Source organism: Nicotiana tabacum, chromosome 17, assembly GCF_000715075.1.
Source record: "Nicotiana tabacum cultivar K326 chromosome 17, ASM71507v2, whole genome shotgun sequence".
Lineage (NCBI taxonomy): Eukaryota > Viridiplantae > Streptophyta > Magnoliopsida > Solanales > Solanaceae > Nicotiana > Nicotiana tabacum.
Window position 1 is genome coordinate 145,051,508 of NC_134096.1, and position 72,089 is coordinate 145,123,596.

At 37.4% G+C, this 72,089-nt stretch overlaps 2 protein-coding genes and 4 pseudogenes across 2 annotated transcripts; 4 read left to right on the plus strand and 2 right to left on the minus strand.

Annotated features, from left to right (window-relative positions):
- Nucleotides 1–12,778: 12,778 nt before the first annotated feature.
- On the minus strand, nt 12,779–13,492 carry LOC142172156 (uncharacterized). The gene has a single exon (XM_075235939.1). The coding sequence runs from the start codon at nt 13,490–13,492 to the stop codon at nt 12,779–12,781; it is 714 nt and encodes a 237-aa protein (XP_075092040.1).
- Nucleotides 13,493–18,091: 4,599 nt separating this feature from the next.
- Nucleotides 18,092–18,777, plus strand: LOC142172157 (anthocyanidin 3-O-glucosyltransferase 5-like; annotated as a pseudogene).
- Nucleotides 18,778–20,104: 1,327 nt separating this feature from the next.
- Nucleotides 20,105–20,682, plus strand: LOC142171454 (UDP-glycosyltransferase 72E1-like; annotated as a pseudogene).
- Nucleotides 20,683–23,010: 2,328 nt separating this feature from the next.
- On the plus strand, nt 23,011–24,925 carry LOC107759672 (anthocyanidin 3-O-glucosyltransferase 5-like). The gene has a single exon (XM_016577664.2). The coding sequence runs from the start codon at nt 23,312–23,314 to the stop codon at nt 24,767–24,769; it is 1,458 nt and encodes a 485-aa protein (XP_016433150.1). The 5' UTR covers nt 23,011–23,311; the 3' UTR covers nt 24,770–24,925.
- Nucleotides 24,926–35,218: 10,293 nt separating this feature from the next.
- Nucleotides 35,219–45,416, minus strand: LOC107759668 (aminopeptidase P1-like; annotated as a pseudogene).
- A 19,603-nt stretch (nt 45,417–65,019) lies between these two features.
- LOC107759667 (uncharacterized) lies at nt 65,020–68,800 on the plus strand (annotated as a pseudogene).
- The last annotated feature ends 3,289 nt before the right edge of the window (nt 68,801–72,089 follow it).

The following is a 72,089-nucleotide window of genomic DNA, read 5'->3' on the forward strand; positions in this document are numbered from 1 at the left end:
ATCGAAGTAAGATCCCGAAGGGGGGACGAACTAACCTCGAACCCGGGGAGGTCGGTCCGTGTCGAGATCGATATCATAATCAAACTCAAATAAGAATCGAACCATGATGCAGGGTAGACCTATCGTGCTGATAATCCAGAGACCAACCAACATTGATCTGGAATCAATTCGAGGGCTCGAACCAGGATCGGGCTCGAACCAAGATCACAAGTTCGAGCCGAAATCAAGCTCAAACCAAAATCGAGGATTCTAAGCAAGATCGAGCTCGCAGACAAAAGTCGTTGCAATCCCACTAGAGAGAATCTTGGCAGAAATTATGAAAAAGCTGACTTATCATGGGTCTCCCACTGAATATTTATTTTATTATGCTTGGAGCCGAATCCCTCCACTATATAAGGGCTTGGTTATCATTTCTGTAGGAAAAGTTTTTTGAGACTTACATTGTAATAAAAGTACTATATTCTTCTACAGTAGAGAATCACTCTTTCAGTTTCTTAGATTGATTCTATTTGTCGAATCTTAAGGTTCATTGTTCTTGATAACCTTATCTAGATTGCATTCTCTCCAATCTACATTTACATTTTTATTTATCCTTGCATTTTGTATCAAGTTACGCCACATATCCTCAGAACTGCGTATAAATTCAACTCTATCCATTTTTCGGATAAACAGTTTGGCGGCCACCGTGAGGCCGAGGATAACAGTGGTCATTTGATACAAATCTGAAAAAAACACGCCATTGTGCTTTGCACTTATTTCCGAAAACATCTTGAATTTCGGGTCAGCTACGAATAACCACCGATCGAATGGCTTCACCGATCGATTACGAAGCAGGCCTTCAAGATGAAACCAACAACTTGGCACCCGAGGCTCGAATCGAAGTGCCCAAAATTCGAGCCGAAATACCACTGGATGTCAATTCACAAATAGCTTTGGAGGCAAACCAGCATTCCGAACCGAAAAGAAGCATTCAAGGCGGTACTCGATCCGTATCCCGAGACACCCAAAACCCAGGGGAAATCGGGGCCAGCTTACGTATGATCTTTGAGATGCTGCAAGCCCAACAAGTAGTGATAGCTCAGCTACAGAGCCAAACTCGCGCACAAAGCAGGCCGGTCTCCAATCCACTTCGAGAAGTCACCCCCAGAACAAAGCCTGCCATAGTGAAATCTAACGAGCAAGAATCGGGGACTACTCCTAGAATTACTAAATTGCTCGAGAAACTCACAAAACGAGTCGAAGCCAAAGACAAGAGGGTGGAAACGTACATTGTTAGGGTCGACCAAATCCCAGGGGCTCCACCAATAATAAAGGGGCTTGATTCGAAAAAATTCATACAAAAGCCTTTTCCGTCGAGTGCGGCACCGACGCCAATCCCCAAAATATTTCGTATGCCCGAAATTCCCAAATATAACGGTACGATCGATCCTAACGAACATGTCACCTCTTACATATGTGCTATAAAAGGCAACAATTTGGAAAACGATGAGATCGAATCCGTGCTGTTGAAAAAGTTTGGGGAGACCCTCTCGAAAGGAGACCCTCTTTTGCCATGTTAGCAGATTCATTCGTAAAGGCACATACTGGTGCCATAAAGGTTGCAACGAGGAAATCAGACCTCTTCAAAGTAAAGCAAAGGCAGGGTGAAATGCTGAGGGAATTCGTATCCCGATTTCAAATGGAACGCATGGAATTACCCCCGGTCACAAATGACTGGGCCATACAAGCCTTCACCCAAGGGTTGAACGAGCTAAGTTCGACAGCATCACATCGACTGAAACAAAATTTGATCGAGTATCCAGCGGTAACTTGGGCGGATGTGCACAACCGATATCAATCGAAAATTAGGGTCGAGGATGATCAGTCGGGAGCCCCGTACGGACCCGTTCATCAGAATAGGATAGTTATTAATCAAAAGCAGATCGACAGAGAACAAAGGTCGAACAGAGACTGATATCGACCATACGTTGCAGATCGGGTGAACAATAGTTCAGCACGCAACGCAATTCAGAACAATCGAAGGATTGATCGAGGACAAAATTCTCAGGGGATTATGAGTAAGAGCGGCTTCGATAAATATGCCGATCCTATAGAAGCACCTCGATTATTAGAATATAACTTTAGCGTTGGTGCATCCGCTCTCATGTCAGCCATCGGACGCATCAAAGACACTAAATGGCCTCGACCAATCTAGAACGATCCTGCCCTAAGAAATCCCAACCAAGGGTGAGATAATCCTGCCAATAAATATGGCCGGGACCATCCAGAAAACAAAGTTTCACGTGATCGAAGGCGATATGAGATATAACGCCCTTTTCAGAAGGCCATGGATCCACAACATGAGAGCTGTGCCTTCGACCCTACACCAGGCCCTCAAATTCCCGACGTCGGGAGGCGTCAAAATGGTGTACGGAGAACAACTAGCCGCAAAAGAAATGTTCGCCGTCGACGAAGCTAAACCAGTGTCCTCACTTTCGCCGATAAAAGGATCGGGCCCGGAAGGAGAACGGGACACCAAATAGCAATCACAGACATCGGCTTCAACCCAGCCAGACAACCAAAAAATCGAAGAGGATGGTGATCAAAGGGTCCCTCGATCTTTCGTGATTCCCGATGACTCCGACGCCACAAAATCGACGATCGAGGAGCTAGAGCAAGTCATATTAATCGAGCACTGGCCCGAGCGAAAGGTATACTTGGGAACGGGGTTGAGCCCTGAACTTAGGAAGAAACTCATTCAATTTCTTATTGATAATATCGATTGTTTTGCCTGGTCCCATTTAGATATAACAGGGATCCCGCCGGACATAACTATGCATCAGCTAAGTTTGGACCCCAGGTTCAGACCGGTGAAGCAAAAAAGAAGACCCCAGTCCGATAGAAAGCACGCATTCATAAAGGACGAGGTAACCAAGCTTCTCATAGTAGGGTCCATTCAGGAGGTGAAATATCCCGAATGGTTAACCAACATAGTTGTAGTCCCTAAAAAAGGGAACAAACTTAGAATGTGCGTGGACTATAAGGATTTGAACAAAGCATGCCCCAAAGATTCTTTTCTGCTGCCCAATATCGATCGCATGATCGATGCCACGGCCGGCCACGAGATCCTCACTTTTTTCGATACCCATTCCGGGTATAATCAAATCCAGATGAACTTGGAGGACCAGGAAAAGACTTCATTTGTCACCAAGTATGGAACGTATTGTTATAATGTGATGCCCTTCGGGCTAAAAAACGCAGGGGCTACTTACCAACGCCTAGTAAATAAAATATTCAAAGAACAAATAGGAAAATCAATGGAAGTTTATATTGATGACATGTTAGTTAAGTCCCTGCGCGCAGAGGACCATTTAACTCATTTGCAGGAAACGTTCGAGATTTTAAGAAAATACAACATGAAGCTCAACCCCGAGAAATGTGCTTTCGGAGTCGGTTCGGGTAAGTTCCTCGGCTTCATGGTGTCACATCGGGGAATAGAGATTAACCTCGATAAAATCAAGGCCATCGAAGACATCGTCGTTGTGGACAGCGTGAAGGCCGTACAAAGGCTAACAGGTCGGATTGCCGCCTTAAGCCGGTTCATCTCAAGATCATCTGATCGAAGTCATAAATATTTTTCCCTATTCAAAAAGAAGAACGATTTTTCTTGGACCCCGGAGTGCCAACAAGCATTAGAAGAACTAAAGTGATATCTATCAAGCCCACCACTGCTTCACACTCCAAAAACAGACGAGAAACTTTGTTTGTACTTGGCAGTATCGAAAGTCGCTGTAAGCGGTGTCCTAGTTCGAGAAGAGCAAGGTACACAATTCCCCGTTTATTATACGAGTCGAACCTTAGGAGAGGCGAAAACTAGATATCCGTTCCTAGAAAAATTGGTACTTGCACTGATAAGCGCCTCAAGAAAGTTAAGGCCGTACTTTCAATGTCATCCCATATGTGTATTGTCCACTTACCCGCTTCGTAATATTTTGCACAAACCCGAGTTATCAGGCCGACTGGCCAAATGGGCCGTCGAAATCAGTGGGTACGATATCGAATATCAACCCCGCACGGCCATCAAGTCTCAAACTTTAGTAGACTTTGTGGTTGATTTCACACCAACCCTCGTACCTGAAGTCGAAAAAGAACTATTGAAATCAGGTACATCATCAGGGGTATGGATCTTTTTTGCGGACGGGGCTTCGAACGTAAAAGGGTCCGGACTGGGCATAGTTTTGAAACCACCCACGGGTAGCACTATTAGGCAATCTATTAAAACTATCAGGTTGACTAACATCGAGGCCGAGTATGAAGCCATGATTGCAGGTCTCGAGCTAGCTAGAAACTTGGGAGCAGAAGTCATTGAAGCCAATTGCGAATCCTTGCTGGTGGTGAGTCAAGTAAACAAAACCTTCGAAGTTCGAGAAGGTAGAATGCAAAGGTATTTAGATAAACTGCTTATCACTTTGCGCCATTTCAAACAATGGACTTTACGGCATGTACCACGGGAACAGAATAATGAGGCCGATGCACTTGCGAATTTGGGGTCGTCGGTCGAGGTAGATGATACGGGCTCGGGGAATGTTGCTCAACTTTCGAGATTGGTAATCGAAGAAGGTCATGCCAAAATAAATTCTACAAGCTTAACCTGGGATTGGAGAAACAAGTATATTGAATACTTGAAAAGCGGAAAACTCCCATCGGACCCTAAAGATTCCAGAACCCTATGGACCAAAGCTGCTCGATTCACGTTGTATTCGGATGGAACGCTGTACCGAAGAACGTTCGATGGACCGTTGGCGGTATGCTTGGGTCCGGGGGATGTCGATTACGTCCTACGGGAAGTGCATGAGAGTACTTGCGGAAATCACTCTGGAGCCGATACATTAGTCCGAAAAATAATCAGAGCAGGGTATTATTGGATCGATATAGGCAAAGATGCGAAAGAATTTGTTCATAAATGTGACAAATGTCAAAGGTTCGCACCGATGATCCACCAGCCCGGAGAGCAACTCCACTCAGTCCTATCCCCGTGGCCATTCATGAAATGAGGAATGGATATCGTCGGCCCTCTGCCATCGACCCCAGGTAAAGCCAAATTCATTTTGTTTATGACTGACTATTTTTCTAAATGGGTTGAAGCACAGGCGTTCGAGAAAATAAGAGAGAAAGAAGTTATAGACTTTATTTGGGATCATATTGTATGCCAATTCGGGATACCCGCCGAAATAGTATGTGACAATGGAAAATAATTCGTTGGCGGCAAAGTAACAAGATTCCTCGAAGACCACAAGATAAGAAGGATACTGTCGACGCCATACCACCCCAGTGGGAATGGGCAGGACGAATCAACAAACAAAACTGTCATTCAAAACTTAAAGAAGAGGTTGAACGACGCTAAATGGAGATGGAGAGAAATCCTGCCCGAAGTCCTTTGGGCATATCGGACAACATCAAAATCCAGTACGGGGGCGACCCCGTTCTCCTTAGTATATGCGTCTGAAGTATTGATACCAGCCGGAGTTGGTGAACCCAGTGCCATATTTTGATTCGCGGTGGAAGAATCAAATAACGAGGCTATGAATACAAGCCTCGAACTATTGGACGAAAGACGAGAAGCTGCTCTCGTCCGAATGGCCGCCCAAAAGCAGCAAATCGAAAGATATTATAATCGAAGAACCAAGCTCCGCCATTTCAACCCAGGGGACTTAGTGTTGAGAAAAATTACCATCAATACCCGAAATCCGAATGAAGGGAAGCTAAGACTGAATTGGGAAGGACCATATCAGGTACTCGAGAACATCGGAAAGGGGTCATACAAGATCGGCGTTATAAACGGTAAACAACTATCAAGCAGCTAGAATGTATCACATCTAAAACGGTACTACTGCTAAGGTACAACATTTCCATATTCGTTTATATCTCAAAACTGACCCCTGCAGAAGTCCGAACAAGGGACGGACCTCTCGCTAAAAAGCACGCGTTGCACTCTTTTTTCCTTAGACCGGTTTTATCCCAAATGGGTTTTTCGACAAGGTTTTTAATGAGGCAACCATTGATCGTGCAGCATTTACGACAATATCTGAGGTCCCGCAAGAAAGTTATTTCACAGCAACATGGTCCCAATAGGAAAAACTGTAAGAGCCAAATGGTCGAAGCGAACCATGCTCATATAGATTGGCCCGAACCCAGGCGTGTAATAACGTGCGAAGAAAGTTCTCTTCTTTATCGGCATCTTATATCCAATGAAAATTCCTCTATTTTGAGATTTACTGTGAAATCAGAATTAAAATTCACTCGACCAAGCCTACGGGCTATTTTTATTTCGAGTTCGAGCAAACACTCACTCGACCATTAAGCCTACGGGCTACATTACTTCGAGTTCGAATCATTCACTCGACCAAGCCTACGGGCTATTTTTATTTCGAGTTCGAGCAAATACTCACTCGACTATTAAGCCTACGGGCTACATTATTTCGAGTTCGAACCATTCACTCGACTAAGCCTACGGGCTACATTACTTCGAGTTCGAATCATTCACTCGACCAAGCCTACGGGCTATTTTTATTTCTAGTTCGAGCAAACACTCACTCGACCATTAAGCCTACGGGCTACATTACTTCGAGTTCGAATCATTCACTCGACCAAGCCTACGGGCTATTTTTATTTCGAGTTCGAGCAAATACTCACTCGACCATTAAGCCTGCGGGCTACATTATTTCGAGTTCGAACCATTCACTCGACTAAGCTTACGGGCTGCTTTACTTCGAGTTCGAATCATTCACTCGACCAAGCCTGCGGGCTATTTTTATTTCGAGTTCGAGCAAACACTCACTCGACCATTAAGCCTATGGGCTACATTACTTCGAGTTCGAATCATTCACTCGACCAAGCCTACAGGCTATTTTTATTTCGAGTTCGAGCAAACACTCACTCGACAATTAAGCCTGCGGGCTACATTATTTCAAGTTCGAACCATTCACTCGACTAAGCCTACGGGCTACATTACTTCGAGTTCGAATCATACATTAGATTAAGCCTATGGGCTACATTAATTCGAGTTCGAATCATTCATTCGACTAAGCCTACGGGCTACATTAATTCGAGTTCGAATCATTCACTCAACTAAGCCTACGGGCTATTTTTATTTTGAGTTCGAGCAAACACTCACTCGACCATTAAGCCTGCGGGCTACATTATTTCGAGTTCGAACCATTCACTCGACTAAGCCTGCGAGCTACATTATTTCGAGTTCGAACCATTCACTCGACTAAGCCTACGGGCTACATTACTTCGAGTTCGAATCATTCACTCGACCAAGCCTACATGCTATTTTTATTTCGAGTTCGAGCAAACACTCACTCAACCATTAAGCCTACGGGCTACATTACTTCGAGTTCGAATCATTCACTTGACCAAGCCTACGGGCTATTTTTATTTCGAGTTCGAGCAAACACTCACTCGACCATTAAGCCTGCGGGCTACATTATTTCGAGTTTGAACCATTCACTCGACTAAGCCTACGGGCTTCATTACTTCGAGTTCGAATCACTCGACTAAGCCTACGGGCTACATTACTTCGAGTTCGAATCATTCATTCGACTAAGCCTACGGGCTACATTAATTCGAGTTCGAATCATTCATTCGACTAAGCCTACGGGCTACATTAATTCGAGTTCGAATCATTCACTCGACTAAGCCTACGTGCTACATTTTTGAGTTCGAGCAAACACTCGCTCGACCATTACGCCCACGGGAAATATTTCTTCAAGATCGAATCATTGACAACTAATAAGCCTAAAGGGCTACATTGCCCCAAGTTTGAGTAAATGCTCGCTCGGTTGCAGAGGCTACGAGGTCCAAATTTGATTAAGTTGTTTAAAACATTGTGAAAACATTCATAAGGCGAATAAAGTCCTCGCGAGACGGGAAACAATAACAGAAGCAAGTCGGCAAAAGAGGAGATATGTCTATACACAAATTTATCTGCATGGGTGATTACAACGTAAAAACGAAGAACTAAATTTCTCGACCGGGAGCGGTCTCTTCTTCATCAGGTTCCCCCCATTTTCGAATCCGCTCTTTCTCCCGTCGTCGTCATCATCACCATTAGAAACCATAGCTTCAGCATCAGCTTTGAGTTCTTTTGCCCTTTTTATCTCTTCAGTGAGATCGAAGCCACGAGCATGAATCTCCTCGAGAGTTTCCCTTCTGGATCGGCATTTAGCAAGTTCGGCGACCCAATGCGCTCGACTATCGGCGGACTCGGCTGCCTCTCTTTCCTGGACTTGGGCAGCTTCAACATCGGCCCGATAGACGGCCACGAGCACATCCGCATCGGCCTTTCCCTTTTCAGCATCGGATTCGGCCTTGGCGAGTATAGAGGCCAATCGAGACTCAAGCTCCTCAATTCTTCTTGCTTGAACCAGGCCTTTTTCCTTCATTTTCTGAAGTTGGGTTTCGGACGATGATAACTAGGCTCGAGCAGTCTCTTTTTCTGCAGCAAAGCGGTCCATACCTTCTTTCCACCGCAAGGACTCCATCCTTATCACGTCGACCTCCTCACAAAGCTTCCCGATCATCTCAATTTTTTGCTGCAGCTGTGAGACCGAAATGTTAGCTATCGTTCCGGTATCAAGCCCATAGGCTTTCAAAAGCATCATTACCTGCTCAGACAAATCATTCTGATCTCGATAAGCCTTGGCCAGCTCAGCTCGGAGGTCATTTATTTCCTCCTCTCTCTACCCTAAGGAAAGTCTAAGGGAGTTCCTCTCGTCAGTAGCGTGGTGTAGGTCGGTCGCGTATTGATGCAGCTCATTCTGGGAACGAGAACATTATTCTCGATGGACTGTCGCTGCCTACAAAGAAACAAGAAGCGAAGTTAACGAAAAACAAACATAAAGATAATACCAAAAAAATAACTTTAAAAGGCTCACCTAATTCAAAGCCTGCCGCAATCCGTGAAAAAGATCCGACTCATCACCGGCACCGGCACCGGCAACGTCCTCAATACCGGTAAACAGGTCACGAAACGGATCTTCTTCATTGTGAGGCCTGTTTAGATCGAGGGCTCCCAGAGCTTGAGCTTCCCGAATCACCTTTGCGGAAAAAGCGGGAAAGGTAGGCGAATCCTCGATCGCTGCTGCCCCAAATGACTCGTTTGGAGCGTTCCCCTCGGCTCGGAGGGGTTCGAGGGGCCCTTCGATCATATCCCCTGTCGGTTGACTCCGATGAGAGGCGTCTTTGACATCCGATAGTTCGGGGACTCTACCTGAATCTCTCTCCGGTATATCTTCAGTTCGAGGCGGAGCCTCATAGAACATCATCGATCCAGCCGGCGATGAGGCATCGGTGGCTCTCTTCGTTCGGACCACCAGCACGGACTCATTGTTCTCTTTTTCTTCTTCTTCTTCTTCTTCTTCTTCTTCTTCTTCTTCTTCTTCTTCTTTATCTTCATCCCTTAGACGCAGAACGGATTCTACGGTCAAAGGAATGACATTCTTGTTCGGCATACGAGCCGTCCTCTTCGTCGATTTTGGATATTCGGGAACCGAGGCTCTCTTCCTTTTATTTTCCTTCACCGGCTTTGGAACAGAGGTCGAAACATCCTCCTCATTGGACAGGGGCCTCAAGACCGCGTCTTTACCCAAACCTACATATGGGAAACCTTATAAAAAATATTTTGAGAAACGCCTCGTTCAGATCTTCAGAGTCCGAGAAATGAGCTTACCGTGATTTTTGGCCTCCCACCGACCCTTTGACAAATCACGTCATGAGCGCTCGGCATATGCGGAGGTCGAAACAACAACTCGTACCCAGTTCTTGAGATCGGGAACCGCTCCGGGCATCCAGTGAACTACTACATCACAAAAGGAGGAATGTCGATAAGAGAATAAATGGAAGAATAAAATAGAAGCAACAACAAGATCACACTTACGTTTCATATTCCACTTCTCGGGAAAGGGCATCTTTTCAGTCGGAATCAGGTCCGAAGTCCTTACTCGAACGAACCTACCCATCCAACCCGGTCCCTGTCCTCGTCAATACTTAAGAACAGAGCCTTGGTAGCCCGACGCTGGAGTTTTATTAACCCTCCTCGAAAAAGTCGGGGACGGTACAACCGGATAAGATGATCGAGGGTGAACGACATCCCCTCGATTTTGCTCACAAAATATCGGATCGGGATAACGATCCGCCACAAAGAAGGATGGGCCTGGCCTAGGGTTACCGGATATTGTTGACAGAAGTCAATAATGATAGAATCGAGGGGACCCAAAGTGAAAGAGTAAGTATATACAGTCAAAAACCCTTTCACGTAAGAAGTGATATCTTCGTCAAGGGTAGGTATTATTATTTCTTTTTCACCCCAATTGCAATCCTTCTTTAACAGATCGAGGTTCTTCTCGGTTATCGAACACATGTACCTCGATACCGGCTCACACCGGCCAGGGACCGATGAACCTTTATCAACCTTAAAATCTGAAGTAAGGACACACGCCCCGGGAACACATTCCTCATGCCGTGGTTCTGCCGGTGTCTCATCGGCGACACACTGTGAAGATGAAGCCTTCTCTTTCTGAGGAATGATTTGCGATGTTTTCGCCATTTTTGAATTCAAAAGTAAGGAATAGAAGAAAGTGACAGAAATTTGGTAGAATTGAAGAGGAGTTTTTGCGGAAAAAAAATCACAGCTTTACTGGTAAGTTGGAGAGTACGAAAAAGAACTTGGGAAATTTTGGAAGATAGAAGATGTAAAAATGGTAAAAGATAAAAGTAAGGGTTATTTATAGGTTCAAACGATGGTGGTTCAAAATCAGCAGTGGCCGACCACCGCCTGACATGCATTAAATGCCTTGAAAGACTAAACCGATGAGACAGCTACCAGATGCGTCATGGTCGAACCCGATGGAAACGACAAGATATAATCCGATCGAGCTGTTGAAAATCATATCGTTTCTCGCCATATTCTTTCTGAGAAACGAGGGGACTATCTGTATACGGTCGAAATAGATTTCAGCCTTGGCATGTCCGATCGAGTTCAAAGGATGATGTATCGAAGTAAGATTCGAACCATGATGCAGAGTAGAACTATCGTACTGATAATCCAGAGACCAACTAACATTGACCTGGAATCAATTCGAGGGCTCGAACCAGGATCGGGCTCGAACCAAGATCACAAGTTCGAGCCGAAATCAAGCTCAAACCAAAATCGAGGATTCTAAGAAAGATCGAGCTCGCAGACAAAAGCCGTTACAATCCCACTAGAGAGAATCTTGGCAGAAATTATGGAAAAGCTAACTTATCATGGGTCTCCCACTGAATGTTTATTTTATTATGCTTGGAGCAAAATCCCTCCACTATAAAAGGGCTTGGTTATCATTTCTGTAGGACAAGTTTTTTGAGACTTACATTGTAATAAAAGTACTATATTCTTCTACAGTAGAGAATCGCTCTTTCAGTTTCTTAGATTGATTCTATTTGTCAAATCCTAAGGTTCATTGTTCTTGATAACCTTATCTAGATTGCATTCTCTCCAATCTACATTTACATTTTTATTTATCCTTACATTTTGTATCAAGTTATGCCACATATCCTCGGAACTGCGTATAAATTCAACTCTATTCATTTTTCGGATAAACAACTACTTTGTCACTATGGTTAAGGGCCAATTTTTCTCAAATAGTACTTCGAGCATCAACCTGACACTCAAGCCACTCATACTTATTTTCTCTCACAATTTAAGACTTAGAATATTTTCAAATTTGTAAATGAAAGCGCGCACACACAATTACGGGTAAAACACCTAGGGCCGGACGTACCTTGGTGTAAGCGATGTCATCTGACACCGCTTCGCCGAAAAAGTTCACTAAATATGTATAAAATATATCTTATTAAATAAGAAGAAATGACACTACTTTACACATACATCTCGCTAGCTCTCCTGGTCAATCTTTCCTTTTTTTTAAGGAGAGGTCATGGGTTCAAACTTTAGCAGCTTCATGCCGAGTTAAACTGGGTAAGATATTTATGCATTTTCTGCTTTAAACGGTGATTTGTTTATTTGTTTATTTTTTAAATACGACACCGCTTACAAATTTTTTTACATACGCCCCTGAAAATATCCAACCTTTTATTATTCTCGCAGAATATACAAAAGACTCACGTTGGAAGGCTCACAATATGCTACTTGCCTTAGCGAACGAAATACACATACATAAAGGGCTGCCAATGTCAGTTACAAGGGGAGCAGTTACAAGGGGCAGTTACATGGGGTGTGCCTGGCACATGCCAAGGCTTACAAATAAGTAAAATACTTAGCCACTATCTGAAGATGATTCTCATGAAATTATCTCGCCTTCAGCCTTCAAGCGAACTGACTCATGTGCACTTCACATGGCATAAGTTCCATAGCACATACACAACACACTTCCTTCCGGTCATGTGTTTTACAGACTTGTTCCAGCTTCACCCACTCTTTGTTCAGTCTGCCTTGCCTTGTCTTTTGGATCATGCCTCGCACATAACAATGCTCTTTGTCATAACCATGTCGTCCCACTGATCCACATGCATGCCTTTGTCAAGTGCCATGCGTCTACCTGCTTTCATTTGCCATAGCTGTCACCCACAACCAAAGCTGCCTTGGCATCACTCATGGCGCCTTATCAAGCTGACCTGCTTAAGTCCGTGCACCAACTTAGGCACACTCCCAACTCCGCATATTTCTTTCAAACATCCACATGAACCCATGTCAAGGGGAAATGTACAAACCATTGACATTGGTTCTGCCCGACATCCATCACGTTCCAATATTAGGGGCTAACAAACCACCCCCACTAGTTGAACTCGACATCTTCGTTGAGGCTGACTTCAAATAGTCCTCTATTTGTTGTTCATGTTTCCACAATGAAGCACCCTTTTCCCAAGTCGCATCGGCCTCAGGTTTTCCTTTCCATTGAATCAAAAATTCTATTTGCATGTTCTTCTTGTGCATCCCAAGAATCCAGTGGTCAAGAATCTTGTCAATTTCTTTCTCAAGTTGAGTGCGCATCTTAGGAGGAGCTCTGTTTATTTTATGTTTGTCCGGATCTTCAGGATCTTCAATGTAAGGCTTTAGAAAACTCACATGAAAAGTTGGATATATCTTCATTCTTTCTGGAAGTTTCAATCGGTAAGCAACTTCACCAACTTTTTCAGCAACTTCAAAAGGACCATCGTGCCTTGCAACCAATGCTCTATGCCTCACCTGGACGTCAATCTTTTTCCAGCTCTGTGAAGTAAGATTTAACAACACCTTATCACTTACTTTAAACTCCAAGGGGCACCTGTTCTTGTCAGCATATTTCTTCATTCTTTTATGGGCCTTTGCCAAGCTATATCTCGCCTCTTTGACCATAGCTTGTCTATCCCAACTATAGCGGTAAGAAGCTAGATATTTACCCCCAGTCTTTTGTTGTGTAATCTCAGCCGGTTGTGTAGGCTTCTTCCTCAAAACAATCTCAAATGGACTCATCTCAGTTGCTAAAGACTTGTGCAAATTATAGAAAAATTATGCACAATCTAGCAAATCTGTCCAGTTACGTTGACTAGCAGTCACAAGTGCCTCAAGTATTCCTCCAACATATGGTTAATTCTCTCGGTTTGGTTATCAGTTTAGGGATGATTCTCCATCAAAAAATTCAAGTTCGTTCATATCAAATTGAACAAATATGTCCAGAACCAGCTAGTAAATCAAGCATCCCTGTCACTAATAACATCCTTTGGTATCCTGAAATATTTTATCACATTCTTGAAGAATAATTCAGCAGCAACCTTTGAAGGACATTTTGTAAGGGCTGCAATAAAAATAACATATTTTGAAAATCTGTCAACCACAACCATGATCGACGACAAACCATTGACCTTAGAGAACCCGCTGATAAAGTCCATTGAAATAGATTTTCATAGTTCTTCTGGAATAGGCAGAAGTTGTAGAAATCTTGCCTCTTTCTTCCGCTTAGTTTTATCAAGCTGATACACAAGGCAACTCTTAAGATAAGCCTCCACATCATGCTCTATCTTGGTCCAAAAGTAGTATCGGGATGCCAGGGCCATCATCCTTTCAATCCCAGAATAACCAGCCCATAGAGTATTATGCGTCTCCTTCAACAGTTCGCTACACAACCCATCACCAAGTGGTACTACGATTCTCTCCCCTTTGAAATAGAGGAGCCCTCGATCCAGTACCGCCTTCCGTCCCTTCCCTCACATGATTCACTATTTTTATATACAATAGATTGTTGGCAGCACACAACTTGATTTTATCAAGAAAATCAGATTCAAGTCGAGTAATAGAATAAACAGTAATAAATACCTTATTTCGACTCAATGCATCGGCTACTTGATTGTGTTTTCTCGGCTTATGCTCCCAAACAAAATCATATTCTGCCAAGAATTCTTGCCAACGTGCCTGATTCGGACTTAGCTTTTTTTGTGTCTTGAAAAATGTATTAGCCACATTATCCGTTCTCACGACGAACTTAGTACCTAGCAAGTACACACACCAAATCTGCAAGTAGTGGATTACATCAACCATTTCTTTTTCATGAGTCGGATATCTTTGCTATGCTTTATTCAACTTTCTGCTTTCAAACGCCACTGGATGTCCTTCTTGTACCAACACATCTCCAACAGCCTTTTCGGAAGCATCTATATAAACTTCAAATGGCAGTTCAAAATCTGGAAGCTGCAAGATAGGTTCTAATTAAGGGAATAGCTTCTTTCAGTATGTCAAATGCACCACTGCATTTTTCAAACCACACCCACCTAGTATTCTTCTTTAACAAATCATTTAAATGAGAAACTCTCATTGAATAACAAGCAATGAACTTCCGATAATAGTTAGCTAACTCAAGGAAAGATCTCAGCTCTTTCACATAACTAGGCGTCTGCCACTCCACAATGACCTGCACCTTTTTCGGGTCCATACATACCTGGTTTTGCCTCACCAAGTGCCCTAGAAATTTGATTTCCTATTTTGCAAATTCACACTTCTCCATTTTCACATATAGTTAGTACTCCATCAAACGAGACAACATCTTGATTATGTGTAATATATGTTCATCCAAAGTCTGACTATAGATGAAGATGTCGTCCAAATAGACAACGACAAAGTCATCCAAGTATTCATACATTACATCATTCATCAAGTTACAAAAAGTAGCATGGGAGTTTGTCAACCCAAACGGTATAACAAGGAATTCATATAAGTCATACCTCGTAACACATGTAGTTTTATGCTCATCACCTTCAGCTATCTGTACCTGCCAATAACCAGACCTTAAGTCAAGCTTCGTGAACCAACAAGCCTTGCTCAATTTGTCCATTAAGTATTGCACCAACGGAACTGGATATTTGTTCTTCATAGTCACTTTGTTCAACGCTCGATAATCGACCCACATCTGAAACGTCCTATCCTATTTCTTTTGGAATAAAACAGGTGCACCAAATGTAGCTTTTGATGGCTAGATCAGTCCCACATCAAGCAACTTATTCAACTTTTTCTGCAACTCAACCAACTCTTCTGACGCCATACGATAAGGAGGTCGAGCAGAGGGCTTAGAACCAGGCAACAACTTAATCTTATGATCAATAGCCCTCCGTGGTGGCAAGTTCTTAGGAAATTCAGGTGGCATCACATCAGCAAAGTCACTCAAAATTTGAGCGATACAGTCCTATACTTCAACCTTCACATCAGGCTTCACCTCAACTATAGCAGCAAGAAAAGTATCATCTCTCATTTTTAGACCTTTTTCGACCATCATGGCAGAGACTAATGAAGCCCTCTGTTGGGTTTCTTCCTTCCCATAAGGATGAACAACTTTCACAAAACTAAGGGCCATTTCATACAGGATCATGAATCCATCCAAGCGAGGCATTGGGACAAAGCGATTTTTCCGCATAAAGTCGTTTCCAAGGATCACCTCGAAGTCCTCTAATGGAATCACCATCAGATTAACTTTTCCCTTTCAGTTCCCAACAGGCATAGGAACGTTGTAAGCCATACCCATGATGGCTTGCGCTTTTGCATTCATAGTCTTCATGTAAGAGGGACACTTGCTCATATTCAACCCATACTTATGCACCAATCTTACTGAGATAAAGGTGTGAGTAGCTCCAGTATCCAGCATTGCTATCACACTCTTTTCCCCAATTTTCATTTCAATGTGCATCAGTAAATAATGAAGGTTGGTCTCGTCACTTGTAGGATTAAGAAACGATATAACGTTCAACAATTGCAAAGGATTCACTAAGGCAACAACTTCATTACCTTCTCCTTCACGATTGTTTTTTCTTGCAAGCAATGCATTCACTCGTTTCCTATTTGGGCAGTTCTTGTCAATAGGAGGTCCACCACAAGTCCAACAACCATCACCGTTCTTGTTAGCATTCCCTTTTTTCTAGCAGATCCATCAACAATTGCCATGCCTTTTTCCAAAGTTTCTTTTTCAGATTTCTTTCTTCCATTTCCGTTTCTTCTATGCCTTTTTCTTAGGATTTAAAGAAGAAAGAACATCATAAAGACTTCGTGTAGTGCGATAATCCACCAACGAGTCTACTGCAGCAATAACACTTAAGAGATCTTTCACGTTCTGCCTCCTAAGCTTATTTTGCGCCTAATCTTGCATGGCAGAAATGAAGTTATGCAACTTATTGTCCTCATACGTGTTCTGAATATCTAACATTAAGGAAGTGAATTCCTTAATTTAATCACGAAAAGTTCCCGTTTGCCTCAAGCATTTCAAATGATCTCTAGCAAGCCAAGCTGTGTTGCTAGACAAGAATTGGTCTTTCATTTACTTTCGAAGCTTTTCCCATGTATTAATTTTAGGTATGCCCGTACTTTCATCATCAGCCATACGGGTTCTCTACCATAACTTCGCATCTCCCGTTAGGTACATGCTGGTTAAGGTTATCTTCTCTCCATTAGCAATTTTGGTAGCAAAAAAGTATTGTTCTATATCCCAAAGAAACTTTTCCAATTCTTTTGCACTTCGCGTCCCACCAACCGCTTTTGGTTCTGGGATCTTAACCTTGGAACGCTCTAGGTTATGATTTTTGCTTTTTCTTTTTCAGATCTTCAACCTAAATGTTTGTAGCCTCACATGTTTGTTGAACAGTCTCACTAAACTAGTTCAAATCTTCCTTCAAATGATAGATCTAAGTTATGATATCCACCAGATATAAAGAATCGCCTATCACACCGACTAGTGCTTCCAACTTCTGCACACGTGAATGCAAGTCTGCGTTGGAGTTTCCTCCAGCCATGGGTCCCAAATCACGAGTCACGCTCTGATACCAGTTGTTACAGGACTAATTTTTCGCAAATGGCACTGCACGATAGCAGCCTGACACTCAATCCACTCAGCCTTACTTGTTTTCTCTCACTGTCTAGGACTTAGATTATTTTTAGACTTGTAAATGAAAGCACTTATACAATTACGAGTAAAACGCCCAATCTTTTATTATTCTTGAAGAATATACAAAGGACTCACGTTGGAAGGCTCACAATATGCTACTTCCCTTAGCCAACAAAATACACATACATAAAGGGTCTACCAATGGCAGTTACAGGGGGCAGTTACATGGGGTGTGTCTGGCACATGCCAAGGCCTACAAACAAGTAAAAAATATAACCACTATCTGAAGATGATTCCCACGAAATTATCCCACCTTCGGCCTTCAAGTCAACTGGCTGATGTGCACTGCACATGGCATAATTTCCACAGCACATGCACAACACACTTCCTTCCAGTCATGTGTTTTGCACACTTGTTCCAGCTTCGCCCATACTTTGTTTAGCCTGCCCTGCCTTATCTTTTGGACCATGCCTCGTACATAATCAGCTCATGATAATGCTCCTGTCATAGACATGTCATCCCGCTGATCCACACGCATGCCTTTGTCAAGTGCCATGCGCCCGCCTGCCTTCATTTGCCATAGTCGTCGCCCACAACCAAGGTTGCCTTGCCATCACTCAAGGCAACTTGTCAAGCTGACCTGCCTAAGTCCATGCACCAACTTAGGCACGCACGCAGCTCCACACATTACTTTCTTACATCCACACGAACCCATGTCAAGGGGTAATGTACAAACCTTTAACATTGGTTCTGCACGACATCTGTCACGTTCCAACATTAGGGGCTAACAGGTAGCTCACAACATCTTCATGTTGGTATACTCTCAAGTCTAGGCTTGGGCCACATCATCCCCTTCCTTATCCTTGCCAACCGCCTCGCCACCCACCACTATGTCTCTATCACCGTTTTCGTCATCACTTGCGGCATTTCTCTGGCGGAAACAGAGCTTGTCAAATCCACAATAAATCCAAGCTGATTGATTTACTTGAAATACCAGCAGTAGATGTATCGAACCTTATTGATTCCAACACAAACTTTATTATGAAACCTTTTGTGCTTGTAGGTGAAAGTTTACCTTTTGTTAAGTCTACAATATTTGCTAAGAAGCATATCCCAGAAGCTCTCATCGTTAATCTTTTCTGCACTGAAGCCTTGCTAGTTGCAAAAGAATTTGGATTACCCAGTTATATATATGTTCTAACAAATGCATGGTATACAACATTGACTGTATACTGTCAAGTTCTTGACAAAGATATGGGGTCAATATTTTGATCAGGATGAACCGCTGAAAATCTTGGGTTGCAAACCGATTCGATCGGAAGACGTGGTTGATCCAATGCTGAACCGGAATGATCATCAATATAGGAACTTTCTCCTCAACCGGGGCGACTCTACATAATATGGGGCCTAAGGCCAAAATTAAAAAGTGAGGCCTTAAATTCTTTTAATTATTTTCTTTAGGGAAACTACCAGCTACGTCCATTTATAAGTAGTTTATTATAAAAATTGGCCAATTCATAAAATATTACTAATATTAGCCAATTAACTATTTATAGCTAAAAAAGGTCAATATTTTACTTTCTTTTGAGTGTGTGTTATTAGAATAGATTGGTACATCTTAAGGAGCTTGAATCTTAGTTTTGGGATGATTTGATGGAGTTTTGAGATGGTTTGAAAAATTTGAAGTAGAAGATGTAACACGAAAACAATAATATGTGTATCACATATGTATCATATTTGTATCAAATGTATATCACATGTATATCCATGTATACTTGTGTGTGAGATCCATGCGTGATACATGTTTGATACATATGTCGTAGAAAAATATTTGAACTCGATTTTAACTACGAATTTTGATACAAAATCAGTTCAAATCCCCTCCAATCTTCCTCAAAATTTTTATATTGACTCATCTATATGTTTTCAATGAATTTTAAACATACCTAGTGAAAAGGATCCTTTTTTTCTTAGATTTTTGGAATCCTGTATATATATATATATTTTGTATTTCATCACCTTATTTTCTACCTCATCCATGAAATTTCCTTTCCGTCTTGCTTCTAACGTTTCTAATCACACTTTAAAATATGGAAAGAGATCTTTGCGTGTGATTCTTAGAGAGAAAGAACCTTATTTATTTGGGTTTTTAATTTTTATATGTGCTTGGCTATTTTTGATAAATCTATGATTAATGGCTAGAGGTTGGTAAGTTGAGACTTATTTGGGGCATTTATATAAGATTCCCAAATTTTTACTCTTATAAGTTATCGAATCTAAAGAAGTTATAATCAATTTTAATTATTGCCAATATCTAACCAATTTATTTAATCTCTCTTGTGTTATCATGGTGAAATTTATTAATTTAGTTTTGAAAAACTTTTTCAACCGAGGCAACTGATATATAAATTATTAACGATAATTGAATTAACACTTTTTACCTGATTGAGTTTGTCCATTAGAGTATTCTTCTACTTATACAGTTTCTCTTAGTACTTTTAATTCTAAATATAAGTTGAAACAAATAATGTTTTAGTAACTACTATGTTTCAAAGTCATTCAATGTTAAGGACAAAATTTAATAGTTACTTATCAAAGTAGCTTAAAAAATGCCTACAAAGGCACTCAAAGAATTAAAAAAAATTATTCTAAACTAACACTGTAAGATCAATTTAAGTTGGGACAAATTAAAGACAGAAAAATAACTAGTAACTATACAATTTAAGATGTGTAAAGTTTTTAGCTATAACTATTTTAACCAATTGATTTAAAAATTCTATCAATAGTGCATAATTATTAAATATTATATATATTATTTATAGATTTTAGGGGCATAAGACCATTGTCTTAATGGCCTTAGGCTCCAGCCGGCCCTGGTCCTCAAATGGTTGGACAAACAAGCTCTCGAGTCGGTTAACTGAGCTAGCTTTTGGACTTGAGGTTGGTGCGAACAAGTCATTTTTTACGGTGGAGAAAGAGGGTGATGGCACTCCGGAATACTTGCCAGAAGTTTTTTTTAACTCGAACAAAAGATTTTGGGTTAGTAGTTCAAATGTGGACTGATCAAGTGGGAATTTTGAGTCACCCATCAGTAAGGGGATTTTTTTCACAATGTGGATGGAATTCTTGCATTGAGAGTATAACAAATGGTGTACCAATGACATGCTACTATGCTTACGGAGGAACTTGGAGTGGTTGTCAGGCCAAAAGTGTTGCCAATGAAGAAAGTGGTGGAAAGGAAGGGAATATAGAGAAATTGGTGAGAACGTTAATGCAATATAAAAAAGGAAAGGAATTGAGGTAAAATATGAAGAAACTAAAGATGAGTACTGCAGAAAAAGCTCCAAGTATGGGAGGCTCCTCTTAAGATGCAATGTGTGAAGTTCTCAAAGACACATGAGAAAGATATGTCTGTCTCACAAAAGTATAAGAAAGCATGGTTAAGCTACTTAAATTTATTAATTATGTTTTTTTTCATTTTCTTTTGAATAGACAGGCAAGAGATGATTGGTGTAATAGCTAGCTAGAATATGCATGATGATCGTTAAGCTTTATATTTGATGTAACTTACTGATAGACTTCGAATAATTCTTGTAATAAACCAATCTCATTGTTTGGATTGATAATTGTCCCCTTTCACCCTTTGCAAGAAATCTTGATAAAATTAATGCACTAATGATCCTGTGACAATAACTTGCATAGCTAAAATCAGAAAAAAGATTAAAGAACTTTGACTGCTGATTACTTAGCATAATTTAGCACATATTCTGCAGCGATTTTATAAATCTTTAAATTAATACTCTAACCGATAAGCCCCAGCTTTATTATGACAATAATTAGATAAAATTGTATTACACTGACTACTAAATATTTTAAAAGAGTTTAAGTTTTATGTGTTGATAGTATAAAAAGATTTATAAATATATATATATATAAGATTATATATATATATATATATATATATATATATATATATATATATATATATATAAGTAATTAAAAGAGTTTAAGTTTTATGTGTTGATAGTATAAAAAGATTTATAAATATAAATTTTATAAGATAATATATATATATATATATATATATATATATATATATATATATATATATATATATATATATATATATATATATATATTACATAATAACTATTTTGTAGACATACCCATTAACCACACAAAAATAAACTATTTTGAGTTTATTCTAGCCTAACATGAAATTTAGTCATCTGGAAAAGAAAGGAGGACAATGTACATTGCATTTTCTGTTGTTGTAATCATACCAGTTCCCATTAGGATAACATGAGTGAAATTTAGCATTTCAAAAGAAATTGTATAGCTAAGAAACATGTTGGTAGCATTTAGCCATCTACTGACCATAACTGGGAGTATAAGTAAATGTGTATCATGTTAACAACACGTAAGCAGAACAGCCACCTGTTAACAGAATATTGATAAAAGCACAGAAAGAAATATACCGGCAATAGCAAACAATAATCTTCATCGCTATATGTCGACGATGCAAGGCTCTATTTCTGTTAAAGAAAGTGAAGAGTGAAACCCCCAAAATAAATTTAGACAACAAATCAAAAACTAAAGTCTTAGCAGTCCCTAAAGCCAAATGCCCCAAACCAATACATGCACCCAAATAAGTCTTAGTGGCAGTCCCTAATTTATTTCATCAATTTCTTCCATGAAATAAAAGAGAACAAACACTTCCTTTAAGCGCTAAGAAAGGGGAGAAAAAGAGAGAGTCAGTCTTGCCGTCGTCCGGTCGCCATCGATAGTCGGAAGTCGGAACACAGAGAAGAGACAGAGGATGCGAGCAGCAGTCTCTAAAAATGAACAGTAGTCTCGAAGTCGGAACACAGAGAAGAGACAGAGGATGCGAGCAGCAGTCTCTAAAAATGAATAGTAGTCTCGAAGTCGGAACACAGAGAAGAGAAGAGAAGAGAAAATGAAATAAGTTAATATTTATACTTGCCCTAATAATTTCGGATTTCAAATCGGATCGGGTTAAAATTATACCAATCCGAATCCGATCCGAATATCTTAAATTTTAATAAATAAAATTCGAATCCGATCCAAATATCCGAAATCCGAAATTGAGCGGATCGGTTCGAATTTCGAATATCCGATCCAAATGCACAATCCTAGTACAGAGCTACTGTAAATCTGCTCAGTGTGAGGAGATTTTAGCAAATTATTTATTTCGTACTGCATTCAAATATATCCCACCGTACCAAACTACCAAATCATATGTAGCCAGTCGAGCTCTATAAGAAGTCACCAATAAACGGGCTCTATAACTATAAATATATCAATCGCTACAGTGAACTTTTCTTGTGTTCCCATTTTCATTACCTGTATCTCATATAAGTCCCCAACATGTCACCTCTTTCCTTTCACAAAATCTCAAGTATTACTTAAAATATTTGTGTTCTTTTTATTTTGGTTGATTATCGTATCTCGGCACTATATTATTATTTTATTATTATTACCACGAATATTATTTTCTGTGGAGGTTTATTCTCAATAGTGAACTCATGGTCTCTCCACTTATATATTTTGTAAAATTGATTTAATATTATCTGCTGGTATTCATGCTCCAAAAAAGTTGAATGATGCACTTGATTGAATAACAAGTTATTTATGTAGAGGAATATGGATTAATTCCAATTACAATACTTATTTTTTTCATTATTCGCACCATATTCTAATTAAAAATTCTAGATCCATCTGCCATATCTGGAATCATATCTGGAAGATGTACACGTTAAGAAGTCACCAATAAACAGGCTCTATGACTATAAATATATCAATCGCTACAATCTTCTTTTCTTGTGTTCCCATTTTCATTACCTGTTATCTCGTATAAGTCCCACCATATCACCTCTTTCCTTTCACAAAATCTCAAGTACTACTTTGTAACTATGGGTAGCTCAGAACAACTTCATGTTGGTATTCTCTCAAGTCCAGGCTTAGGCCACATCATCCCCGTAATAGTCCTCGGCAGCCACCTCGCCACCCACCATAACGTCTCAGTCACCGTATTCGTCATCACCTCCGGCAGCTCTCTGGCGGAAAAAGAGCTTCTCAAATCCGCCAATAAATCAAAGCTGATTGATACAGTTGAAATACCAGCTGTAGATATCTCGAACCTTATTGATGCTAATACCAAAATGGTCACCCAACTTTGTGTACTTGTACGTGAAAGTTTACCTGTTGTTAAGTCTGTAATATTTGCTAAGAAGCATATTCTGGACGCTCTCATCGTTGATCTTTTCTGCACTGAAGCCTTGCCAATTGCCAAAGAATTTGGGTTACCAAACTATATTTATATTCCAACTAATGCGTGGTTTACAGCTTCGACTGTATACTGTCAAGTTCTTGACAAAGAAATTGAGGGTCAATATGTTGATCAGGACGAACCGTTGAAAATTCCGGGTTGCAAACCGGTTCGACCGGAAGATGTGGTTGATCCAATGCTGGAACGGAATGATCAGCAGTATAGCGAGTACTTGAGAGTACTAGGGATTGGTTTCTGTTTATCGGATGGGATATTGATGAACACTTGGGAAGATGCTGAACCCGGTTCACTGAAAGCGCTCAGAGAAAATGAAACATTGAAAGCAATCGTGAAGTCAACGGTTTATCCAATTGGACCGTTGAGTAGACAAATCATAGATGGGAATGATGATAGGAATTTTATCCTTAAGTGGTTGGATGAACAAACTCCCGAGTCAGTTTTGTATGTGTCTTTTGGAAGTGGTGGAACCCTTTCATCGAAACAATTAACTGAACTGGCTTTTGGGCTGGAGTTAAGTCAACAGAAATTTGTTTGGATAGTGAGGCCACCATCCGAGGTTGGTGCAGACAAGTCGTTTTTCACAACAGGGAAAGAGGGCGATGACACACCGGAATACTTACCTGAAGGTTTTTTAACACGAACACAAGATTTTGGGTTGGTGGTCCAGATGTGGGCTGATCAAGTTAGAATTTTGAGTCACCCATCAGTCGGTGGATTTTTGTCACATTGTGGATGGAATTCTAGCATTGAGAGTATAACAAATAATGTGCCAATGATTGCATGGCCGCTATACGCTGAACAAAGACAAAACGCCACTATACTTACGGAGGAACTTGGGGTGGCTGTTCGACCAAAGGTGTTACCAACGAAGAAAGTGGTGGAAAGAGAGGAAATAGAGAAACTGGTGAGAACGGTAATGCAATATAAAGAAGGAAAAGAATTGAGGGAAAATGTGAAGAAACTGAAGATGAGTGCTGAAAAAGCACCAAGTGTAGGAGGCTCCTCTTATAATTCAATGTGTGAAGTCCTCAAAGACATTGAGAAGAGAATCCATGCATGGTTACAAGAAAAACATGTGTGAGGAAACTGGCTAAAAAGGGTAAGCAAATGGTAAGGGCCACATATAATATATTACCCTAAAATGGTCTATGTTATGACTTATGCCTTTTATGTACTTACAATATGCTTCGAATACTATTTGTAATAATAACAGATCTCATAGTTAGTTGGATCGATATTTCTACCGTTTAATCCATAGCAAGCGATCTTGACAATTAAAGTTGCTACGTGTGGTGAAACAAAATTATTTAGAAGTATTATATGCACTAGTACAGGCCAAGTCAGATCACGTCAATACAAGTAAAATCATGAAAAGAAAAAAAAAAGGGAAACAATTAGCATGCCGATGATGTTCTTTTGTAAAATATCATTTTCAACTTTAGGTATTCAAGCATTATTTTGGATCCCAATGTCACCTGGCTGACTCAGAAACAAGTCGCCAACTCGCGCGCTCTACATCTTGTTTTAAATGCTAAATATGAAAAGGAGAGAGGAATCTCATTATACAACTCCTATACGTTGTATCAATTAATAGGATTGATCAACGTTCACCTCAAGTGCATTATAGTATTAATCTTGTTTAATAGTACCTTTTTCTTGTTCCATTTATGTACAATATTTGACTGTAATGAAAATATGACTTATGAGATATAGTAATAATAATTGTAGAAAATATTTAAATATCCACTACTAAAAATCAGCTAAAAACTGATCAAATATTTTCGACCAACATTGGTCGGTCAAAAAAAGCTGGAAACTGGACGAAAACTGGAAAATTATTTTTTTACATTTTTTTAAAATTAAATACCGACCAACGCGGTAAATTGGTCAATGAATTGACCCAACTAGTCAGACAAGAAAATTTTGGATTACCGACCAATGTTGGTCGGTAATCTGGACCCAATTTTTTAAATTTTAATAATTATTTTATTATTTAAAATATTTTATAATATTTAAGAATTTATATTTAAAATTACTGACCAACTTTGGTCGGGAATTATTATTTTCTGCAAAATAACCAACCAAAGTTGGTCGGTTATTACGTCAACATTGGTCAAACTTTCGAATTACTTTTATATTTACTATTTAAATAATATAAATGTAATTCGTTAACACTTTTGTAATATAAATAATGAATACACTAACATATACTATATATAACATGCTATATATGTAGTTAAAGTAGTACAACGAAGTGTGTGTGTGTGTGTGTGTGTGTGTGTGTATATAGAGGTATAGCCGTATATATATAAGAACACGAAGCGCTAGGACCACGGGGTCGGGTTCTTTTAGGGATAGACTTGTGAAGATCCTAATTAGTATATATAATTTATCATCAAATATATCTATTTGTAAATTGATTCATCGACTTATAACTTACTTAGATGCATCGATGAATATTAAAAACAAAACGTTTGACCTATATCAACTAATAGTAAAAACAAAACGTCTCGACCTATATTGATTAATCTATGTCATGCATATTAATCGATGATTCATCAAAACGTCTCGACCTATATATCGATTCATCTATGTCATGCATTATTAGTGATGAACGAATGAAAAAAGAAGTTATTAGCATCAATTACAATATAGTGTATGTGTGTGTGTATGAGAAATTACTCACATACTTAATTATAACTTAGAAAATTTACTTAGATAGTTGCTATTATAATTTATTAAAATTAAATAGTTAATATAATTATTTATAAAGATTATACTTATAGTTTATAATTATTTATAATAATTGCATAGTTAAATAAAATAAATTCTTGTAGTTTATAATATTATTTTTATAGTTTATAATATTTTAAGGAAAAAAAAAGAATTTAATTTTTTTTAAAAAAAAAAACCGATCAAAGTTGGTCGGTTTTTGGTCAAACGGTCAACACTTAATGTACCGACCAAAATTACCGACCAACTTTGATCGGTAATTCTGAAATCAGAATTGAAAAACGGGGGAACCCCCATTTCTCTCTTATCTTCCCCTCTCCTTCTCTATTTCCCTCACTCAAAACCTTCCCCTCTCCTTCTCTATTTCTCTATGGTCGTTGTCAAGGCGATGCATTATTTACCTCTTATACCTAGGTTAAAGAGGTTATATGCGTCGATGAGTTCTGCTCCTCATATGAGATGGTACTTTGAAAATAGAAGACCACCTGGTGTTATGTGTCATCCTTCAGATGGAGAAGCTTGGAAGCACTTTGATAGGACATATCCAGATTTTTCTAGTGAACCAAGGAACATTCGGTTAGGTCTGTGTGCGGATGGCTTCACGCCTTTTTCTATATCTGCGACACCATATTCATGTTGGCATGTCTTTCTTACACCTTATAATCTACCACCTGAGTTGTGTATGACTAGTCCATATATATTCTTAAATTGTATTATCCCCGGTCCATGTAATCTGAAAAGTTTGATTGATGTATATTTACAACCTTTGATTGATGAGCTAAAATAATTGTGGTATGATGGTGTTGAAACATATGACATATTAACCAAGCAGAATTTCAATTTGCGTGCTAATTTAATGTGGACTATTAACGATTTTCCTGCGTATGGAATGTTGTCTGGGTGGATGACTGCTGGGAAGCTAGCTTGTCCTTACTGCATGAAAAATAGTAAAGCGTTCACTTTGAAATATGGCCGAAAGCAATCATGGTTTGATTGTCACCGTCAATTCTTGTATGATGATCATGAGTTTAGAAGGATGAAAAATGCATTCAAAAAGTGGAATATGATTCTCCCCCAACTCCATGTCAGGCCGTGATGGCGTCCAGCACCGTTGCTTGACAAGAGTATATTTTGGGAGTTTCCTTATTGGAAGGATAATCTTCTCCGACACAACCTTGATGTCATGCATATTGAGAAAAATTATTTTGACAATTTGTTCAACACAATGATGGATGTTAAAGGTAAGACAAAAGATAACCCGAAAGCTAGAATGGACTTACAAGAATATTGCAGGCGGCATGAATTATACTTGCAGAGAGCAAATAATGGTAAGGTGTTCAAGCCCAAAGCAAGTTACACATTCACTTTGGAGGAAAGACGACAAATTTGTGATTGGGTTACGAAATTGAAGATGCCTGAGGGTTATGCGTTGAATCTTGGAAAAAAGTAGATATGGACGTAGGGAAGTTGAGCCATTTGAAAAGTCATGACTGCCATGTTTTCATGGAGACCTTAGTGCCTATTACATTTTGTGGTTTGCCTGAAAGAATCTGAAAACCCATCACAGAGAGTAGTTTGTTTTTCAAAGACTTATGTTCTACCACATTAAGGGAAGAAAACCTACTTCGGATGGACCAGAATATTCGTGTAATTTCTATTAAGATGGAAAATATATTCCCATGTGGTTTCTTTGATGTGATGGAATACCTTCCAATATACCTTGTACACGAGGCACGACTTGGAGAGCCTGTTCAATGCAGATGGATGTATCCCTTTGAGAGGTAATATTATAAGTTTGATGTAATATTATTTGAATGTTCTTGGCTAATATGACATTATGTAGGACAATTGGCAAATGCAAATAATTTGTTAAGCAGAGGAATATGATTGAAGGATCTATATGCGAAACCTATCTTGCAAAGGAAACTGCACATTTTTGTTCTTATTATTTTGAGAGTAACGTGCCATGTTCTAGGAATAGGCCCAATAGGCACACGGTCGAATGTGTGAATGATCCATTATATCCACCAATGTCCATATTCAATCAACCAGGCCGATGTTCTAAGGATGTTAGAAAGAGAAGTTTGAGTGATATGGAGTACAAGTCAGCTACACTTCATGTGTTGCTAAATTGTTCCGAAGTTATACCATTTCTCAAGTAAGTATTGATTTATTAGTTATCAAAATGTAAAATTTACTGTGACTACATATTGATGCAACTACTAAAAATATTTGATATGTCACAGTCACTTTGTAGGTCAATTTGGCCATGATGCTGTATATACGAGATTTGATATGTGGTTCAAATAGAATGAGGACGAAGAATCAACTGATGAAGCTCAAATAAGTGAGGACGAAGAATTCTCGGACGAGGAACAATACGTCGATGAGGATTAAAAAGTTGGTTTTTTAAAGCACTCTCGTTTTATAGCTAGTTTCTTATATGTTTCAATCTAAATGTGTATTATATTATGTAGATGGCAGGCAAGGGTCAAGGTAACAATGACCCTACTAGTTCTCGGGGTCGAGAAAAGGGTAGGAAGGGAAAGAGGAGGGTAGAAAATAATAGTCCCTCTTGTCCACCCTTTTCAGAGATGCCTATGTCTTATCCTCCACCACATGGCTATACTCAACTGCCACAGCATCACGAGCCGTACACCTTCATTCAGACACCAGGTCTTCCATCACAGGGCCATAGGACTATACATCCGACATACAGTCCAGCTGCCTCACAGCCATCTACATCGCATCCACATGGATCACATCCCTACATATCACAGCCACATGGATCGCATCCATCCATGTCACAGCCACTCGGGTCACAGCCATCTGCATCACAGCCATCTACATCACATCCACATGGATCACATCCACTTGGGTCGCATCCAGCTATGTCGCAGTCATAGGGATCGCAACCATCTTCATCATTGACTCCATCTATTGCAGGCCTTCGCCTGCGAGGCAGTAGCTCTGACCCGCCTACACCGTCTTCACATGCCTCTGATACACATGCTTCGGATGGTGATGACGAGGTAGTGCATTATGATCGATATGGCAGAATCATCATAGTCCCTAAGGGTGATGGGTAAGTGTTATTCATTATTTTTGCGTCTATTAATTTGTAATATTTTTACTAAGATATTAATGTGTTTTTATTGTTAAATTGCAGGTTCAGGCTGGGTAATAAGACTACGAAGATAATCACCAATGCCATCAGAAAGCTTTATGATGGCCCTTATGCGACTTGGACTGATTGCCCATTCTGACTTAAGGAGCAAATTTTCAATCAATTTAAGGTATAAATGTTCTTTTAAACAGTTTAATAATTTATTTATGATATTTCCATCTAATATTTAACTTTTAAAATACAGAGCAATTGTATATGGGAAGACCGCTATAGCGCGGAAGTGGCTGTAAATTTTTATCATAAAGCTCGCAAGAGATTGGCAGATACTTTCTCGGATGCTAGAAAGAAGAACAAGAGGCCTGGCTGGTTACTTGAGAATTTGTGGAATGATTTGCAAAGGCAATGGCTTACCGCAGAATTCTTAAAGAGGAGCGAAAAAGGAAAGAAAGCTCGCGCATCCGAGAAGGGAGGCTCCTTGCACACTGGAGGTGCGATCAGCCTAGGGACAATAAAAAGAAGATTGGTACGTAATTGCTTAAATTATTTTACTTTTCTAAGTATATCTATTATGTTTATTAACTAAATTAATTTATTTTCAGGAAAAGAAGTATGGGCGTCCAATGAGTCATGATGAGCTATTCAAGGAGACGCATATTGTGAAGAAGAAGAAAGAGGGGGATCAAGATAGGTGGGTCGAGAACCGGGCCTCGACTGCATATGTAAGCTTTCAATTTTCTTTAAGTATTATAATTTACTTTTATAAAAATTTTGAAATACTGATTTAATTTAAAATAATATAGGGTCGCTACCAAAGTAACGTGGAGGAATTCATCTGTAGTCATCCAGCTAGTAAATCGGGTGAGCCAACCCAACCTTCGGACGAGGATGCTGAAAGAATATGGTTGGAGTCTGTTGGCGGTCCAAAATGGGGGAAGGTATACGGGCTTCCTACTAAAAACTCACATCGCTATAAGTGTGGAATGCGAGGAATAGGGACTTCCTCGCAAGGCGAGCAACTTAATAGGGAGAGCCTCTCTGCTATGCGGGAGACAGTGACAAAGCTCACATCCGAGCTAGAAGCGGCCAAGGAAAGAGAAAGGCTTAGAGATGCTCAATTCCTTGGCATGCAAGCTCAGATCAGAACTCTCATATCTAGTGGAGCTTTTCTGTTGCCCCGATCTCGTGAGTCATCTCCAGAGGGTCGACCTCCACGTGATCGTTCCTCCCGTCCTGATCGTGATCGTTCCTCCCGTCCTCCCCGTGATCGTTCTTTCCGTCCTCCATAAGACCGTTCTCTATACCGTCTTGTAAATGAAAGTTCATCAGACGGTGATGATGATGTTGTAGAAAATACCCCTTGACTTTTATATACTTTGAACTAGACAAATAGAATCAGTTTTGAACTAGTTGTAATTAGTTTTAACTTGGATTTGGATTTTTATGTTCAATTGAACTTTAATTTGTTAGTTTTAAAGTATTTATTGAATGTTTTGGTTGTTGTTGTGTTGTTGTTGTTGTTGTTGTTATTGTTGTGTTGTTGTTGTTGTTATTAGGTGTATTGGTATGCTGGCAGGTGGTGTAGTTGCCAAAACAGGCATTTTATGCCAAAATTAAACCCAGAAAAACCGACCAAAGTTGGTCGGTTTTTAATTAAAAAAATTATTCCAAAATACCGACCAAAGTTGGTCGATTAATGAACATTGAATTCCCAGAATTCAACATTACCGGCCAACTTTGGTCGGTATTTTGCCTGCACTGTTGAAGTTACCGACCATAGTTGGTCGGTAATATTTAATTTTAATTATTTTTTTTAAAAAAAATATTTTTAATTACCGACCAAAGTTGGTCGTTTTTTTTAAATTTTAATAATTAATAAAAAAATATAATTTAGTTAAACCGACCAAATTTGATCGGTAAAATTAAATTAATAAAATATGTTTCCGACCAAAGTTGGTCGGTAAGTACTTAAACTTGTCAGATGGTCGTTTTAAGCTACTGACCATCAAAACACCGTCCACACCCTAATGATCGCGTTTTGATCGGTAATTGGCCATAACCGACCAACTTTGGTCGGTTTTTAGCAAATTTCTAGTAATGATCATATAAAAAGTTAATATGATCAGGAAAACAGAACTCTAAACTAATCTGATCGAGTTTTAATGAATCTGAATTCTTAAAACCTGTGAAAGATGGAAAGAAATGCAGTGGTTGAAACATTTTGAACTACTCAAAAGTAGAAAGAAAATCATATAAGTTTGAGTAAGTGTGTTCGTCACCTGCATGCGAAAGAGTAAAGTATGTGAAGTAACGAATGAGCATTGTTGATTTCCTTGTATGAGCTATATGGTATTAGTCGGTGATAAAAAGAGCATACCTTGATTGTATAATATTGTCCTAAAGTTATGATGCATGTCTCGAGGGGGTCTTCTCATCATTTTTGAACAAATAAATTAAGGAACAATACAATGAGACATAGAGGTTAATAAAATTGAAATGGATCATAAGAGTTTAGAATTTAAATTTCAGTAAAGCAAAAAAGGAAACATTAATTAGGGATTCGTTTGGTTTACAATTTAGTTATGTGGGAATTATCATGCGGAATTTAATACAGAAGTCAAACGAGATTATATTAATTAAGCGAAATTTTATATTGTATATGTAATAAAAAATCTTATGCAGAAATTAAAAGTTATACTTCAAAAGGGACGATTACCTATTGATACATGTACTGATGAGTGATGAGAAGATATCTTATGGAAAGAAAAAGTGAATGAAGGAACACTTGCATTGTTTTTAGTACATCAACTAATACAGATCTACTTCCTTGAGTTTGCCCTTTTTTTTAAGTAGTTCTTCATTTGGATTGTGGCGAGACTAATAATATAGATAGAACCAGCTCCAAATAATATTTAAATAAAAAATTTATTGTAACACCCACTTCGAATTAAATAATAAATTTTCAAGTTAAAATTTCAAATTCAAGAGTTTCAACTTCAACAAATGGTGGATCTTCAAAAATTGTGTCTCAAACGCCTCAAATAAGCTCCAAATGAGTCCCAAATTTAGCATTAATTTCTCAACGATAATATAACACATTGTATACAATTTAGGTATAGATTATATTATTTTAGTATACAGTATATTATTTTGGTGTATAATATATAATTTGCCCTATTTCCTAGTTCAACTCAATTTCTGCCTAAATGCCAAAGTTCTTCTCCAAATGCATTTTTTTGTGTCACCTAGGATTAATTATAGGAGTAGCATTTTCTCAACACAGCCTTGTTACTTTTTTCGTTTTAACATAGGATTTCTTGCTTATGTCCCAGAAAAGACCATATGCATCCAGTTGCTAATTACGATTCATCTCAGCTTTTCTTTTTCTTTTTCTTTTTCCTTTCAAATTTTTAAACTCTATTTATCTTATTGATGTCTATTGATTCTCCTACATGGGTATACATGTAACACTCCTCACGTCTGTAAATATTTCAACACACGCTAAATATAGAATTTAATTTTTTTTCTTTAAGTGCATAAAAATTATACTTCTATTACGGATTTAAACCTTTGTGATTGACTTTTGAGTTACTTCTCTATTTATAAATAATTAGATATACAATTAGAGGAATATTAATAATTTTAATATTATTAATTTTTAATAATGGATATAATTAAATACTAATTAAGTCAAAAAAAAAAAAATAAAGAAAGCAATAAAACAAAAAAGGAGTCACGTGACGAAACCTCATAAAGTGGGTATTGGAAGGGGAAAAAAAAGGCTTAATGCCTTAAAAGAAAACAGAAAGCATTCTGTTTCTCACACAGACAAAAGGCATAAAGCCTTATACGAAACGGAGGCGTCAGAAATTGCTCGCGCACGAAAATTCTAGGATTCTTTACAACTTACTTATTCTTGAACTCACATATATAAAATTTTCTATTATCAATTATCCTACAGTGGTAATAGGTAAGAATTGAATAGTTAATTCCCTTCTTCCTCTGTATCAACAGTAAATTTCATGTTTAGGTGTGAAACTTTACAATTAATTAAAATACACTGGTTATTGTAGAATCAATTATTTGACGGGTATAAATTGGACTGAGGGCTCAAGGAATTTTGAGGTAAGTTAGATATAACTCTTTACTAAAGTGGTGTAACTCACAAAAGCACGCATACAAGGTGTTTGATGAATTGCTTGAAAGAGTTTATATATACTTAATTGGCGCAAGTGAGTACCTGTTAACTTAGAATTGTTCTAGCAAAAGTTTAGATGATTTATTATGATATATGTGCATAAATTTTCAGATTTTTGTGTTATTCTTATATGCCATTTTCATGTTGAAAATTTATGAAGAAGCAAGAATATTTAGAAATACTTTTGAATGTTTCTTTCATTCTTATGCCATGCTTTACATTTAAGGATAACAGTATGAGTATGTATAGGATGTTCCAGAAAGGATTTAGACTTGAAAAGTCAAAAGAAGAAGTTTTAGAAAGAAAAGATTTTTGGGAGTATCCTCTATTCTGAGAAGGGGTCATCGTCCAGGCCGAGGGTCCTGACCAAGACGTTGACTTCCTGAAACTACTTGTGCCAAAGTAGGGAGCACACGAGCCGAGGGTCTCGTTGCTGAGAATTTACTTAGCCAGGCTAAGGTATGATACATGAGCGCTCAGAACCATGAAGCGAGTGGCACCTCGTGGATTGGGCCTATTCGATCAGGTTGGGATCGAACCCGTGCCGATCACACGTTGACTAAGACATAAATAAGTCAGGATAGTTGGAACTCCCGAAGTATAACGTGAAGTAATTTTTCTTATAAGAAAGAAAAAGAAAAGAATTTCCTTTAGAATATTCATAAACTGCTATTATGCAATTATTTTAGAATTGTTCTTACAAGCTTTATGTTTTACATGCATTTAGAATCTTTGCTCGTAATGTATATTTTATTAAAGTTTCGTCCCCTGTCATTGAGACTCACTGAGTACAATGGATGGTACTGACGTTCTCTTTTGGGAACCTACGTTGATCTGCGGTACAATATATGAACCGGTTTTGTAGGCGAGCAGGCTACGGGTTAGGACTTCCCTCTCTTCCAGTGCTATTGGTGAGCTCCGCTTTTGTTCGTGGAGTATTCCTTGGAGTCATCTTAGTTTAGTTATTTCTTTGTTTACTTGGAGAACTAGCCAGGCAATCTCATTTCTTGAGCAGTGCGTCAGTAGAGGCTTCATAGACAAAACCGTTGGGTTAAGATTCAGATATTTTTTATAATAACTTAGCAGTATTTCAGTGGTTACTACGAATAAAATTTTAGAGTTGATTTATTTTAGATATTTAAGTTAATTAAAAGTATTTGGTTAAAATATTACTTGATTGCATATAAAGTTTGAAGTTATAATAGATTTGAAAAGCGCAGATGGTTCGTTCGGTCATGTTTAGTGATCGGGTGCTGGTCACGGCTTATTAAGAAAATGGGTCGTGACAGTACATGTCTTACCTCAGCTGTTTCTGTTGGAAATCAGAAGGAAAGCTGTGAATGGGACACAAATCTCTTGCTTAACATTACCCCGTTAATTGTTATTTTTGTTCAATCGTAACTCATTTAGATACTAGTACACTCGAATAAGACTACGGTAAAAGCAAAGGACTTTGGACCAGTTCCAACGACACTGCTGAAAACGATATGTGCCCATTTTTTGTTGCTTGGGCTTTTATTACAGGTGGTGGTACCTATTAATGCAAGAAACTAATTATGGATTTGAAAGATATGGGAGCTGGAGGGAATATTACAATAATACAAAGCGAGGGGACGGAGAAGAGAGACAACAAAACGAGCCAGCAAAAATGAATTCTATTTATAATTAAGTCTGTTCCTGGTTATGGTACCAAACTGCGCAACCCTCGAAAGACTTGTGGCATCTCCTCAAGAGCACAACAGATCTGTCAATGTGCTGACCCCTTTGTGAAATCATCAGAAGCTAAATCTTTCGTCTCCAAAAGGCGACAACAAATATGCGAAAAAAACCTGCAGATTTGTTGCTGCATTAGTGCAATGGTATTTGGAATTAACACCTACATATTATCAAGGGCATGAAGCTGGAAACAAGGAACAGTAGCCTTTGATTAACCGTAACTCCAATCCCATAAGAAAGGGGCGTGTCAAGCTGCAATGGGTTCGGTAGCCTTCTTCAGCCATTCCATCTCACATGTATTCATGTAAGGACCAAGAATTTCTCTACATTTAGCATGGTATTCGTTCAACCATTCAATCTCTTCACGCACCAGAATGCTCACATCAATTAGTTTCCTCTGATATGGTGCCTAGATTAAACAAAGAGAATTGTTACCTTCACGACACAAACATTTCCAGTCTGCGGAATTAGAAAATAAAATAGCATATCAATGGCAAGTGCAACTGAATATCAACGTTTAAAAAAAAAAACTAGAGAACGAAAACCCAAAAAATCTCACTTTCTCTTGGATTGCAAAAGTAAAATAGCACCACACACATTCATCTAGAACCATCCATATAGAAGCATTTCAGAATGTGTACAGAAATAAAACAGAGTGTTTACAAACTCACCCAAGTTATGTGCTCGAATGATAAGTAACCCTTATCGCCGAAGTTGAACTTCGTATTGCCCTCTTTGACAATTAGCACATTCTCTATTCTTATACCAAACTTCCCATCTTCATAATATCCAGGTTCTGGAAAATAACATACGAATACTAGGTTCTAAGAAGTTGAAACAAGAAAACCATAATGATGTGTGCAAAAAAGGTGATGTCAATTAGATTATTCAGGAAGCTGGCACAACTTGGCTTGACGTGGTTTACCCCAATTTTATTGGCAGGCCTTTTTACCAGTACAACTAAAAAAACATTTCCCCTGATCATATCAGTTCTCTAATTGTAGAATTCAAATAAGCAACTTCAGGACCGACTAAGTTAGGATAAGACATATTAATGACCGTCCTTCATAAAGTAGCATTCCAATTTCCAAACCTACTACTTCATGTTAAGAGTGAAAATTCGTCCAAGTATGCAGAGGCATAAATCATGACAAGGAAAACATTACTTTTAAGTCGTAATGTAGTAAGATGCTACTGACCATCTGTTACAGCCATTGAAACTTGTAGTGGCACATTCCTTGCAGATGGCCTGAAACTAATTTGATGAGGTCCTGCCAAAGGTAAATGAAAATGTAAATATAAATTGCTCCTTACAAGTACCTCTTCAGTCATAAGGGCGGCTTACCTTCATGGACATTTAAGTAAGACCCGATCCCATGTCCAGTACCATGCCTATAGTCAAGACCATCCTTCCACAAAGGAATTCGAACAAGAATGTCAAGAGCATGCCCTATAAAGAGTAGTCAAGCACACAATGATCTGATAAGCCAACTATCTTGAGGGCCATATCAGTTAAATGAAATGGAAGTGGTAAGCATACACCTTCCAAAAATAGCCTGTGGATTTAGGCATTAGTGCATCCAACCACTAAAGAAACTTTAGTAAATTATAGACATCGAGCATACTAAGAATGATTGTACATAATCATACCATTGGTTCCATTGGGAAACATGGCATTGCCCAAAGATATATGTCCTTTAAGCACCTACATAAAATAAAGTAATTTTTTAGCCATTAAAGCAGTATTTCGGTAAAACAAACAACAAGACTTTCCAGTATAAGATTCTACCGAATCAATCTCACAGTGAAAAACCAGCATATATAGAAGTAGTATAAGAAGTAAAACTAAAAGGAAAAGACAAAACCTGCATACATATATATTAACAGAAATTGGTTCAAAGTGTTGCAAGCATTATCCCTTCTCTCTCACTAACCCCTCAAGAAATAAACCAGAAAATAACTCATAAGAATAAAGACGAAAGCATTTCACAGAAAAGTATCGACTTACTGTTGCTTCTTACTTCATGCCTAGAGGAGGGGAAACTTTAAAAAGAAAAGGGGGAAGAGAGAGAGAGAGAGAGAGAGAGAGAGAGAGAGAGAGAGAGAGAGAGAGAGAGAGAGAGAGAGAGAGAGAGAGAGAGAGAGAGAGAGAGAGAGAGAGAGAGAGAGAGAGAGAGAGAGATTACAAGATACAAGCACAGGAATGATAGAGCTAGAGATCTCTAGGGTGATAATGCCTCCAATGGTTTCTCTGATCAAGGCTTAAAACGGATTAATGCTTCTAGGATGGTCTTAAGTAGGGTTGGCAAAAAGGCGGTCGGGTCCGGTATGGGCGGGTCGAAAACGGATAATGCAAAAACGGATTAATTATCCGACCCGACCCATATTCAATACGGATAAAAAAACAGGTTAACTGACGGATAATATGGATATCCATATAATCCATGGCTTCTTGAATATGATCGCTTTTGGAAGAATTCCTAGTCTCCCAAACTTGAGGAACCCCCAATTTGAGACTTTACAAATGTAAAAGTTAAACCCATTAGTTATCCATTGGTTATCCATTTTCTAAGCGGATAATAAAGTTTTTATCCATATTTGACCCGTTTTTAAAAAGTTCATTATCCAAACTATTTTTTAATGGATAATATGGGTGGATAACTGTTTTCTTTTAACCATTTTGCCACCACTAGTCTTAAGGTACTGTTGGCTAACCAAGTATGAAGGAGACTGAACATACATTAGATCAGCAACAGTAATGTGATTTTCAATCTGAAATCAGAATTCAAATTAAGAAATTTCACTCCATTGTGCATGGTCAGATTCAACAAGATTTGGCATCATATCAATGCAAAAAGAGATAATAGAATTTACATACCGCAGTGTAACAAGATTTCTCATGTGGAGTAGGTTTTCCAAAATGAACAGTCCGTGTAATATCAGTTGTTCCATCCAGATACTTCAGCAACACCACCATATATATGGGAAGATGACATGTTAAATATATAAGTATGTAAAGCAACTAGCCAATCCCGAATATATGTTCTCACATACCTGAGCTCCAGAATCAAATAGGTAAATGCAATCTGGATCGAGTTCAGCACATTTTTCTGCCTCAGGTTTATAGTGGATAATGGCCGCATTTGAACCAACAGAAGAGGTAGTTGGAAAACTCAGTCCTCTAAAGTGCTGCAGATGGGTAGGAACAACATTGTCCCAGTACATTAAGATAATGGAGATACTATGTTGAAACACAAGATTCTTAATAATTTGGCAAACTTCAAGCAAGATCACACCCATCAGAAAAGGAACCAAACTGCATTTGTTGGAAGAGCTCAAGGCAAAGGCTTCTTGTTGATTGAAGCAACTAAACATCAACCCAAAATTATCTTAAGTCCTCCTTATACATGTTATTAGCATTTTGATAATACATATTCGTACTTTCTACCTCCTTTTGTTTCGGCAACCCCCTTACTTTTCTACTTCTAAATTTAACTACACTCACTTGCAATGGGAACCCATTAGAAAAATGCTATAATTGCTCCAGTACGTTTTAAAGAATAAAGAAAGAGAAAATGTGCCAGTGTCTAACTGGACAGAGTTTGAGTCAAAATCAGAATGTCATGTGGTCCTGAATACAACAGCATTGCAGTAAAACAAAAGCAACAAACTGGAAAAAAACTCTAGAGTCGTCAGCTCAACTACCTAGATGATGATAACTTAATCATAGATAGAGACTAGAGAAACGAGACAACAATTTCAATAAATCTTTCATCAGAATACAATGATTTACCTCCTTTGATGAACGGAACTCCTCCAGCTTATCACTCGCAGAGACTTCTGTCAGCCTTTTAGTACCCCTAACATATTAATTAGTGGTAAGGTAAGGTAAAAACCATTGAACCACCACAAAGGGAAAAAAAATCATGCATCCCATGCTTCATGATAAGTTCCTCAATGAATCGCTTGACATATTGGCTGAAGCTCAGTTACTTGCAGAAGCTTCCTTCAGCAAATGGAAGTCAGCTAAGATTCTTAGCACTATCATCAACAAAGAAATCAAATGCTTACATGTTACAAGCTTTTCAAATACACACAAAAGCACACAAGATTCAAGAATAAACTTCTATACAGACAATAAACCAAGAAACCACTTTCTTGGATAATGTATCTCTCCGATCACCACAAGATGCTGACTCTAACAGATTATTCCCAGTTAAAAATGCTACCAATACTCCCTATATTGTTTTCTTGGATCCTGACTAGTGGACTTTCCTTCTTCTTCTTCTTCTTCTTCTTCTTCTTCTTCTTCTTCTTCTTCTTCTTCTTCTTCTTCTTCTTCTTCTTCTTTTTTTTTTTTTTGGATAAGTCCTGAACTAGAAGACCATAACAGATCAATTCCAGGCAAAACATGTACCTACTCACCAAAACCATGAAGTAGTACAGGAAACAATAAAAAACTTACAGTTGTTTCTTCTGTTTGGTACTCTCAGCCTCCTTGAAATAACCGGATTCCCCATAAGTTTCCTGCATCTGGAAAATTGAAAATATTGATTTCATCAACAGCGCAACCACACGACAAGGTTAAAACTCATTCTGCCAAACTACTGAAACCAGGGATAACTTGTATCAAGTATGTCTGCACCTAAAAACAAAGAAGCCCCTGTTAAAATACAAAACCCAGACTATTTGCAAAAAGGCATTGCAAGTAGATCTAACGTCTTTTCCTGAGAGATACACTATCCTTCTACTCTTCTAGTTTAGGCTTTAGCAGAGACTGGAACTTCTAACCTCAAAATATTTGGCTTTTCCAGAATATAACAACAAAGACTAGTTTACATTCTTTACTCGTGTAAAGATTAAAAAGAACAGGTATACACACACACACACACACACACACACACACACACACACACACACACGCATGCCTACATATATATAAAATCAAAGGAAGATGCAAAAGCAGTAGGCGGCACTAACTCACAATATTACGAGAACAGCAAGACTAAGAATCTGACATACCTGCTTATCAAGCCAGACAAGATATTGCACAACAGCTGCCCCATCCCGAACATGGGCCTTCTTCAATCCTTCCATCTCAACGGGCTTCTAGAAATTAGTAATTTAGCAACCAAATGTAAGTTTGAGAGTAAAAGTAAGATTACAAACACAGATGACATTTTGAAAGCCTAATAACCTTGGAAAGTTGTAAAAAGTCACTGCTAAATCTTTGGTAATTTTGTTCCTCTCATTAATGTTTTATACTGAGTAACATTTTCCAGTTTAACTTTCACTTTTTTGATACCAACAAGAAAGAAATTATATGGAGGAAAAGCCATATTGCAGTGAACAGATCATAACCAATGCGGAAAAGACATAAGAAGACAAAGAGAGATTTGGTTTAATCACATAAACATGAAGAGAATAGTATGTTAGGAAGCCTGATAACTTCAGAAATAACTATAGTTGGGAGCAAATTTGGAACTGGAAGTAACTGTAAAGATGAAAGACCATCACAGAAGTTGGTGCATAGCGGAAAAAAAAATTCAAAGATGTCAAATTAGTCGATTAGAACTACCTCATACCAAAATCATTTTTCATAAAAAAAATAGTTCGACACCAATAAGACAAATATAACAATTATTGACAAGGAAAATTGAACTGCAATTCAAGCTTTGGCTAATCATACAAGTGCAAAAAATGGATGGTTATTATTGTCAAAATTATAATAGTTGATTAGTCTACAAAGCGGCGGTTAGACCGACTATGCTGTATGAGGCTGAGTGCTCCCATGTCCAGAAGAAAACGTAGCTGAAATGAGGATGTTGAGATGGATGTGCAAGCACACTAGGTTGGATAAAGTTAGGAATGAGTATATTCAGTCGAAGGTGGGCGTGGCCTCCATGGAGGACAAGATGCGAGAAGCGAGGCTTAAATGGTTCGGGAATGTGAAAAGGAGAAGCCTAGATGCCCCTGTTAGGAGGTTTGAACGGTTGACTTTGGCAGGTACGAGAAGAGGTAGAGGGCGGCCTAAAAAGTATTGGAGAGGGGTGATCAGGCAAGGCATGGCGCGAGTTCAGCTCACCGAGGACATGGCCCTTTATAGGAGGTCGAGAATTAGGGTAGAAGGGCAGCTTGTAGTCGGGCATTTTTCTAATCCTTACCGGGTTGTTTGGGGCTAGTCTGGTAGTATCTTGTCGTTGTTCCTAGATTGCTAGTATTACGGCTATTTCTTACTATCTTCCACTTCAGTTTTCTAGTATCCTGTCGTGGTTACTGCTTGTTGCTATTGCTAGTGCTATTGTTTTCCTCCATCTATTTTTTTTCTAGTTCTTACACTGTTGTTATCATTTTCTGGCTATTGTTGTTGATATTTGATTGTTTTTACTCATCCTCTCGAGCCGAGGGTCTTTCGAAAACAACCTCTCTACCTCTCAGGGTAGGGGTAAGGTTTGCGTACACACTACCCCTCCAGACCCCACTTGTGGGATTTCACTGGGTTTGTTGTTGTTGTTGTTGTTGTTGTTGTTGTTGTTGATTAGCCATTTTACTCAAGAAATCTTAGAGGAGGTAAGGAGGGAAAAGATCACCAAGTCCATGTCATACTTCAGAAAATAAAAAACATGATGATTTGAATTACCACTAAATATAACAGGGAAATTAGAAATGTTAATCCTGGGAAAAATATAACGTCATGAGGTATACAATCCTAAACATCCATGCTTCCAAAGATAGATTCAGTTCAAAATGTAGAAAAGCATATGAAGGTCATGCATAATAATGGAACAAACAGTGGTCATCAAGCTCGCAGCCATCAATTGTCACAGCGACCTACTTTTAGCTCACAAAAATTGGAGTCATAGCAGATTGTGTACACATCAAACAAGCAACTTCAAGTACTTCTTTGCTATTATTTTGCTTCTGATGGGACAATTGATCTACTTGACCTCTAACCAACCAACCAAAAAAAGGCTGTGTGAATACCTACGAGACTTTCAACCAACCAAAAAAAGGCTGTGTGAATACCTACGAGACTTTCAACCAACCAAAAAAAGGTTGTGTGAATACCAACGAGACTTTCAACCACCTAAAATGCTCAGACAACAAACTTTACGGGCTAAGTATGTTCAGAGGTAGTATTAATCACCTTCAGAGCTTTTGCAAGAGCCAAAGGTGATTGCTGAAGGAGAACCCTATCAGCACTCAGTTTTGAATACAAAGCAAAGCAACATGCTCCTGGATCAACCCAAATGAGGTCATTTGCAAACTCAACAGCATGAGTTCCTAGGAAATTCCTTAGTGGAGGAAGGAGTGAGGTGATGAGATGCAAGAAGGACCACATCTGAGCTAACATCACCATAATCCCGCACTATAGTTCCATTTTCCTCCATGTAAGAGTTTGCCTGCATGGTATATACATGCTTACTTCAGAGTAGAAAAAGCTAAACAAAATGCAATTGTATTTAGTTAAAATGAACATGTTATGCAGTGTAAACGCAACCTCAGGAGACAATTTTCGTCTATCCACATAGAAGAAGGCAGAGTCTATTGTCACAATTGCAAATGCATGAACAACCGGGCAATATGATACATCACTACCACCAAAATTATATAACCATGCAACCTGTAAATTGGCAATCATATTGGAGAAATGAATAATATCCAAGACCAGATTAGCCAAAGCTACAAGATGGAAAACATTTGGATCTAGGGTTACAGATTTACTTCATCAAGTGTTGTTATTATCATAGCACGAGCCTTTTCCTGTACAAGCTTCTCCCTCAAACCTTTCAACTTATCTGCAACAGACTGACCAGCATATTGCAATGGATGCACAATTACAGGATTTGTTTGGGCAGGTGGACGATATTTCCAAACTTCATCAACCAAGTTCCTACTCGTTTGGACCAACTTTTGTTGTTTCTGAGCAAAAGCACGCTCCCATTTCTGTGCAGTATCTACTGATACACACCACGTATCAACACCAATGGCTGCATCCTTTGGTAGATTCTGGTAAAGCACATCATAAAAATCAATTAACATATCAGCTGAACTTCAGGGTCACAATGTTTACACTCCTCTTAACATGCAATTTCAGATTAAAAAATTTACAACACTTTGTTGCATAGGATACAGTGACTAGAAGAAAAGGTCTGGACATGGGAGGGCAAATATTGAAATGGTACAGCACATCATAGTCACCAGGAGGTTAGACAAAAATCACAATAGATGGCATTATAATATTCTCATCCTGCTAAGTTCAGTTTGACATACTAACATCCTATATTATCATTCGGTTATGGGCTTATTGCTGACAAAGTTTTCAAACAAATTATATATCTACTGAAATAAATAAAGAGAAGAAAAAGTAAGACTGAAGTAAATAAAGATCTAAGAAATACAGTAGAAGCAAGCTGAAATACGATCCATGAGAACTGAGAAACAAAAATGGACTCAAACTCCTTTGCCTATTCTATATGACTTTGTGTGCTGGAATATACATGACCAGTCCACTGTAAAAGACTGAGATGTTGGCTTCAAAGCATTCACAGTTTAAAAAGTCAAAAGTGAGAAGATCTGAGATTTTTTTAAGACGGTAAGCTTATATTATGGCAAGACTAAATGTAGGATACTACATGCTCGTTCAACTTGCCGGCCAGTGGGAGATATATGAAGCTCTCTTCAGGAATACCAGTTACATGAATGAACTGAAGGACTGTCATTCCAAAAGGAGGTAGATGGAAAGACCACTTCCACATGGAAGTTTTAATGCACATATTGACAAGAGCAGAATCTTCAAGGAGATTAATATATCAACATTGAGATCAATAGACATTCTTTTGTTTACATACGTTAAAGATTATTAGACAACTTTACAGACAGGATTGGGAATTTGAATCAATTTCAAATTTTCCTATTTCCTTTTCATTTCCATAAAACTCACCTTAATTGGCTGGATCAATTGAGAGGTTTCCATCACAGTCGAGATACAAATGACAAAACATAATTACTGTAGGAGCTCTATCGAACTTGTGTCCTGATACATATACTGATTTCCTAATAGCCAAAACCAACTAGGCACCAATGACTGTATGCAATAACTGTTTTGATGCAGATTAAGCAACAAGTAAGACAGGAAAAGGTATATTCTTTGCAGTCAAGAATCGGCTAATGATTAACATAAATCTACAAAAAGCACAAACTAATGCAGGTAAACTGAATTTATAAGAAACAAGGAAGGAGTAGTCGCATCGGCCATCCAGATATCAATAGCAGGGTCTTCTCCCATACGCATGAGCTTCCACTGATCGCTGAGCTGCCTGTAAGAAATACCGGTCATCGGTCCACAGAAGTGCTTCATTCATTGTTATAAGCGCCAAGCCTATTCAAATAGGAACGATATTCTGCTTAATTTCACCAATTTCATACCAACCAATGCAAGCTAATATCCGCATACTAGATGCTTCTATAAACGTTATTAGCAGCAATCAGAAACTAAAAACTGATAAATACAACTAAATAAACATCAAGTGATTGAGAAAATAAAATAAAACTAACCAGAACTTCCGGTGAATCCAGACACAAATGCGCGCCTTTTGTCCCGGGCCGATACATATTCGCTCTGTCACATCATCCAATAACGTATAGAATCGTAAAACAGTTGCATATATCTAAGTCCTATGAAATTACATACACACAAAAAAAAGAATGGGAACCTGATGATAATCTTCGGAAGGAACAATCAAAGCGTGAAAAGGAGGAGAGTGAGAGGACATTAAAGACCTCAGAGCAGCGAGTGTGTCCGCCATCGTCTCTTTCGATTTCCAAAATACCAAATTGGAGATGAGAGCAACTGAGCAAATTAAACAATGGATTTTTGGAAGAATGAAACTCTTTTTTGGGTAGTATTATTGCTCCAAACTCAAACTAAAGGTTTAATAAAAAGATTTAGCTTAATTTGTTGTACCGAAGGTGCTTGATATATTTTTAAGATAAGATAATCAGTTTCACTAATGAAAAATTTCTTTCTTATTGTCAATTTTGAAATTACATAGGCAGCCTTTTAAATTTGCCGGAAATTTTCATTTAAATAATTGAACTAATAATGTACGTAACATATTGATATTCTCACCCTACCTAACGGCTTAACAGTCGAGCAAAATATGAAATATACTACTCCGAACAGACTACAGTTGTGTCTTTCTTTGATTTTATTTTCCTGATTCTCCTCATTCCCTTTGGCTATTCATTAACTTCCAGATGGTAAATCTATTATAGATTAGCATATACATAATCAGGACTTAATTCTATAGTTAGCGCTACAGGAGACTTGAGATGGAACTAAAGCCTATTGGGATTTTGGGCCTTGTCTAAATAGTTCAAGTGATCTCGTAGATGGAGCCCAAATTCTATTGAAGTGCCTCGTCAAAGCATGTGATCCAAACAAGACTATTCTTACTAATATCGTATATGGAAAATAATAAGAAGAAGAGAGAAAGGACAGCATTCTATATAGTCTTGTAATGTGTCGGTTTTGTGTAAAAAGTGTATCACAGATTCAAAATTTAAATCATGTTATTGTTACATAAATTTTCCTTGACATATTGGACCTATTTCGATTTATGAGACTATATGCATGCAAAGATATATTATCAGTTAAGCAAAGAAAATAGAAATAGTCGTATAATTCATAGCATGGGGCTTTCTCAAATTGTTTTAATTTTTCTCCTTCTGTTTTCTTACAATTGAAAGTGCGAATTCCATGCTTACATCATCTAGAATTTCAAATTCGAACCGATTAAGGTGTACTTGCCCATGATTGAGCCCAACAATTGCTGTAAGAGGGCCCAAAATTTAAATCTTTCAACTTGTGATGAGCCCTCTTTAGTGATTTCGGCTTTACTACAAGCCTCGTAATTTCCAAAATTCTTTTTAGTCATTGAAATTAATTTTAAGCTATTAATAATGACTTAAAAAAGCATACCAAAAATTAGTAGTGTATACGGGTAAAACCGAACCCACTAAGCACCCCGGTTTCTCGGAGAGGCAAACAGAGCAAGGACTTGACTGTAAGGAATCAGAGTCAGAGCGAGGAGCCCCTCGTATCGGGGCTCGAGCAAAACACCAGCCCTCAGAGGCATCGGGACCACGTCCTCTAGGTCCGGTTCGAACCCCAAGACTTCGGAGAGCATTACCAAACAACCGCACACAACTAACAAAGGGTCATGATGTCCGTGCCTGAGCGGATATCATGGTGTGAATCTCGGCCCGTATCGACAGAAAATCAGTGATTAGCAAAACATGAAATTTTTACCTTTCTTAGTATTGTACTTAGTATAAAATCCCCCCACTATATAAAGGAAAAGCTTATTATTCATTAGACACATTGTAACTCGCATATCAAGGCAATTTACTTCTATTCTCTCTAAAAGTTATTCAAAGTTCTTATTTTTGTTTATAAGTTCTTCATAAGTGCAAGCTTGTATCCGAAGGCATGGTCCTCGTTAAGCCATTAACCGAGCTCGGGATCACTTTTATCATTAGTTTGGCTATTTATTACGTCTTTTATTTGCTTAATCTAACGTCATTGATCACTTGTATTGAATTAATCCACATATTTTTAAAATCGCATATAAATTCAACTATTATCCATTTTAAGGGTAAACAGGTAGAAAAAAGCATATAAACAGAACTAGAAGATACTTGATTTATCTCAATATTAAGTTTGAACATCTCATCACATGCATACCCTTTTCCCGTAAAAATATCCTCTTTTGCAGTATTACATTTTTTAAAAAGGAAAAATCTAACATGATCTGGATGAACCGCCCGAATATGCTAAAATCAGTAAATTATTATATTGTTTACATTTTTCTTAATTAAATGCAGTAGCAAAAAACAGATCAATGAACTCTTAGTTAGGACCACTAAGCCATTTCAAGGAAGATGCATTAGCTTTCCCCACACCATTTTCTTCGGATCTAGGACAACCTGAGACACTCATACACAACCCCTTTTTAATCTTAATCTGGAAATAAAACATAGATTATTATAGATATGTCCACGGTCATACATCAACATTCGACACCTATACAAATATTCAAAATGGGGTTGTGATTAAGAACAAAATTAGTAAGTGGAAGTGGGTGACCATGTGCTCAAATCTAGCATATTTGCTTAAAAGAAGACTGCAAGATTTGAAAGGACACGTAACTCATTTCTCAACCATGTATGTATCTCTTTTACTAAGTCGGATTAGTACTCTTAAATTACCTAGTATATAATTGATTATAGGCATTTTCTTAAGCATAGATTCCTTTGAGCTAACCATACACGTACGCAATTAGTTGTTTTGGAATAGATAAATCAGGGCTTACCATCCAATAGCAAAGAGCAGAGCATCAATTCTTTATCTTTTTCCTTTAAGATTTTAGGAGTCTTAGACTTTATCTAATACTATATAAATTTTTCTTCTTTTTTATTTTGCTCGTTAATTAATATAGATCAAGTTCATCTGCCAAATAACCATACGCTTCATACATGTAACTAACCGAGTTTAACTTTTGTAAAGTTACGGTGTAGTATATTACACACTATCAGGCTAAATTATATACAATAACTTAGAAAATAAAGTAAATAACTTACTGTAGTTGATTAAGCCTTTGACCTAGTGAAATGGTTCGTCGCCACGTGGAATGTGAGGCCATTAATTAATAGCATGGACTGGTGGAGCTTAGGGCACTCAATAGTTAAAACCTTCCTATATTATGGCTTACTTTAAGGCGTAAATTAGGGAGTATGAATTCGAATGGCCTAATTTATAAGTAGAATATTAAATAGAGGATGCTCAATCCATAGGCGGATAAGAATTTGCAGAATGAAGCAAAACAGGCTCAAACTCAGAGGACAAAAGGCAAAAGACAAACTAAAAGCCAATAGTGGGAGGAATTAGCAAATGATAAATTATTAAGAGTTACAATGTGTTATTAATAGGGGTGTACAGTCCGAACCGAAAAATCATACCAAACCGAAATATTAAATCAAATCGATTAAAAAACCCGATTAGGTTTGGTTTGATATTGAATAAAAAAATTCGAACCAAACCGATATATAAATATATAATTTTTTTTATATAATTTTAGGACTTTATAGAAAATTTTATTTAAAAGATGTCTAGAAATATTTGAGATCCTCTCGTGAGATATAATATTTAATAGAACTATAAAGTGCATTCATTTTTATTTAATTTAAATAATGGATTGTATCACTTTCTTATTATGTGTTATTGAAATGCATCAATCATTTCTTTTTCTTTCATATTCATATGTCAAGATTTATTATATGTTTTGAAATGGTATTTTGATAATCTAAAATTACATAGCTAGAACATATCATTATTTAGGTATCATATTAATTTTTATATTTAATTATTAAATTTGGTTAACCCTAAAAGCGTACATCAACCAAAAATTATTGGTAGACGACCAAGAAAATAAACTAGTATGCGTTACTAAAACAACTTCCCCCGTAATATCACTTTAATAGATCATATGTTTGTTATTTTTTTTAAAATTTTTAGTAAACACATATACACTTATCAAAATTTTATATATAACTTTAATAATGCAAAATTAAAATAATATTCTTGTAACATTGGTTTGATAAAATTCAAACAAACCTGGTCCATGCACACCACTATTTATTAGGCCTAAGGGAAACATGGAAGGAGAGTGTGGGTGCCTGGGTGTCATATTTAAAAATACGAATTACAGCTTGTCTAGGTCATATCCTAATTAATTACTACGTACTACTATGCGATTTGGACATATGAGAAAGGGACAAGAATGATTAGCTGGTGTCAGCAAATAAAAAATGATCCCATACACTATGAATGATTTTTGGATAATTGCATTCGAGCTTTAATTTTGGGAATTTAAACAATTCATCATCTTGTATAACTATAGAGGACAGTCAAATACCTATTCAACTTGATAAATTACGAGTTAGAAAAATTTTATTGTACAAAATAATTTACTTTGTTTAAACCACCATATATGCCTTTAAAATTTATTTCGAAGCGTTCGTTTAGATGGTTTCCACCCTATGTAATTAATTAGCTAGGAAGTGAAGAAAGTTAATTATATCGACAGAAGCACATCTCGAAATAGTACTTTTAGTACTTTTAAAGATTTGTTTAGCATCCTTTGGTTTTGGAAATGCTAAACGAACACTGTGCAAGCATGTGTGTTATAGTGGCGTAGTAGTTGTCATTTGTCAATAGGACAAGACAATAAACGTGACAAAATGTACGGACTAATAAGATTAAACTATAACTTGATAAAATATCGTTGTGTTCTTGTTTATATTATGTTGCCTAAATCAAATTTACTATGTTGAAAGCTGCCTAAAAATATTCTAAGTTCAAAGTTGTAGAATTTTGGTTAAGTATTGTTCGGAATGCTAGTTTTGGCGGACAAAAATCAGGCCGTGACAATATATATGAGATCTCTCTACCCTTCAAATGTCTTAGGTTCGAAAGTCTTCGGAATGAAGAAACCTTTGTAAGGAGTATTTCACTTTTTAGTGGGTGTAACACAACGCGAATTTGCGCTAATTGAGCCAGTAAATTCCGAATACAAAATGGTTATACCAAAATTTCAAAGTTAGGACCACCAAAACATAATATTTGAATTAACAAAAAAGGAAGGGTAATATAAAGTTGGCCAGTTAAGATGATGCCCGCCACACATAATAATGCTACTTTTGAGGTCAATGTAATACTAACCTAAACATTAAACCGATGTTAACTGAAGATCATAATGAAGGGGGATGATTGTGATTAGACTTAAGGTAGGTGTACTTCAAATTCAATATAGTGTACAACAGTATAATTAATGTCAAGTTGAAAATGAGAAACATGAGCTAGACTTGTCGGGAACAACATGACACCAATTATAAGTTTATGCAAATTGAAACCGTATTTATACTAATAAAAGATTCATAAAAGCTTAAGAAAGGGAATCCTCCTCACGCCATGCGTATCTTTTCCAAAGCTCACTCTTTTGAATTTCTTTCCTTATTTTAAATTAAAGTTTAATTCTATGCATAAAATATATACAATCATGCTACTTAACTTATAAATTAATTACGAATAAATTTTTAAGTTAAGCATTGATTAGTAATTAACCTGATAAAAGTAGTACTAACTGACTTGCTATTACGTGTTAAATTATACTACACACTTTTAAAAACTATAATATCAATTTATATTAGTGAAAGCCTTTTAATATACTACCCCTAGTTAGAAGGAGTACTGAATCCCTAAGCTGCCAATTTATAGTAGTAAACTCCTATACATAACCTCTCTCTTAGCTTTCTCCCTCTCACTTTCGGCCTTGTCCTTATCCATTTGTACCATCTTCAAATTTAATTTAATCCTTGGTAATCTTAGCAGTAGGAATGGGAAAAGTAATACACTATCTTAACCCCAAGTGTAATATAGGAGTAATACTTCATGCTTAAGATAACACTAATAATTATTCTTGAATTCTTAATGAACTGCCATTTTATGGGATTGTCATGATTTTATAGGATGGTACTCGAGTCTTGAATTCGTTATAGACTTTAAAGATCTTAGTGGACAGTGCTACACTGTCAAGACGTTTGTCACAAAAAGCAAACGGAAAAGTATCTCAAATCACTTCATCGGATAGCCTCCGAATTTTGACACACACATCTCACAATCTGCATATAACCAACAACTTTCTACTGTCATGCTTTATACTTCAATGTCGCACGAGAGATGCATTGTGTGGTGTCCGATTTTCACGTGCAATAATTATAGAAGAATTTGATTCTTCTAAATATTCTTTATACGACTGTTAAGGAAATAGTAAATACAGAAAGTAAAGAACACAAGTATTTTACGTTAAAAACACTCGGCTCAAAAGGTGAAAAAACCACGATCTACTACTTAATAGAATTTTTTCCAACACTTCACTAAATCAATGAGCCAAAACAACATTTACAAAACTCTTTGTAAACCTAAGAATTAACTCTAATCCCGTTGTGGCAACCAGCCTCTAACTGTTGCGACAACTTCAAGTTAACTCAAACTTGAATACTCAGACTACCTAATATAATTGTTTCTAGATAAAGCTGAAAGGTACAATTTTAAAACACCTACTACAATTGAACTAGAATAAAAGACAGACTCTTGGAACTGGTTCTTCTATATGGTTCATGTAGCTTCAGGTTCGCACACTTGAATCACACACAAATTGTTTGCAAAATGCCTTGCTATTTTGTTCTCAACTCACGTTTAACTTCAGCTTTTGTTCGTACCTGTAGAATGAGAACTTCGTGCAATTTATAGAGTTAGTAGAATAAGAAATAACTAGAGTTCTAATGCTACTCTTCCTTGGTGGAAGAGTTCTAGTTATCCTCAACTTAAAACTCCTCCCTCATCTTGGATAGTGTTCTCTTTGAGTAAGAAGTCCTTTTCCTTATCAATTATGCAACCTTTTCGATCAAGAGATATAAGATATAACAAGTTAAGCTTATCTCCTTCACGTGCATCCCTTATGCTCGATTCTGCCCGTGTCTGTGTACACAGGAGATGGACCTAGTTCATGCCTGAGTTCCTTTGTCATTCTTCAAAACAAACTTCACTTGGGCCAAAAGATTTCCCTTTTTTTATGATGACAAACTCTGTGCTTTTCATAAGCGTAGGCCATTTTCGACTCAACTCAACATCAATACAGTGTTAGAACATTTTACCTTTTTAAAGTCACTTATCATCAAGGACCAGGTTCATTAGGTTATAAACATCACAGTCCAAAATAAAAGCATAACCTAATTCCCTCTTTTGGCATCATCCAAAAGTTGCATAATAATGTTAGATAACCAAATTTTAATAGAAATTACTCATGGCCACCGGGGCTGCTGCAAATGCAATCATGGAGTCAAATATCATCGATCAATCTAAGGATATTATCCATCTAAGAAATAACAACAAACAGTTAGAGCAAAAGAAGTGAATTTCATTGATTGCTAAGATCCTACTACAAAGCATAAAAAGAAATAAAGACACTGGATCATGAGCAAAAGAAGCAAAATAAAATCCCAAACTGGGTCACTCGTTGATCTACACTAGGCTAGGAAGGCTTAAGGCTGGGAAGGACCAGGTTCTTGATTTTTGGCTTGAAGCAGTTTCAACATATCCTAAAGAATGCCATCATTCTTCTCCTTTTCTTTTGCCAGCTCGGCTCTGAGTACATCTTTCTCAGTCTCCACTTCTACCAACCTCTTCTTTAGCCTATCAATTTCAGTATCCTTAGGCCCACTTTCTTGCACCAAGGCTCGCACTTTGCTATTCACAGGAACGTTTTTGAATGAACCAGGTTCTTTGGGAGTGGTTTGGAATTCATAGTCACAAGCAGTTAGAGTGTTTGCCCCAAAATGATCCTTGCTTGTACCAACTTCCCATTTCTTGATAGGTACCTTGAAGTGTGCAAGTACAGCCGTGAGAATAAATCCATAGGGTATGTCGTGAGTTTTGGTGCCATTCAGAACCCTATCAAGAAGTTGGATGATGAATTCAGGCCAATTGATTTGCCTCCCACTGTCCAAACATTTCATAAGGACCAGGTCCATGAATGTGGCAATGTTCCTCATTTCCTGCCTTGGCAACACACATTTGTTAACAAATTCGAACAACACTTTGTGGGGTGGCTTCATCTCACTTTTGTAAATAGCCGTGGGCTCAAGTTCTTCATCATTGTCACCAAACTTCCTAGTAATGGCAAGGGCAGTAGGGAGATTCTCTAGACTTGGCCATTTGAGCTTCTTATAATCATTATACCCTTTAGCAGGTACACCTAAGATCTCTTCCAGTTCTTTACCATCAAAAGTCACTGTCACCCCCTTTACCACACTGGTGACCCTACCATCTTTTATCTCACAGTTTACCATGAACTCCACAATCTCACTTCTGGCCAGCCTTCCATCTATCTGAAGGACCATGTCCTTCCAACCTTGCAATTGTAACTTCTCCAGCAGCAGTAACATACCATACTCCTCCAAGTCCCTGAGGAGTCTGCCTTTCAGGATGGTTCTCTTCCCAAACTTGACCATCTTGTCCTTCTCAGCATTAGATTCTTCTTCTTCTTCTTCTCCATTCCATTCCTCTTCCTCCATTATTTTCACGTTTCTTGGTTTCAATACAGACCTGGTTCTTTTAGCCAAAGTAGATGGCTCCGCAGACTTTATTTTTGAAACATACCTCTTTGAGGAAGTCTTGGATTTCTTTGCCTTTGGAGTCACAACCTCCATTTTCTCTATCTCCTCTTCATCCCGGAGGATCATGTCCATCTCATCAATTTCCATAGCCTCAACATTCTCAACCACCTTTTTTTTTTCCTTGAGCAGCAGTTTTTCTTTTACTTTCTTCTGATTCCTTGTAGCTCTTTCTCTTGTAGGAGGAATCTTTACAGGGATAGAAGAGGCAACATATCTCTTTTTGTTTGCCCTAGCAGTGCCAGGAACTTTGACTCCTGAACTCCTTTTCTTTTTGGGATTATAATTGCCAGTCACCCTTTTCAATAGGTCTGCGAAGGTTTCTTGCTTATATGGAACATGTTCTTGCGCTTCCTTCCCTAATCGAACCAACCCCTCAGCAGCTTTTCCAAACCCACTTCCCCCTTTTCTTTTACACTATATTCTTCTCCTGCAGATTCCTCACTCCACACTACCATTTTTCCTATTTTCTCAGTCAGACTAGCAGGAGTGGGTGAAACTTCAGTCACTCCTTTTCCCATACCCCTCACAACACCTTGAACACCCTCACTCTCCTTTTCTTTTCCCTTTTTATCTTTACCACCTATTCTCCTAGACTCAGTAGTCTCAACCCCATCCACAGTTCCCACCAGAATGAACCTATTCTCCAATTTAACAACAACATCAGAGATGATTTCAGTAGTAGTATTTGGGCCAGATATTACCTGTTCTGTATCAGATGAAATAGTTTCTTCCCCCCAGTAGCAGATTTAAATGATTCATCAGATTTCTGGGATTTTTCCTCTCGACTTGCTTCCAATATTTCTGGGAATGGTTGAAGGTGTGATAGATAGTGTAGGTATGATTTCTTTGGATGGTGATGAGGGAATCCTCAGAACAGTTTTCCATTTCTGTGTTCGGGAATGTGTTTGAAAAGTAGGGTTGTGTGTGTTTTGGAAGATGAGAGAAGAGAGAAATTCTTGACGGCTTGAGAATTGAGAAGTGAGGAAGCAACTGAGGCCTAATAAATTTAAAGTGGAAGTGTTTGATTGGGCAACAACGGTCTTTGCAGAAGTCTAATCAAACTAGAATTCAGTATGAAAGGACGCTGAAGAGTGTCCCTAGAATCTAGGCACTTATTGTGGTTTGGACTCTGTTGAATGAAACCGGTTCATTTCGTAACTGATAAGACCGAAGGGTTTAGGATTGAATGAGACTCTCCTCTTGATCTTAATCCAAATATAATTATTTCAAAATATATAGAGTGGAGAGTACGTACAAAGTAATCTTGATGAACCATGTTCTTCAATAAGAAATCTCTTGTTTAAGTCTGAATTTTTTAAAAAAATAGAGATAATATCATTAGAGATTAATGAGTTATTTTAGCACATGGCACATGAGTATACTGATAAAAGTATGAGACTGATCAAAATCTAATCTAATTATATACAAAAATTTGCAATTTTCTAACCAATTTTTGAGTTAGAACTGGTTTCGTTTAGGTGATCTTAATCATCCCTAATTCTAACTTGTTCCTTTCAAAGTGATCTCTACTTAGAGCTTTTGTGAATATGTTAGCTATTTACTTGTCAGTAACACAAAATTCCATAGTGATCAAACCCTTCACATAGTTGTCCCTCAAATAATGATGCCTAACTTCTATGTGCTTAGTTCTGTTATGATGAACCGGGTTCTTGGTCATACTAATTGGACTAGTGTTATCATAGAATATGGGGATACAACCTACATCAATTCTAAAATCCATTAATTGTTGTTTGATCCACAACAATTGAGCACAACATGAGGCAACAACAACATACTCAGCTTTATGAGTAGATAAGACCACATAATTTTGCTTTTTGGTGGCCCAAAACACAAGACATGAGCCAAGAAAGTGTGCCATACCTGAAGTGCTCTTTTTATCCACAAAACAACCTGCATAATCAGTATCAACATATCCCACTAGATTGAAATTACTACCTTTTGGATACCATAGATAAAGGTCAGTAGTGCCTTTTAGGTATCTCAAGATCCTCTTGACAGCAGTCAAGTGAGACTCATTTGGATTTGCCTGAAATCTAGCATAAAGGCCTACACTGAAAACAATGTCAAGTCTGCTAGCAGTGAGATAAAAAAAAGATCCAATCATTCCCCTATACAACTTCTGATCAATAGATGAACCAGGTTCATCTACATCCAATTTTGTGGTTGTTGCAATATGAGTGTCAATTTCTTTGGAATCTTCTATTTTAAACCTTTTAAGCAACTCTTTCACATACTTCTACTGATAGATCATAGTTCCATTTGAGTTTTGTTTAATTTGTAAGCTTAAAAAGAAATTAAGCTCACCCATCATACTCATTTCAAATTCACTCCCCATTAGTTTAGCAAATTCTTTACTCAACTTATCAGTAGTTGCTCCAAAGATTATATCATCTACATATATCTGAACTACTAGGAGATCTTTACCTTTTTCTTTCAAGATTAAAGTATTGTCAATTTTACCTCTCTTGTAGCCATGCTCAAGCAAGAATTTTGATAATCTTTTATATCATACTCTTGGAGTCTCCTTGAGCCCATAAAGTGCCTTGTCAAGCTTGTACACATGATCAGGATATTCCTTGCTTTTAAATCCAAGAAGTTGCTTGACAAACACTTTTTCCTTTAGATAGCTATTGAGGAAGGCACTTTTGATATCCATCTGATGGAGAGTGAATTCCATATAAGCAACAAGGGCTATAAGGAGTCTAATTGCCTCTAATCTTGCAACTGGAGCAAAAGTCTCATTATAGTCTATGCTCTTCTCTTGACTATATCCTTAAACCATCAATCTTGCCTTGTTCCTTGTAACTGTTCCATCTTCATCAAGTTTGTTTCTGAAGACCCATTTTGTGCCAATCACTGATCTATCCTTGGGACTTTGCACCAGATGTCAAACTTGACTTCTCTCAAATTGGTTTAGTTTATCTTGCATTGCATTCACCCAGTCTGCATCCTGCAAAGCTTCAACAACATTTTTAGGTTCAATAAGAGATAGAAAACCATCAAAAGCATAAAGATTCTTCAACGAAGATCTGATTTTGATTCCAGAAGTTGGATCAATAATTATGTTCTCAATGGGATGAGAACTATGATACTTGTAAGGTTTTACAACCAACTGATTTCCCCTAGATGTTCCTTCAATGTTTTGTTGCTGAGAAACAGGTTCATGGACATGTTCCCTTGAGGTTTGAGGATCACTTCCCCTTTGTTCAGTTCCCCCGTCAAGTTGCCCTGGGTGGAAGGACATGTTCTATCCCCTGTTCCTACTTCTGGTGCAGCTTCAGTCTGGGCTGTGGTTTCATGTGAGTTTCTCACCAGCCCAGTTGCTTCATCATCATGTTCCTGTATCACAAAAAAGAATGTTAGTTTCATCAAAAATCACATGTACACTTTCTTCTACACACATAGTTCTTTTGTTATAAATCTTATAAGCTTTACTATGTGAAGAATATCCCAAGAATACTCCCTCATCACTTATGGGATCAAACTTACCTAGGGAGTCTTTACCATTATTGTGCACAAAATATTTGCATCCAAATTCCCTAAGATGGGACATGTTTGGTTGTATCCCTTTAAGTAACTCATAGAGAGTCTTCTCTACAAGAGGTCTAGTCATGCACCTATTTATGATGTAACATGCAGTATTCATAGCTTCTGCCCAGAAACTATAGGGATATTTACTATAAAGAAGCATAGTCCTAGCCATATCTTCAAGTGTCATATCCTTTCTTTCAACCACTCCATTTTGTTGTGGATCCTAGGAGCAGAAAAATTATGATCTATGCCATGCTCATCACAAAATTCAGCAAATTTAGCATTCTCAAATTCAGCGCCATGATCAGACCTAATTGATGCAAGTTGATTACCTAGTTGTTTCTGGGTTTTTCTAACAAACGAAATGAACCTGTCAAATGTTTCATCTTTAGATGTTAAAAATAATGTCCAAGTAAACCTAGAGTAATCATCAACAAGCACCATCACATATCTCCTACCACCTCTACTTAATGTTCTCATTGGTCCACAAATATCCATATGGACCAGTTCCATCATCCTGGTGGTGCTTACCACTTTCTTGATTTTAAAAGAGGATCTTACCTGCTTTCCCCTTGCACAAGTTTCACAAACTTTATCTTCTTTGAACTTAATGTTAGGCAGTCCTATCACTAAGTCCTTGGAGACTGGTTTATTGAGTTGACTTAGACTGGCATGTCCAAGTCTCTTATGCCAAAGGAGAGGATCATTATCCAACACACTTAAGCAAATGAGTTCATTTTCTGAAATGGTAGACAGATCTATAACATATATGTTGTTCACTCTTTTTCCCTGCAAAACAATCTTATCAGTCGTAAGATTAATCACAAAGCATTTGTAGAGGTGAATGCTACCATGTTACCTCTATCACACAATTGTGATACACTTATTAGACTGTACTTCAGTCTATCTATCAAGTAGACATTCTCAATGGAGTGAGAATCAGTCTTACCTACCTTTCCAACCCTAATGATCTCACTTTTCTTCCCGTTTCCAAAGGAGTCATTTCCTCCTTTAAGGTCCTCAAGTGAAAGGAATTGGTTCTTGTTTCCTGTCATGTGCTTTGAGCATCCACTATCCATGTACCATATTTGACTGCTCCCCTTCACTTGGACCTACAAAAGGAAATTAGGCATTAGTCTTAGGAACCCAAACTAGTTTGGGTCTCTTTCTATAGGCAAAAGGATGAATCAAATTCTTTTCAGCCTAACTTGGTAGCCTATTCTTCCCTTGAATAAATTCTTTATTCTTTTGACTTGCCTTTTCTTTTGCAGTGCATTCACTTTTATAGTGACATGTTTTACCACAGTGTGTGCAAATATTGTTCTCAGGAAGTGTGAGGTACTTGCTTTTGGGATCCTATTTAGGTGTCAGATTCCCAAAGCCAAGTCCTCTTTTGTTGCTACTATGGTGTTCTTGTAGCCATGAAAATGCATCGGAGGACCTGTTCCATCTACAAGTTCTGTCTAGCTCATGTTTGACCTTGCTTAGATCCTCCTTTAGGATTCTCACCAGCTCATCCCTTTTATACAACTCATCTTTCATTTTTCTTACATTTTCTTCTAGAGTGAGTTGTGTGTGATCAGCTGTCTTTTTACATGTTCCTAATTTCAGTTTTAGATTTTCAGATATAAGTTCTAGAACAGTTGAGTCAAGTGCATGAACCTGGTTCTTCAATACAGTATTTTCACTTACAGTCTCATTAGCCTTAAGTTCCAGGTTTTTACACTTAGCCTTCAAAATCACACATTCTTTAGACAACTGTTCTTTTCCATTGTTTACAACCTCAGATTCATCAATTAGTTCTAGAAGTAACTCAGATAACCTTTCTTTAGACAATAATTTAATCTTATCTTTAAGATGAATTACACTTACCTCATTTTCTTTATCAGATTCTCTAATGGCCATAAGTGCTTGTTCATCCCCATCATCACCATCACCTGAGGTTTCTCCCCACTACAAAAAATAGCGTTTTGCGACAAGAGGTACTCCGTAGCTAAATAACGACGAATTAGCGATGAATTTTGTACTTTGTCGCCAAATAAGCTACAAAATAATTCGTATCAAATATAGTGGCGGAGTAGCGACAAAAACTTATATTCGTCGCTAAAATATTAACGCCTTTATTTTACCTACAAAATTAGCGACGAAAGTTGGGCGACAAAAATTATTAAAACATAGCGACAGATTTAACGTCAAAAAATTTCGTCGCTGCATTCATTTTACTTATCAAGACATTCGAAAGTTAGCTGCGACAAAATATTCCGTCTCTAATTTCCTTAAAATAAAATTTCATTAATTATTATTAGCGACATAAATTAGGTCTGTCGCTATTTCCGTTGCTAAAATTGTCGTCCTAAAAATGAAATTACCCTAGTTAAAAGACATTCCAACAATTAGGGCACAAACACGCTCACTTTCTCTCCTCTCTATCAGACTCCCACTTTCACTCCTCTTCAACAATGTGAGTTTCTTTCTTTAAATACAAAAAAAATGGGCGCGAAGCTAGGGTTAATGTCTGAAAAATAGAAGAAAACTTTCGAAATTGCAAAATTTTTGCTGCAAAAATCTAAAATTCGAAGTCGTGTGTTTGCATAATTCTGAAATTCGTAGTCGTGCGTTGATTTTAGGGATTGTATGTCCTTGATAAGGTAAGCTTTTTTGTGATTTCATTTATGTATTGTAGATCTGGGCGAGAATCATGTCCATCCTGTCTTGTGCTTTATTTTGGTGTTTTCTTTTCAAAGTTTCTCCATATTTATTCCATATTTTCTCTACTCTTTGTTATTGTTTTTCCCCTCGGAATACTGTTTTTCTTATTAAAGAGAACTGTTGGTAATTTCATTTGCTTTCAATGAGCTTAACGTGCTTTCTCATGGAATATGACTGGAACTCGTGGTGTTTTGTGTAAGAATTTTCATCCACCTCTTAACTTGATCATGTGTTGGATTAAAGTGAGGGTGGCTGGGTGTTAAGATATGTTGGTCATCTTCTTTCATGTCTTAAGATTGGAAATAAGTTAGATGTTCTTGATAAAAATGGTCACTTCCTGTCATGCCTGAAGTAAAATCGAATTGATTAAATTTTGTATGTATGTTGGTTCAATATCGTTGGGTGTCCTTGATTAGATCAATGGCTCTCTTTGAATTGTCGTTATAATTCTAGAATCACGGGGTATTAGACCATTTTTCACATGAGTTTCAATTTGCAGAAGGTTTGTTGGCCACTTAATCTTCATGACTTCTATGTTTAAATTAACTGTAAGCATCCTTAGTCATAATGTGAAATTATAGAGGAGCTCAATTGAAAGCGAATGAAATTACCAGGAGTTATCTTAGTGTTAATTGTTAAGTGTTAATTGAGTCTTATTAAATAAAGAACTCTAAGTTCTTATTTATTTTAATATTAAATAGGAACATGGACAATCTAGAGCGTGATTGGATGTACAAAAGGTTGGATGGACGAGGGGGTATTAATTCAAGTTTCATAACTGGTGTGAACAAGTTTTTCCAGTTTGCTTGTTCTCAACGCAATCGCATGAGTGGTGACAATGTTAGATGTCCATGTAAAAAAATGCCACAACATTAAATACATAGATGTTGAAACTGTTAAATTACACCTTTATCAGTATGGATTTGTTGAGAACTATTTTCTTCGGAAGTATCAAGGAGAAAAAAATGTGACTGGTGAGATGTCTTCTAGTAGTGATTTGCATGGTGGCGCTCAACCTGAATCAGGATATGAGAATCCATATCGACAAATGGTCTTGGATGCATCTGGACCCAATTTTGGTCATGGTTTGAGCTGGCAGTCTTATAATAATATTGAACCTGAGTCTTCTTATTCTTATGAACCTTCAATGGAGGCGGAGCCTAATCCTTCAATGGAGGCGGAGCCTAATCCTTCAATGGAGGAGGAGCCAAATCTTGAGTGCCAAAGGTTTTATGATTTGCTACAGGCCGCTGATGCAAAATTATACCCTGGTTCTTCCCTCTCTCAACTTGCATTAGTTTCCAGGATGCTAAATATTAAAACTGAGAATACTTTATCACAAAGAGGTTATAACCAAATGATACAATTGTTGAAAGAGGCTTTACCAGAAGATAACACATGCTTGATAACTAATATGAGACCAAGAAGCTAGTGCGTAGCTTGGATTTGCCAGTTGAAAAGATCGATTGTTGTAATTCTGGATGTATGTTGTATTGGGGTGTATATGAGGACCTCACATATTGCAAGTTTTGTGGCCACCAGAGGTACAAACGTCGTGTCGGTTCTCGTAAGAGGAAACTAATCCCTTACAAAAAAATGTATTATTTTCCTTTGATTCCTAGATTGCTGAGATTATATGCATCTCATGCTACAGTCGTTGATATGAGATGGCTTCATGAGCACATACAAGAGGAGGGCATAATGCGTCATCCACCAGACTCTAAGGCTTGGAAGCACTTCAACGAAACTCATCCCTTTGCCTGCTGAACCAAGAAATGTGAGGTTGGGATTATGTACTGATGATTTTCAGTGCTTTGGTCATTCAGGGAGGAAATACTCTTCATGGCCAGTGATTGTAATTCCATACAATTTGCCTCCAGGGATATGTATGAAAGAGGCATACATGTTCTTAACTATCATTGTTCCATGGCCAAACAACCTTAAATAAAAAATTGATGTTTATCTACAACCTTTAATAAAGGAATTAACCTTGTTGTGGGAGACGGGTGTAGAAGCATTTGACATCTCAAAAAAACAAAATTTTCAATTAAGGGCCGCTTTGATGTGGACAATCAATGACTTTCCAGCATATTCTATGTTATCTGGATGGAGTACTGCCGGTAACTTAGCATGTCCTTATTGTATGGAGGAAGCACAATCCTTTAGATTACGTCATGGTGGGAAAACAACTTGGTTTGACAGTCATAGAATGTTTCTTGACCAAAATCATCCGTTTATGAGAGATCGTAAAAACTTTCGTAAAGGTCAGAAGGCTACCACCACCCCTTAGAACAGGAGAGGAAATCGTGAACCAAACTTGTGAGTTGGGAATGAGGAAAGTAACTGAGCTAGATACACAAAAAGTTAATAGGAGAATTTCTAGATCTTGTAGATGGAAAAAGAGAAGCATCTTTTGGGATTTGCTTTATTGAAGTTCTAACATGATCCGACATTTTTTATGTCATGCATATTGAGAAAAATGTCTTTGATAATATATTTAACACAGTTCTTAATATTGATGGCAAAATAAAAGACAATCCAAAGGCACGTGAAGATATGGTAAACTATTGCGATCGACCGTAATTGGCAAAGAATCATATTGATGGAAGCTATCCCGAAGCTGCATATACAATAGAGAAGAATCAAAAAATTGCCTTGTTCAATTGCTTGGAAAATGTGAAGTTTCCAGATGGGTATGTTTCGAATTTGAGTCGATGCCTAGACATAGACAAGTATAAATTATTTGGTATGAAAAGTCATGATTGTCATGTGTTCATGCAACGATCAATGCATATTGCCTTTCGTGAGCTACTTCCTAGTAACGTGTGGCAAGCACTTATAGAATTGAGCTTATTTTTTAAGGATCTCCCCTTGACTGTTCTTCGAGTGGTGGACATGGAGAGATTAGAGGCAGACATCCCACAGATCTTATGTAAGTTAGAGCGTATATTTCCTCCTGGATTCTTTAACTCAATGGAACATGTGCCTGCACACCTGCCATATGAAGCAAGGATTGCTGGACCTGTACAATATAGATGGATGTATCCTTTTGAGAGGTTATGAATTTTTTTGCTCTTACTATGACAAGTATGCTACACATGACTTTATGAATTTAATGGTCTTTCCATTTACTTGTATAGGTACCTTCGAACTCTTTAAAAAATGATAGGGAATAAAGCTAGTGTCGAGGGTTCAATTTGTGAAGCATACTTGATGATGGAATCAACACAATTATTTTTTCATTATTTTGAATCTCATGTCATGACACGTAATCATAATGTGGCTCGTAATGATGATGGTGGTGTTATGGAATATCTTGAAGGAAATTTATCAATATTCACCCATCGAGGCAGACTATGGAGAGAAGGAAAAAAGAGAAGTTTGTCCCTCGAAGAAATCAAGGCAGCCCAAACTTATATTCTACTAAATTGTATAGAGGTTGAGCCGTTTGTAAGGTATTATTTTTATAATAATAAATATAGCCATAAATTTTGAGTCTGTATTTAACTTATTTTGTTACAATGAAGTATGTACATACAACGGTTGCAAGAAGAATTCTCCAACCTATCTCAGGATCAAATAAATGAGAGTCTCGAAATGTGTTTTGCTATATGGTTCAAAGAATATGTAAGACTATAAAAATCATTATCTTTTAAGAAATTATGTACTTAAATTGGCTTGTTATATTATATTTAACTAAGTCTTATAAATTTTTTGAAATAGGTTCGATGAAACCACATTGAGAACCAATTGTTGCGTAGTTTTGCTTATGGGCCATTAATAAGCGCAAAATACTATCCGGTGTATTTTATTAACGGATATAAATTTCACACGGAATGTCATGGTAGTGTAAGAACAATAATTAATAGTGGAGTTTGTATCTCGGATCCAAATATTGGTGACTATTATGGACGGATACAAGAGATTATACAAGTGGAATACCGCGAAGAACCTTCAAAGCAAACTGTATTATTCAAGTGTGAATGGTTTGATCCAACTGTGAATGTTGGTGTCAAGGAGTATAATCAATACAAATTAGTCGATGTGAACCATCGCCGTCGTTTTAGAAAGTACGAACATTTTATTCTTGCGATGCAATTAACTCAAGTGTATTATGTGCCTTATCCTAGCACGAAAAAGGACAATGATGATTGGGTAGATGTTTGGAAAGTTAAACCTCGGGATATTATTGAACTTCCTGATGAGGCAATAACATCAACTCCAGAACTGAATCTTCCATTCCAAGTTGAAGAAGTTGAAGTCCATTTGATAGATATGAATTTCACCACTGATGAGAATATAATCTTATACGATCCAAATGGGGATGTAATCGAAATGGTTGAACCCATTGATAATGTATTATTGATAGAACATCAAGAGTTCGAAGAAGAATCTTCAGAAGACGAGTATGAAACTGAGGATAAAAATGAGGAGGATGATGAGGAAGAGTTTGAAGAAGAAACATATGATGACTAGTGTGTTCATAAAAATACACTACTATATTTTTATTGAGTTTTGTTTTTCTAATAATCTGTGTGGTATATATGTTATAAGTCATGTATCTATTTTATAGTATAATCTATAGAGAATTAAATCGAATACCACGTTTGTAGTAATCTAAATGGTATAGTACTCTTCTAGCTTACATTGTGTTGTGCCTCTTTTTATATTAGTTTGACTCCTTTTTTGTAGTAGTAGAATAATATTTATTATCAACTTAATAGTGTTACCTGGTTAATCTGTCAAAATTCAGAATTAATTGGAGCCAAGATCGTTGTATTTTGGTGTAAAGAAGTTATCAAATTCAATAATTCAGTGAGTAGTTCAAGTATTGGATAGAGCAAGTATTTTTTATATTGTGTTTTGTCTCTTTGTATCAATTTAATAGTGTCTTTCTGATAGTCTTTAGCAGAACATTTTATTTTGAAGCTTCATATGCCATATATTATTTAGATATGCATTGTTTCATATCCTTCTTTTATTTATTTATTTTGTACATATGCCTCGAGGTAGAGGTAGAGGTAGTGCAGACCGTATAGGTAAATCTTTAGTTAGGGGTAATTTTGCTACTCATGAAAATATACCTATTATTCCCATTCCCACAATCAGTCCTCAACAAGGTGGTGCGAGTTCCTTAGGTGGACCAGATCACATCAATAAAGTTCAAACATTAGGTCTTAGTAGTACGCCACCTATTCAAACATCAGGCCATGATAGTACCCCAACTATTAATTTGGAACCATCTCCAAATACCCCTAATCAAAGCAACACAATAGGCGAGGGTACATCTTCTCAAAGTAACAGAATAGGCGAAACTGAGTGGCAGTACTCGCGGGCCGCGGGCGCTTCTTACTATTTCTCCTACAGGGTTAGTCCATACTTGTACTATTACTTTTGGTATATTTTTATTGATATATGGTATGCCTTTAAATAATGTCTTCTAATTTGTTCAGGTTAAAGCCTTCATATGAATGCTCTGAATGTATAACTAAGTCTTTCAAGCATGAACTTGATCCTAATAGAGTCAACTGGAAAAACGTTTCAGATGAGATAAAAAAAAAATTATTTTGGAGAATTCAAGGTATAATCCATCACAATTGGATTTAGAAAGTATATTAACTTTTATATGTAACTTATTAATGTTATTACTTTATAGAATTATTTCAAAAGGCATTCTACTGGGATTCTTTAATTGATAGTGTGGTGCGGATCCAATGGGAGCGTAGGGCAGCAAAAAGATATAATAATTTTTTTAGTAAACTAAAATTAAATGGGGTGCAACCGGACTCTATTCCAAATAATGTGTGGCAAAGTTGGTTGAGACTTTGGAAAGATCCTAAGTGTGTTAAAAAGTCAGAAATAAATGCAAAAAATCGTTGTGCTGGGAGCGGAGTTGCCACTGGGACTCACACAGGTGGCTTTGTCAGTGTTGGGGAGCATCGCAAGAGACTTGTAAGTGTATATAAAATATTTGAAATAAATATAAAAAATCGTTCTGCGTTTGAGTTATGTTTATTGAACTTTTTTACATTGGTAGGACTTGCATTTTCCTTATAAATTGACGCATGACTGTCCAGCGAGTCTACCTCATTCCCTTTTTCCTCACCTGCTTGATCTGCCCAGCTTTTTGATAGTTCCTTAGGATTCTTTGTTGCTATCAGTTCATTATATTAGTTTTTTGATTGTTCCTTAGGATCCAGAAAAATATCTCTTCCTTTTAGTATCTATAAATTACATAATGAAGTTGTCCACAGTAATTAATTTCTAAAGTTGATCAGTATGTCTTCAAAAAAGAGGGAAGTATTTGCAAGCATAGTGAATGTACCTTCAGTTAATGATCAACAAGTTAATGATCTGCCCAGATATTTAAATATTGAGCTGAAAGTGCCAAGATCAAATGTTCCAAGATCAAATGTTCCACAAAAGTGCCAAGATCAAATGTTCATCTCATTTTTATACGGAATACTAGTGAAAATTTCTAGTTGTTTATATTCTAGCAATATGTTATAGTACAAAATTTTGTAGGAATATGATCCCTTGTAATAAGAAAAAGAAAGTAATCCCATCTATTTTGAAAACGTGGAAAGAATGAGTAAACTATGTAATTAAAAATCTATGTTTATGAAGGTACTATTAAAAATCTGAACTCCCTTAGACTGCAATTCAGATGTAAAATAATAAAGGTAAAAACTCATCTGTTCATCTCATATAATTTGTGCTTTATTGGTAATTGAGATAGATGTAGATTTTGCCATTTTGCTTTGGCTATATTTATGGGGTTGACATGCTCCTAAAGAATAGGCTGCTCTTGGGTTTTGTGGACTGCAAGTTTCTCTTTGATTGTGAGGCTTTAATTCTCATATCCCACTGTAAGTTGGTCTCTTCTTTGTGGGTCTTGGTTTCTTTAACAGCTTACATTGAATTTTAATTGCATGCATTTCAATTCTACTGATCCTGTCTTGTTTTCACTTTGTTTTGCAAAGTGATAATATGGGGGATTTAGAAGGCATTTGCTTTTGTTGATCTAGAAAGATCTCTCTGTTAGTACCATTCTTGTAATTACTGATAATCCAACTCGATATGGTTAATGTTTCAAGCAATTTGAGTATCTCTATCAGATTATTTTGCTCATGGAAGATGTCATGTGTGTCTGTGTGTGTATGTGTGTATGTATTTGATTTCAAAGGACTATTCTGTTCGAAGGGATTGAAAATTTGCAAGATTGGGTGCTATCATTCTTTTAGCAGTTACTATGCTTTCTAGTAGGAGCTTAGACTAATATTCTGAATTGTAGACCAACTTCAGGGTATTTTTTTTCCTGTTGTTTTCTTTTTCTAGACTTATATTCAGCTACATTTGTAATATCTTATGTGAAAGATTTGGCCATTGAGCGTAAGACCTTTAAACTTTCTAGCAAAAACTTAAATTCTGATATGAAAAGTTTGTATCAGGAGCATTCCATCTTTATACCTTTGTGAAGCAGATATAGTTTTTGATACAGCCATTACTTTAGGATCTTTATGTTGACACTTTATTGGATTACTGCGTCTCTTAAGGCTAGCTGTAATGGTGTGACTTGGAGATCCTTATAGGCGGACATATAAAGAGTTTAACTTGTATACACTAGCAGTGTATAATTATTTTTACACTATGTAGTTATGTTGAATTACAACTTCATAGTAAGCCTAATTTGGTTAACATCTTATGTGAAAGATTTGGCCATTGAGCCTACTATTATAGGTTAAAATGCAGTGATAAGGTAAAAATTATTTAAATCCAGGATATGTGGAAGGCATCCTTTCAAAGTTTAATGAAACTTGCAGTGCTATTTTCAACTAAATAGTGCCTGAGAAGTGAGGCTCTTTAGCTTTTAAATTCACTGTTTTATACCCTGCTCTAAAGACAATTTCGATAACAGAACTTGATTCTTGACAGTCTTAAGGTCTATCTTATTAATTGAATAACTTTTGTATAAGCTGTTAAAAAAGGTCGAGATCCAACACCAAGTGAGTTGCATTTATACGTCCATACACATGGTAATGATGAAAAATCTTTTGTTGCTCAGAAATCCCAAATCGTACATGTAAGATAACGTTTTAAATAATTTTATTGACTTTACTTTCATATATTTTTTTATTTTGTAAATTGAATGCTCAATATTATTTAGTCTTTTTATTTCACTAATTATTAACTCTTCTACATGAAATATATCAGGAGATATTACAACAACAAACACAGACTCAATCGGATATTAATTAGTGTAAAGCATATTATCAAGTCGCGGGAGGAGAAAAGAAATAAGAGTATATGGTCTTGGATCTCAAGCAAAATGCTATTACGGGCCAAATCTTCATGACTCTTTTAGATCTGATGCTACATCGTCAGCAACACCTCCAAATGCTCAATCAACACCGACAGGGAATCTGGATGAGTTAGTGATGCGATTGATTCCTACACTGACAGATTATATAGTTCCTGTAATCGTTGAGCGGGTACGTGAATTAGTTTCCTTACACTCGCATCAGCCAAATACTGATCTTACCAACCACCCATTATATGTGGCACCTACAGTTCCTACATCTTCTACTGCTGCTAACATTGATGAGGTTCATGCATTGTGTTCTGATGATGACCGTAACTCTCCAACCTCGAATAGTTAGCCTATTTTGTTTGGACTTTATTGTTGGTCCTTGTGGATTTTTTGTACTTAATGATACCGTTATATGCATTATGCTATATATTTTGGACTTTGTTGAATATATTGTTAATTTATAATAATATCAGTGACTTTTTATTAAGTATATTTAATAGCTTTTATGTAATATGCTTGAACATAATACATTTAAAATAATAAATAAAAATAATTTAAAAAAATCAGCAATATATTAAAAATAAATTAGCGACAGATACTTTTCGTGGCTAAAATTATCGCGTAAAATTAAATCTTGCGACGAATTGGCGATAAAAGGTTTTTGTTGCAAAAAGCAGCGAGAATTAGCTATAACACGACTAGCGATGGACGATTTCGTCGCTATAAGAACAAACGACGAATTTTGTTATGTATTGTAGCGACAAAAGTCGTCAAAATAGCGACAGAAACAAGCAATATAGCAACGGTTATTTCCCTCGCTAAACTTTGGTACAGATATATTTCGTCGCTCATCCGTCACTAATTCTGCGACGGTTTGGTATTTTTCGTCGATGTGAGCCTATCTACGAGCATTTTAGAGACAAGCTTGAATTTGTCGCTAAACAACTGTAGCGACGGAAAATAGTGGTTTAGCGACGGAATACGGCCGTCGCTAAACACTGTTTTTTTTTTAGTGCCCCAAGTAGCTGCCATAGCCTTGGTTGATCCTTTGCTTTTCTTGGATTGAACTTGTTCCTTCTTCATGTTCCTTCGTTCAGCTCTTTCCTTCTTCCATTCAATTTCCCATTGAGGACAGTTCTTGATGTGGTTTTCAGTCTTTCTACACTTGTAGCATCCATCATTGGTTTACTTCTTAGGAACTTTTGACTTACTATAACTTCCACTTCTTGAAGGACCCTCTCCTATCCTCAGGTACTTCTTGAAGTTCTTCGTGATCATAGCCATTTCGTCATCTTCTAGATCAGAACCTTCAATGATTCTGAGTGCTAGACTTCTTTCCTTCTTAGGTATATCCATTTTCATTGTTTGTCTCCTAAGCTCATAGTCATTAAGATTTCCAATTAATTCATCTAGTGGATGAGGGGCAATGTTCTTTGATTCCTGAATGATAGTGATTTTGCTTTCCCAAGTAATAGGCAGAACCCTTGTCAATATCTTCTCGACTTTATCTTCTTCAGGAATAATCCTTCCAAGAGACTTTAGTTCATTTGTCAAAGTAGTGAACCTTGTGTACATCTCTTGAATAATTTCTCCATCTTTCATAGTAAAATTCTCATATTAAAAATACAATAGAGTTCCTCTAGATCTCTTCACCTGAGGTGTTCTTTCATGAGCCATTTGCAGAGTATCCCAGATTTTCTTAGAAGTGGTACAACTTTGGAGTCTGTCATACTCATCTGGACCAAGTCCACAAATAAGCCATTTCTTGGCTTTAGCGTTCTTCTCCCATTTCTTCAAGTCCTCAGCAGTGCAATCAGCTCTTGTCTTTGGCACATCACTCCTTCAGCATTTTTCTTCAGGGTAGCCAGTGGACCATCAGTGACAAGGTCCCATAGCTCATAGTCCTCTCCTATAATGTGATGTCGTATCATGTTTTTCTACCAAGACTAGTATTGTCCGTTGAAGAGTGGTAGCCTAGCAGTGGATTGCCCTTCCCAGTTTCCAGGGGGTTCACTCATCTTGATATTCTCCTAAGGTGTTAACCTCTTCAAGGCTAACGTGCTCTGATACCAATTGATGTTTTATACTTCAATACCACACAAGAGGGGGGGATGATTTGTATGGTGTCTGATTTTCGCGTGCACTGATTATAGAAGGACCTGGTTCTTCTAAGTATTCCTTATACCACTTTTGCGGAAATAGTAAATGCGAAAAGTAAAGAACACAAGTATTTTACGTGAAAAATACCCGGCTGAAAAGGTGAAAAAACCACGACCTACTACTCAGTAAGATTTTCCCCAACACTTCACTAAATCAATGAGCCAAAACAGCATTTACAAAACTCTTTGTAAACCTAAGGATTAACTCTAATCCCGTTGTGGCAACCAGTCTCTAATTGTTGCGATAACTTCAAGTTAACTCTAACTTGAATACTCAGAGTACCTAATATAATTACTTCTAGATAAAGCTGAATGGTATAATTTGAAAACACCTACTATAATTGAACTAGAATAAAATACAGACGCTTGGACCTGGTTCTTCTATCTGATTCATGTAATTTCAGGTTCACACACTTGAATCACACAGGAATTGCTTGCAAAATGCCTTGCTATTTTGCTCTAAACTCACGTTTAACTTCATCTTTTGTGCGTACCTGTAGAATGAGAACATCCTGCAATTTATAGAGTTAGTAGAATAAGAAATAACTAGAGTTCTAATGCTACTCTTCCTTGGTGGAAGAGTTCTAACTCTTACCTTATCTTGGATAGTGTTCTCTTTGAGTAAGGAGTCTTTCTCCTTATCAATTATGCAACATTTTCGATCAGGAGATATCAGATATAACAAATTAAGCTTATCTTCTTCACGTGCATCCCTTATGCTCGAATCTGCTCGTGTTTGTGTACACAAGGGATTGACCTGGTTCATGCCTGAGTTCCTTTGTCAATCTTCAAAACAAACTTTACTTGGGCCAACATAAAGGCTAGTACTATCATTCTTTCTAAAAAGGGAAAACTTAATTCTCAACCTCGAAAATACTATTGAAAATGTGGGAATCTATAAATGTATAATGATGCATTGAATTAAGACCAGCCCATGAGATGCATGCAAGCAGTAGGTTAAAAGCTACATAATCTGAATTCTACGGCAAAAGGTTGAGAGCATGTGTGTGTCTTTGTGGGGGGGGGGGGGGGGGGGCACGTTTTTGGGCCTCTTAGGCCTCAATGATAGTATCAAAACTTTTGCTAATGTTTTCATAGCAGTAGTTTCTGTTTTGGTCTACGTTATATATTTTTCACGGACAGAAATCAAACAATCTAGGTAAAATTAAAGTCACAAACCTGAGCTGTTCGTCATGTCGAAATATAAAATCATACGTCATTAGTGCTTCTATAATATCACTTATTGTTTGTACTCAAGGAAAATAAGAGTTTTTTGAAAAATTAACGCATACCTAATTCACCCATTTGTGTGTTTTAATTTTATCACTAAAGATATATAGCAGCAATATTTTGATTTTCATTCAACTCTTTCCTTCCCTTTTTTACCTACTCGGGGTGATTCCTACCAAAATATTAAAAAATATGTACTAGATCAATATCAGGGTAGGCGGTCTATATTAGATCTCTTGAAATGCGATCTTTTCTCGAATCCTACGAACTTTTTTTTTTATATATTGGATCATAATCAACCTGAGTGAATAAAGAAGTGAGCCTGAGTGAAAAGAGACATCACCACCTAGAGTTGAATTCCCTATGATT

Bases quoted from the DNA above. Each gene is read 5' to 3' on its own strand.
- LOC142172156 (XM_075235939.1), bottom strand. From the start codon at position 13,492: ATGAGTCCATTTGAGATTGTTTTGAGGAAGAAGCCTACACAACCGGCT.
- LOC107759672 (XM_016577664.2), top strand. From the start codon at position 23,312: ATGGGTAGCTCAGAACAACTTCATGTTGGTATTCTCTCAAGTCCAGGC.